General features: G+C 44.7%; 1 protein-coding gene and 1 pseudogene across 1 annotated transcript; one reads left to right on the forward strand and one right to left on the reverse strand.

Annotated features, from left to right (window-relative positions):
• Positions 1-7,157: 7,157 nt before the first annotated feature.
• Positions 7,158-8,446, forward strand: LOC125534108. The gene is made up of 2 exons (XM_048697405.1): positions 7,158-7,422; positions 7,794-8,446. The coding sequence occupies exon 2, from the start codon at positions 7,814-7,816 to the stop codon at positions 8,207-8,209; it is 396 nt and encodes a 131-aa protein (XP_048553362.1). The 5' UTR covers positions 7,158-7,422; positions 7,794-7,813; the 3' UTR covers positions 8,210-8,446.
• Positions 8,447-13,427: 4,981 nt separating this feature from the next.
• On the reverse strand, positions 13,428-57,087 carry LOC125537891 (annotated as a pseudogene).
• Between the last annotated feature and the right edge of the window lie 15,002 nt (positions 57,088-72,089).

Raw genomic sequence — 72,089 nt, forward strand, 5'->3', positions numbered from 1 at the left:
TTTAAATAGGGCTCCGTCGAAATCCGTTGAGACGACACCGTATGAATTATGGTTTGGGAAGAAACCTAAGCTGTCGTTTCTAAAAGTTTGGGGATGCGATGCTTATGTCAAGAAATTTCAACCTGAAAAGCTCGAACCCAAATTGGAAAAATGCGTCTTCATAAGATACCCTAAAGAAACTATTGGGTATACCTTCTACCTCAGATCCGAAGGAAAGATCTTTGTTGCCAAGAATGGGTCCTTTCTAGAGAAAGAATTTCTCTCGAAAGAAATAAGTGGGAGGAAAGTAGAACTTGATGAAGTATTGCCTCTTGAACCGGTTAGTCGCGCAGCTCAAGAAAATGTTCCTGAGGTGCCTGCACCGACTAGAGAGGAAGTTGATGATGATGATCATGAAACTTAGATCAAGTTGCTACTGAACTTCGTAGGTCCACAAGGACACGTTCCGCACCAGAGTGGTATGGCAACCCTGTCTTGGAAATCATGTTGTTAGACAACGGTGAACCTTCGAACTATGAAAAAGTGATGGCGGGCCCGGATTCCGACAAATGGCTGGAAGCCATGAAATCCGAGATAGGATCCATGTATGAAAGCGAAGTATGGACTTTGACTGACTTGCCCGATGATCGGCGAGCCATAGAAAATAAATGGATCTTTAAGAAGAAGACAGACGCAGATGGTAACATAACCATCTATAAAGCTCGGCTTGTCGCTAAGGGTTATCGACAAGTTCAAGGGGTTGACTACGATGAGACTTTCTCACCCGTAGCGAAGCTGAAGTCCGTCTGAATCATGTTAGCAATTGCCGCATTCTATGATTATGAGATATGGCAAATGGACGTCAAAACGACATTCCTTAATGGTTTCCTTAAGGAAGAATTGTATATGATGCAGTCGGAAGGTTTTGTCGATCCTAAGAATGCTGACAAGGTGTGCAAGCTCCAATGCTCGATTTATGGGCTGGTGCAAGCATCTCGGAGTTGGAACATTCGTTTTGATGAGATGATCAAAGCGTTTGGGTTTACGCAGACTTATGGAGAAGCCTGCATTTACAAGAAAGTGAATGGGAGCTCTGTAGCATTTCTCATATTGTATGTGGATGACATACTGTTGATGGGAAATGATATAGAATTCTTGAAAAGCATAAAGGCCTACTTGAACAAGTGTTTTTCAATGAAGGATCTTGGAGAAGCTGCTTATATATTATGCATCAAGATCTATAGAGATAGATCGAGACGCCTCATTGGTCTTTCACAGAGTACGTACCTTGACAAGATATTGAAGAAGTTCAAAATGGATCAGTCAAAGAAGGGGTTCTTGCCTGTATTGCAAGGTATGAGATTGATCACGACTCAATGCCCGACCACGACAGAAGATAGAGAAAAGATGAGTGTCGTCCCTTATGCCTCGGCCATAGGGTCTATCATGTATGCTATGCTGTGTACAAGACCTGATGTAAACCTTGCCGTAAGTTTGGTAGGAAGGTACCAAAGTAATCCCGGCATGGAACACTGGACAGCGGTCAAGAATATCCTGAAGTACCTGAAAAGGACTAGGAATATGTTTCTCGTTTATGGAGGTGACGAAGAGCTCGTCGTAAAGGGTTATGTCGATGCTAGCTTCGACACAGATCTGGATGACTCTAAGTCACAAACCGGATACATGTATATTTTGAATGGTGGGGCAGTAAGCTGGTGCAGTTGCAAGCAAATCGTTGTGACAGGATCTACATGTGAAGCGGAGTACATGGCAGCCTCGGAGGCAGCACAAGAAGCAGTCTGGGTGAAGGAGTTCATTACCGACCTAGGAGTCATACCCAATGCGTCGGGCCCGATGACTCTCTTCTGTGAAAACACTGGAGCTATTGCCCTTGCCAAGGAGCCCAGGTTTCACAGGAAGACCAGGCATATCAAGCGTCGCTTCAACTCCATTCGTGAAAGTATTCAAAATGGAGACATAGAGATTTGTAAAGTACATACGGACCTGAATGTGGCAGATCCGTTGACTAAACCTCTCCCTAGAGCAAAACATGATCAACACCAGAACTGCATGGGTGTTCGATTCATCACAATGTAACTAGACTATTGACTCTAGTGCAAGTGGGAGACTGTTGGAAATATGCCCTAGAGGCAATAATAAAATGGTTATTATTATATTTTTTTTGTTCATGATAATTGTCTATTGTTCATGCTATAATCGTGTTATCCGGAAATCGTAATACATGTGTGAATACATAGACCACAACACGTCCCTAGTGACCCTCTAGTTGACTAGCTCGTTGATTAAAAGATAGTCATGGTTTCCTGACTATGGACATTGGATGTCATTGATAACGGGATCACATCATTAGGAGAATGATGTGATGGACAAGACCCAATCCTAAGCATAGCTCAAAGATCGTGTAGTTCGTTTGCTGTAGCTTTTCCGAATGTCAAGTATCATTTCCTTAGACCATGAGATTGTGCAACTCCCGGATACCGTAGGAGTGCCTTGGGTGTGCCAAACGTCACAACGTAACTGGGTGACTATAAAGGTACACTACAGGTATCTCCGAAAGTGTCTGTTGGGTTGGCACGAATCGAGACTGGGATTTGTCACTCCGTATGACGGAGAGGTATCTCTGGGCCCACTCGGTAATGCATCATCATAATGAGCTCAATGTGACCAAGTGGTTGATCACGGGATCATGCATTACGGAACGAGTAAAGTGACTTACCGGTAACGAGATTGAACGAGGTATTGGGATACCGACGATCGAGTCTCGGGCAAGTAAAGTACCGATTGACAAAGGGAATTGTATACGGATTGATCGAATCCTCGACATCGTGGTTCATCCGATGAGATCATCATGGAGCATGTGGGAGCCAACATGGGTATCCAGATCCCGTTGTTGGTTATTGACCGGAGAGGCGTCTCGGTCATGTCTGTATGTCTCCCGAACCCGTAGGGTCTACACACTTAAGGTTCGGTGACGTTAGGGTTATAGAGACATTAGTATGCAGTAACCCGAAAGTTGTTCGGAGTCCCAGATGAGATCCCGGACGTCACGAGGAGTTTCGGAATGGTCCGGAGGTAAAGATTTATATATAGGAAGTCCAGTTTCGGACATCGGGAAGGTTTCGGGGGTCGCCGGTATTGTACCGGGACCACCGAAAGGGTCCCGGTGGTCCACTGGGTGGGGCCACCTATCCCGGAGGGCCCCATGGGCTGAATTGGGAGGGGAACCAGCCCCTAGTGGGCTGGTGCGCCCCCCCTTGGGCTCCCCTGCGCCTAGGGTTGGGAAACCCTAGGGGTGGGGGCGCCCCCACTTGGCTTGGGGGAAAGCCACCCTTTGGCCCTTGGAGATTCATCTCCTAGGGCCGGCGCCCCCCAAGGCCCCTATATAAAAAAGGGGGGAGGGAGGGCAGCCGCACCCCTTGCTCTTGGCGCCTCCCTCTCCCTCCGTAACACCTCTCCTCCCCGCTTGCGCTTGACGAAATCCTGCCGGGATCCTGTTGCATCCACCACCACGCCGTCGTGTTGCTGGATCTTCATCAACCTCTCCTTCCCCCTTGCTGGATCAAGTTGGAGGAGACGTCTTCCCAACCGTACGTGTGTTGAACGCGGAGGTGCCGTCCGTTCGGCACTAGGTCATCGGTGATTTGGATCACGTCGAGTACGACTCCATCAACCCCGTTCTCTTAAACGCTTCCGCGCGCGATCTACAAGGGTATGTAGATGCACTCCTCTCTCCCTCGTTGCTAGATGACTCCATAGATTGATCTTGGTGATGCGTAAAAAATTTTAAAATTCTGCTACGTTACCCAATATTAAGATTGTTCAAATCCTCGTTCTAATCCTTCCTGTAATCTGAAAATCGATTTTGTAAATCCATATTGAAATCCTAGTTCAAAAACTTTCATTGTTAAGGCGGGGAAGAAAAATGTCATATATTTACCCCGCAAAAAATAGGTGGGGATGGAAAATGTCTTTGAGCCAACTGGTCTCACATGAGGAAAAAAATGAGCACGCTTCTATGATGATTCTGTCTTTGAGCCATTTCATAAACGGGTCTCACCTTAGAAAAAATTACGAAGCATGCTTTTATGACAATTATGAATGTTTTTGCATGATAATACGTGCCTCATTTATATAATAAAGATCAAGGTTCAAGGCACATAAACATCGACCATACATAACTGAAAAGATAGAAAAATCCTATGCAAAATACCACGCATGTCCCTTTTCTTCGACACCACCGAAGCGGCCACCAAAGGGTAAAAAGAGAGATCACCTCTTCATCCAAGCTTGACGCGGCTCCATCGCTGATCAGCAGCTCTACGGATCTCCAAAGTAATTTGTCAGAAACAAAAACATAGTCGTTGAAAGAATCAGACCGGGGCAACATGCCTCCGGACACGTCATCGAACTTCAGAATTGACACCCCCGCATGACGACGACGTCGGAGGAGGAAATCAGAACTGTCGGTCTTCGACCACTGACCCAACAGAAGATATTCCATCTTCCAGCTGTCACTTGCGTAGACAACCGCCCGCGCGTACTCTTGAACGACAAAACTTCCCTACTCCACCATGACCTCGGAGACAAGGCGACAGCACGCTTATATGACAATTGTGAGTTTCCACTTTGGTTCGGCAGCCTCTGTATCCGTATGAAGTATGCTTTACATACGTTATATGAAGGCTGCCAGTGCTAGAGTTGCCTTTACTTGATCCATTTGGCTGAAGAGCTACTTTGCGCCTGCGGTACATGGTCGAGCCGAGCCTCCGAGCAGTGACGTGCCTAGTAGACCCCATGCATAGTGAGTGGAGAAGTGACAACTGGAAAAGGAACAGAGAGCAGCAGTACTGCCTAGTAACGTACGTAGATCTCAGCAGTACGTAAAAGGCTGAACGAACATGAAGTACAAACGGCACAGGCTGGTCGATCTACAGCGTGTGTACATGCTCGGCAGCGCACACTGACACACAACTCCTCTCCATGCACAACGCTCTCACGGACGGACTTCGACGGACGGGCCCAAATCCGTACCTAAAGGGACAAAAACAGAACAAAACAGATGTTCGTTTAGGATCGCACGGTGGAGTTGGCCTCACGGACGGACTTGGATGGCCGGGCCGAGCCGGGACCAACCCACTCACGTCCAATCTTTTTTCTACTCAATCAAAAAGAAAGAAAAAGCAAAAGAAGCTCACGTAGTACGTCCGGATCCCCGTACAGACAGGTGTTGTCTCATCGCCAAAAGAGCGCATGGAAACTGGTCGGCAGTCCCGTCACGGGTAGATTGCCGGGCGGGTGCGGCCGTGAGTGGAGAAGAAGAAAACTTGATGAATGGTTGGTTCACTTGTGGACAGAATAGAATAGACGTTCGACGGAACGGCCGACAATTTCAACGGCGCGTTTACATCACAAGACACCGATCGACCGAGGTCGCTTCTTCCGAATCCACTGTCAAGAGTGTCAGCTCGGTAGTGAATCCGGCGTCTTTTTGCTGAACCGGGCCACGTTGTCCAAGGGGCAATCTGAACATGGTGCTCTACAGCGTGAGTTTTCCCCTCACTGTTCATCACCGCATCGCACTGGCTGGAGATCTGACACCACCTCCACGCGCAAGAGGTAGCATGAACACTCGACGCTGTCACGGACGGGCCAGGCCGAGGCCGGGGACCTGCAGCCCGTTTCTTGCGCTCGCACACCACCAACCCGATCGCGTCCAGATTCCCGTACAGACAGGTGTTGCCTCACCGCAAAAAGAGCGCATGCGAGGCCAAAGCCGAAGGTTTATACTCCAGCGCACTTGCTCGGGACTGGTGTCAGGGGTAGATTACAATTGCTGCTGGTTGATCCACAACGAAACTTGGTGGTCCGTTGGTCCTCCTCACTCGTGATGAGACAGAATAACAAAACACGCGCCAAGTCTATTGCTCTCCGCCTGCATCCATCTAGCGCCCAGCGTTAGCTTCCGAGTGTTGATCTTCAGTCCAAGAGCGTCTCAGAAGCTTGCAATTTCCTCAAATTTTTCCAACCTGGCCGTTCTATACACTGTCATGTGTTCATGAACGCCCTGATCCGTTCGCTCGAATAATGAGATGGGCATAGACTACCATAGTGCACTGTTTCACTTACCACGGCCGCTGTAGGCAGGTGTGCCCAATCGTGCCGGTTCACGCATCACGCATCATATGATGAGGCCCCTTTTGTGGGTGATGACGACCTTTGTGGTTTTATTGGGTTAGGTGGGAGTAGTGTACAAGGGTTGCCAACTAACCGCTCTGCCCCAGCAATGCATGCCCATGCAGGGCGTGCCCGGCCAATCAACTCGGCGCCATATGTTGTCCTGCCAGGTCGCTCGCTGGATCGATCGACTACGAGTACTGTACGTGCTACCTCTAGCTAGCCACCACCACTGGACGCTGGACTGGACCAGGCCTACTTACTACAGTATTCATTCGTGAGATTCTCCGCCTCGCCGTGCCGATCCAACGCTAATTACCACCCCGGCCCTTAAACAACGCTCTGATCCATCGGGTCACCGGCCAATGGCGATCAACCGTGCACGTCGCGGTACATCTCTCAGGACTCGAGGACTGCCCCGCCCGTGTTCGTCCAACGACCAGCAGGCGGACGACCGATGAGCTGCGTGACTTGACCTCAGAGGCCGTGATGGCCTGCCAAGACGTAGTAGCAGTGCTGCTATGACGAAGCGGACGACGCATGAGCTAATTATGGTCACCGGACACGGCGCTCGCTGCACGAGGGTCGATCTCGATCGCTAGCCCGTGAAGCGCGGCTCGTGAGGCGGGATAGAATAGACAGCCCCCTACGCGACCGAGGAAGAGTACAACGGAGTACAGTAACCGTAGCACAGAATCTGGGCACGGGATGGATGGATCAGCGGTGGTACTGTACGAGACTAGTCCTAATAGTGGGTCGAAGCAAGCCGACAGAGAGGTTAGTAAACCAAGTAAAGGCTTCCTCACATGCGTGCCTACCTAATGGTGGGGGAGGCCGGCCACCTCTCTCTCTCTCTCTCTCTCTCTCTCTCTCTCTCTCTCTCTCTCTCCCCGCCTTTGTTTTCCCGCGGGCACGGGGCAGTGGTCAAAAATCATAATGGCTTCACACTCACTCCACCACCACACCCAAGTAACGACGAGCCCTACATCACATCTACTCTACGTGCATCATGCGATGCATGGTGGTAGTGAGTGAGTGAGAGAGAGATCGGTTGATTAGATAGGGTTCTCACTCACTCACGTCACGAGCCTCTCGCTCTCCACAGGCTCCCATACTCGTGCCAACGGAGGCGCTCTTATATATACCGGGAATCTTCATGGCCTGAGCCTCCCACAAGTCACAAGTCTTACGCTGCTCTGCTCCGCTCTCCCCGTCGCACACACACTATCCTTTCGTGAAGCTCCCGAGGTACGTTCCATGGTGCCGCGTTGAGCTTTTCCTTTGTGGAATTCTGCACTTTGTTTGTTTAGTATGGTCTGCTGCTGCAGAAAGAACATGGTCGTCTAGCTGCTCCTGCTTGTAGTTGATACTGAGATCTGTCGGTGCATGTGACATTTTCTTCTACTAGTAGTACTTCTTTGGTTGCTTTTCGCTCTTTTTGTCCGGCCATTTGGTGAACCACCGAGCCGCATGATCGTTCTACATTTCTCCACATATACATGTACTAGCACCTTGCACCTCATTCAGTCTAAAATCTAGAGAGCAGTTGACGATCGTAGTAACAGTTTGCTGTTTAGGCTGTTCTAGTAGCCACTGACTGTTGATTCTCGAAACGGCAGCTCGATCGGCGACCGAAGCGATGGCGTCCTCCCGGCGAGATCTGCTCGTGGCGCTCTGCGTGGCGGCGCTCCTGGCCGTCGGGTCGGAGTCCCACGGGCTGGAGGACTTCGGCAGCGAGGGGAAGACGGAGGCGACGCCCGAGATGGCCTCCTTCTTCGGCGCCAAGCCCGAGGCCGCCGTGCTCCCGGAGGCGCTGGACAACTCCATGGCCGCCAAGCCGGAGGCGGCATCGGCGATGCCCACCACCACCAGCACCAACCCGCGTGCGTCCCCGCCGCGCAGATCCGTGGCCGTCGCGGCCGGCGTGGCCTGCGGCGTCGCGGCCCTGGCGGTGGTCGGCGTGGCCGTCGCCGTCGCCTTCGTGGTGCGCGCCAGGCGCGGCGAGAGGCGCGAGGCCGAGGTCCATCTCGGCTAAGCCCGCCGGCTTGGTTTCATTAGGGGTTGCTCGTCAATTCATTAGCGTCGTGGTTTGCGTTTAGTTAATTGCGTGTTTAGTTCGATGATGAATGATTTCTTCCGTTCTTCCGCTGTTTGTGTGTGTGTGATGGAGATTTGGGGAAGCACGCTGTAACATAAATAACGCTTCATTGGCATGCATGTTACCGTGATGTCTAGACCTTGAATGGAGTATTTCACCAGGAATTCATGGCTACTTTGCTGTTCTTATTATGACTTGTGGTTTGGTTTATGAGTACCTACTCCGCTAATGACTAATGGCTAATTATTGGAGAAACCTACGCCAACTGAAGGATGCTACATTCCAAGCCTCAATTATGTTGCAGTGAGAGCCGCTTGCAAGCTTGTGGTGTGGGCAGTGGGAACGTGACAAATGTGGGACGGCGCTTTCCGGGCCTGGAACATGGCAGGCAGCGCAGAGGTGCGATTAGCAGTACTGTTTCGCCGCCCGTGGGGTGTGGAGCCGACGAAAACGGAGATGGAGCTCGCAGTCGCAGAGCTGTAGCAGACCTCTGTCACCTGGGCTGTGCTGTGCCGTGCAGTCTCTGTGGTCACCTCAGGCGCGGTCCTCTAGAAGTAAACGCAGTGGGAACGAGAGGGCAGGCACTGCAAGCCTGAACCAGACCCGACCGACCAAAGTGCATGTGGCACTGCTTGCGAATTCTCGCTGCCCTCCGCGTCGCGAAACGAGATCTAGGAGGAAGCGTCCGGGAGAAAGGCTGGACCGGCAGCTCCATGGTCCAGTCGACGCCCTGCCCGTCGCACAGCTCACTGTCTCTGGCATCGTACCTGTAGCCTGACCCATCATCGACCGGGCTCCTTAAACCACCGTGGTACGTCCGGATGGACGGTCCGCTCAGCATCCGATCACCAAAACACACGATCCAGTCGAGCTATTCAAATCGGCCCTATACCGCCGAGCTGACCGGCACACCCTCGTATCCAGCCTACATTTGGGATGAATACAAGAAGGCCTGGCCGCGTTCAGGCATGCCCGTCACGTCGAACTGACGACCTTAGACCCACACGAACATACGAACACAACGGTCCTATGAGAAAGCCACTTCGGCGCACCACATGATGGGCCAAATCTGACTATTTATGCCGGACGATAGTAACCTAACCCTAGCCCGTCTCATCCCCCCCTCCCCCCCCCCCCCCTCTCGCATCGCAGGTGCAAGAGTAGGCTCCGGACACGACCATGGAGGGCGCGAAGCTAGAGGAGGAACATGACGCAGGCGAGGCGGATCGGGCAAGACATACTAGAACCTAAACATGGCAATGCAAGACTAGAGCATGAATTCACAAAGAAAAATAAGTTGAGGATCGGAGGAGAAACATACCGTAGATCGTTCACGCGGAAGGATTCGGACTGAAAACAAGTAGGGAGAGATATCCTTCGAAGGATTGGAGAGTCTTGGAGAAAGAAGAAATAAGAGATTGAAATTTAAGTTTAGGGTTACCTCAGGTTCATATTCCCAAAACTGGATGCGGAGCGCACACGCTCGTACAAAATGTCATCAAACTCCCCGAATCATATTCTTCCTGAAACACACGTGGTACAACCGAGGGTAAGAGCGTTCGTGCTCGTACCAAACACCGTCTTAAAAATTCAGACCTTCTGTATATGTTGTTGAATATGCGGGAATGTCTTTAAAAATTGGACCTTCCGTTCCATTTTTCCCGGGTGTGGTATAAGCGACTCTGTGTGCCGCCAAATGTCCTGGACCCTTGTCTTCTCCTCTCCTCTTTGGTATGACATCCGGTACGAGTGTGGTGGCTCGTACTATGCACCGTCTCTACCCTAGAAGCTAGATTTGTAAATTTCTTCAGGGATTTTCTTCGTGGTCCTAAGAGGTTAGTTCCAACATGTTCAAAAGACAAAATTTTGGAAGTTTTCAACAGAGACCTAGTACACAGTAACTTTTATACATACCATGTCAGTAACAGACATTTTCTTCTTCTCCTCTTAACTATAGCTTCCAGCCTTCTATCACTCTTTATTGAAACGAACAAAAACAAAACAACTTACTTTCTTTTACCTTATTTGCATGAGTTGCCTCTCATGAAGCGCTTTGTAAGGTTGCTTCTCCTTTGGTATAATAACGCCTAGTCCATAGCATCTGGCATTTAGGATGATTTCGTCTCCCATGTAGGTCTTCATCTTCTTTTTTCTAGGGAAATGCTTAAGAAATGATCATTCGAAGGAAGCAAAAAAACTTGCATTATCTTAAAAAAACATCAATGGTAGCTTTGATGGTTGTTGGTGTCAAAACCGACAGACCTCGGGGTAGGGGCTCCTGAGCTGTGGATCTTGGATCGGTGGTAACAGAAACAAGGGAGACGATGTTTACCCAGGTTCGGGACCTTTTAATGGAGGTAAAACCCTACGTCCTGCTCTTGTTTATATTGATGATGGTGTATCGAGTACAAGATTGATCTACCTCGAAATCGTAAGTTGTGCTATAACCCTAGGGCTAGATGAATGTGATTGTGATCCCCCCTATACGGGGTAAACTCTTTAGCTCATATACACGCAAGACATGGTATCTAGGGTTACATGGTCGATGTCGAGGGACGCAGATGGAAGCGGCAGGAGATGTCTTCAAGTATACGCCAAGTCTTCGGCAAATGTAGCCTTGATCACGTTCCAAGAGTGCAGCTTCCGGAGTGACCTTAATAAGGATGAGGGCCCACTGGCCCGGCCCAAGGACCACGGGAACCACGGGTCAACTAGGTTAGCACCCCCTACTCCAGGACACTATCAATAGCCTCCGAACTGGTCTTCTACGCCGAAGACGACCTCTTCGATGTTAATGAATCTGGATCCGAAGTCCTTGGCTTGACAAACGAGTTCCCCTTTGTTATTCCGAGATTCTTTCCAAGCCTTCCTGGACCACTCCTCGAAGGAATGATGTCTCCCGATCAAGACCTAGCCGAACTCGCACTTCGTCCGAGGACATGGGGTTACTTACCTTATTTTTATCCCGGTTGCAATTCCACTCTAAACTCGAAATCAGGCCCCGACATTTTATGTCCTCATGGCAAGTCGACCCTCGACTCGCAACTGAGGCCCGCCTTTTTTCGTCCCGGTTGGAAGTCCATCCTTGATTTATAACTCGGGACCGAACTTTTTTGTCCTAGTTGAAAGTCCAATCTCAACTCATAAAATGGGGCCAAACTTTTTTGTCCAAATTGCAAGTCCACCCTCGATTCACACTGGGGCCTTTGTCCGAGTTGCAAGTCCACCCTCTACTCACAAATAGAGTCCAACATTTTTTGTTCGAGTTGCAAGTCCACCCTTAACTCGCAACTAGGGCCCAACCATTTTTGTCCAAGTTGCAAGTTTACCCTCGACTCGCAGGTGGGCCCATCCTTTTTTGTTCGAGTTGCAAGTCCACAATCAACACATAACTAGGGGCCTAGGTTTTTAGTCCCAGTTGCAAGTCCACCCTCGATTCGCAAGTGGTACCTGGCCTTTTTTGTTCCAGTTAAGTCCATGGTCGAAATGCAACTAGGGCTTAGACAATTTCTTGTCTCAGTTGTAAGTCCACAGTCAACTCATTCACAACTCGGGCCCAACCTTTTTTGTCCCAATTGCAAGTCCAACCTTGACTCGCAACCGGGGCCCGACCTTTTTTGGTCCCAATTTCGAGTCCATCCTCGACTTGCCACTCGGGTCCAACATTTTTTTGTCCCCGTTGCAAGTCCACCCTCGACAACGAACAAACCGCAGATAAGCCGATCCAAGTAGGCAGGATACATTTTTATTCTGTTTTCTTCATGTTTTTTCTTTTCTTCTTTTATCATCTTTTCTTCATTGGTTTCCCCCCCTTTTAAATTTTTCTATTTTTCAAAAATTGAACTTTTTGATTCTTTTTTAATAAATTCACATGTTTCAACAAATGTCTGAAAATTTGTAAAATTGTTCATTTTCTAAAATTGATCTTGTTTACATTTTTTAATTCAAAATGTGTTTATTTTTTGTTCTCTTCTTATTTATCTATTTTATCTGTTTGTTTTTTCCTGTTTGCTTTTAGTTCATCGTATATAAAAAGGTTCACTACATAGAAAAATTATATGTATATTGCAAAAAATAGTGTGTATTCAGAAAATGATCATCATATATTAAAGGATTGTTCACCGTATATTAGAACATTTTTGTATTCGTTAACATTTTTTGTAATTTAAAAATTTATGTAAATTCGTGAACATGTTTTTTGAAATATATTTTGTTCCAAATTTGTTCCTTGCTGAAAATTAATTATAAAATATAAGAGTGAAAAACGCAAAAACCAATAGGCCAAAAAAAATCATAGGTAGCCTAGAAGCTAGTGATGAGAGACGTACTTGTATATGTTTATTGATCAGACGCGAAAGCTAACAAATCGATGTTAGCACTAGTGATCAGTCTTTTTCTTCCAAAAAAGCTAGCGATCAGATTTTTTTGTACGGATAGCTAGTGACTAGTTTTTTTTCATGGGAGCTAGCGACCAGATTTGCGTATAGGCCGGCCACCCAGGCGGACGTGGAGCTAGCTGGGTTTTAGTTTTAGGCTTTGACAAATTAAAAGGAAACAAACAATGAAAAAATGACCAAAATTTTTATTAATAGTAATTAATAATTTAATAATTACGAAAGTGGTAAATGATAAATGAAAATTTGGAAATTTGGAAAATAGTAAGGACGCAGTGGAAAACAGGGTCCAACCTGGACGCAGATGAGAAGGACATCCTAGTCTGGACGCTGTTGTTGCCAGCATCCATCATCTGGTTGTGCCTAACCCCGACTCCCTGAACAGATAGCATGGTTGGAGGCCGCCACCTCCACCTCGTCCTCGTCGCCAATCTTCATCTCCCCGCTTCTCGGCCGGCCTGGCCTCCGGCTCATCGATCCCCGCCGCCCACTTTCCCATAGACAGCGCCTCGCCTCTGCCTCGTTGCCCTGACCTCCGACTCATCTCCATCGCGCACACCCTCATGGCTGCCGCCGATCTCTTAGCCTTATCTTTAATAACTTGTCATTCCTTAAAACATGATGAGACAAATTATGCTAAGAGATCATCTCTTGTCTTCTCTTAAATAAGAAAAGACAAGGTTTTTTTTTACGAATTCTCTCTCCTGCACCTCATCATTTATCTTACGTGGCACTATTAAGATAACACCATTGTACATGCCCTAAGCCTGTGCCTCCAAAGACTGAACCTCACCTGCACCACTCATCTCTACAAGCACGGGCAACTTTGCGTCTCTAGATCGTAGCACATCCATAGCCTGCCCGCAACGGACGGCCGCTGCATCGGGTCGTGGTGCACGCACCAGAGCCCTGTGACGAGCAGACGCTCCATCTGCAGCCTGTCAAACTCGCCATCCAGCCTCCGATCAGGCGCGTCGACGATCCGGTTCCGGTAAGGGTGGAGGCAGGATTTGAGCTTAAACGGGGCCGAACATGGTGATTCTCACTTAGAGGGAGCTAAGAAATCTAATTTTGTCCAAACATCATGTCTAAACTAGACTTAAGTACAAAATCATCCTTACTGTACAATGCCATGGGAAGGCCAGGGCCCCTGCTGTTCCCCCTAGCTCCGCCATTGGGTTCCGGACTTTCGGTGGTACATGCCACGGACCGAGGCCAGCAGCGCCACCGAGGCCTGATGATCTGGCCGCCTCTACGTTGGTCGCCGGCCGCAGGCGATCTTGAGGAGTACGATGCCGAAACTGTACATGTCGGACTCGGTGCTCAGCCTGCGGCTGCTGACGAACTCCGGGTCGATGTACCCGAGGGTTCCCACGACGACCTGCGTTGTCAGTGTGGCTCGACTCAGTGGTCGACGAGGCTCGCTAGCCCGAAGTCGCCGAGCTTGGCGTTGCGCGACGCGTCGAGCATCACGTTTGCGGGTTTGATGTCGCCGTGCATGATGCACTGGTCGCATTCCGGGTGGATGAACCGCAAGGCGGAGCCCAGGCCGAGCGCGATCTTGTACCTGCAGTGACAGTGGCGGGTATAGAGCTTGGATACTGCCAACTCCGGCTCAAAAACTTTTAGATAAGATCGGTCGATGCAGAACAACAGAAGGAGGAGTACCTCTCGGGCCACGTCAAGGGTCTGCCAGGACTGTAGAGATGGGTGTCAAGGCTGCCTCCGGAGACGAGCTCGTAGACAATCGCTAGTGATCTCCGGCCACGGTACCAGCCGATGAGCTGGACGATGTTGCGGTGTCTAAGACGGCTCATGATGTTGACCTCTGCCTCAAACTCCTTGCGCCCCTGCACTGTCGTCTGCTCCTCCGAGAGCGTCTTGATGGCCACATCCCGGTCTTGGTCACTCAAGTAGCCTCGGTACACCTGACCGAACCCGCCTCTCCCGATCTTTCTTTCCTCGCGAAATTGTCCGTCGCGGCGTCAAGCTCATTGTTTTTTCTCGAAACGGAGACAAAAGATTTGCCTTACTCATTAAATAAAAGAAAAGAGTTTTATAGTGTTACAAGTGACCACACACATGGCATGCAGGGCCGGCCCTGAGGGGGGGGGGGGGGGGGGGGGGGGGGGCCCCCGGGCCCCCCCCCGGGCCCCCTCCCAGGTGTAATATACGTATAAAGGTAAGTATAGTAGCAGGCCATAGCTTCACGTAGAAAAAAGAAGTAGCCCAGCCCAAGAAGGAAGGTAGCAGCGAACGCACATAAATCAGGGTACGATCATGCGGAAACAAATCAGCGTACACACGTAAATCACGTCGGCTCATTCTCTTTATATTCCATAACTATCGTGAGACATTCTCCCTCCAAAAGAAAAATAAATGATCGTGTGACGTGAGGTCATCCCTAATTCCCTCTATTCCCTGTTCTCCACAAGCTCCAAACTCCAGATCCCAAATCGCTTAGGGGTGACTAGTCTCTGTTAGGTTGATCTCTTTCCCGTTCGAGCCGAACGGCTCGACGGGACCGTGCACCGCTGACCCACCAACATCCCTACCAATCTAGGGTTACCGCGAGCCGATGGGAAGCTCCACTGCATTGACCCTAGCGCACACACTGTTGGGGAACGTAGTAATTTTAAATTTTTTCCTACGCACACGCAAGATCATGGTGATGCATAGCAACGAGAGGGGGAGAGTGTGATCTACGTACCCTTGTAGATCGACAACGGAAGCGTATGGTTGATGTAGTCGTACGTCTCCACGGCCCGACCGATCAAGCACCGAAACTACGGCACCTCCGAGTTCTAGCACACGTTCAGCTCGATGACGATCCCCGGACTCCGATCCAGCAAAGTGTTGGGGAAGAGTTCCGTCAGCACGACGGCGTGGTGACGATCTTGATGTACTACCGTCGCAGGGCTTCGCCTAAGCACCGCTATAATATTATCGAGGACTATGGTGGAAGGGGGCACCGCACACGGCTAAGAATATGATCACGTGGATCAACTTGTGTGTCAAGGGGTGCCCCCTGCCCCCGTATATAAAGGATCAAGGGGAGGAGGCCGGCCGGCCTCTATGGCGCGCCAAGGAGGAGTCCTCCTCCTAGTAGGAGTAGGACTCCTACTAGGAGGGGGAAAGAAGTGGGGAGGGAGAGGGAAAGGGGGGCGCCGCCCCCCTCTCCTAGTCCAATTCGGACCAGGGGGGAGGAGGCGCGCGGCCCACCTTTGGCTGCCCCTCTCTCTCTCTCTCTCCACTAAGGCCCATATGGCCCATTACTGCTTCCGGGGGGGGGGGGGGTTCCGGTAACCCTCCGGCTCTCCGGTTTTCTCCGAAATCACCCGGAACACTTCCGGTGTCCGAATATAGCCGTCCAATATATCAATCTTTATGTCTCGACCATTTCGAGACTCCTCGTCATGTCCGTGATCACATCTGGGACTCTGAACTAACTTCGGTACATCAAAACTCATAAACTCATAATATAACTGTCATCGAAACCTTAAGCGTGCGGACCCTACGGGTTCGAGAACAATGTAGACATGACTGAGACACGTCTCCGGTCAATAACCAATAGCGGAACCTGGATGCTCATATTGGCTCCTACATATTCTACGAAGATCTTTATCGGTCAGACCGCATAACAACATACGTTGTTCCCTTTGTCATCGGTATGTTACTTGCCCGAGATTCGATCATCGGTATCTCAATACCTAGTTCAATCTCGTTACCGGCAAGTCTCTTTACTCGTTCCGTAATACATCATCTCGCAACTAACTCATTAGTTGCAATGCTTGCAAGGCTTATGTGATGTGTATTACCGAGAGGGCCCAGAGATACCTCTCCGACAATCGGAGTGACAAATCCTAATCTTGAAATACGCCAACCCAACATGTACCTTTGGAGACACCTGTAGAGCACCTTTATAATCACCCATTTACGTTGTGACGTTTGGTAGCACACAAAGTGTTCCTCTGGCAAACGGGAGTTGCATAATCTCATAGTCATAGGAACATGTATAAGTCATGAAGAAAGCGATAGCAACATACTAAACGATCGGGTGCTAAGCTAATGGAATGGGTCATGTCAATCAGATCATTCACCTAATGATGTGATCCCGTTAATCAAATAACAACTCCTTGTTCATGGTTAGGAAACATAATCATCTTTGATTAACGAGCTAGTCAAGTAGAGGCATACTAGTGACACTCTGTTTGTCTATGTACTCACACATGTATTATGTTTCCGGTTAATACAATTCTAGCATGAATAATAAACATTTATCATGATATAAGAAAATAAATAATAACTTTATTATTGCCTCTAGGGCATATTTCCTTCAGTCTCCCACTTGCACTAGAGTCAATAATCTAGATTACACAGTCATGATTCTAACACCCATGGAGCCTTGGTGCTGATCATGTTTTGCTCGTGGAAGAGGCTTAGTCAACGGGTCTGCAACATTCAGATCCGTATGTATCTTGCAAATCTCTATGTCTCCCACCTGGACTAGATCCCGGATGGAATTGAAGCGTCTCTTGATGTGCTTGGTTCTCTTGTGAAATCTGGATTCCTTTGCCAAGGCAATAGCACCAGTATTGTCACAAAAGATTTTCATTGGACCCGATGCACTAGGTATGACACCTAGATCGAATATGAACTCCTTCATCCAGACTCCTTCATTTGCTGCTTCCGAAGCAGCTATGTACTCCGCTTCACATGTAGATCCCGCTACAACGCTTTGTTTAGAACTGCACCAACTGACAGCTCCACCGTTTAATGTAAACACGTATCCGGTTTGCGATTTAGAATCGTCCGTATCAGTGTCAAAGCTTGCATCAACGTAACCTTTTACGATGAGCTCTTTGTCACATCCATATATGAGAAACATATCCTTAGTCCTTTTCAGGTATTTCAGGATGTTCTTGACCGCTGTCCAGTGATCCACTCCTGGATCACTTTGGTACCTTCCTGCTAGACTTATATCAAGGCACACATCAGGTCTGGTACACAGCATTGCATACATGATAGAGCCTATGGCTGAAGCATAGGGAACATCTTTCATTTTCTCTCTATCTTCTGTAGTGGTCGGGCATTGAGTCTTACTCAACTTCACACCTTGTAACACAGGCAAGAACCCTTTCTTTGCTTGGTCCATTTTGAACTTCTTCAAAATTTTGTCAAGGTATGTGCTCTGTGAAAGTCCAATTAAGCGTCTTGATCTATCTCTATAGATCTTAATGCCTAATATGTAAGCAGCTTCACCGAGGTCTTTCATTGAAAAACTCTTATTCAAGTATCCCTTTATGCTATCCAGAAATTCTATATCATTTCCAATTAGTAATATGTCATCCACATATAATATCAGAAATGCTACAGAGCTTCCACTCACTTTCTTGTAAATACAGGCTTCTCCAAAAGTCTGTATAAAACCAAATGCTTTGATCACTCTATCAAAGCGTTTATTCCAACTCCGAGAGGTTTGCACCAGTCCATAAATGGATCGCTGGAGCTTGCACACTTTGTTAGCTCCCTTTGGATCGATAAAGCCTTCTGGTTGCATCATATACAACTCTTCTTCCAGAAATCCATTCAGGAATGCAGTTTTGACATCCATCTGCCAAATTTCATAATCATAAAATGCGGCAATTGCTAACATGATTCGGACAGACTTAAGCATCGCTACGGGTGAGAAGGTCTCATCGTAGTCAATCCCTTGAACTTGCCGAAAACCTTTTGCGACAAGTCGAGCTTTGTAGACAGTAATATTACCGTCAGCGTCAGTCTTCTTCTTGAAGATCCATTTATTCTCAATTGCTTGCCGACCATCGGGAAAGTCAACCAAAGTCCATACTTTGTTCTCATACATGGATCCCATCTCAGATTTCATGGCTTCATGCCATTTTGCGGAATCTGGGCTCACCATCACTTCTTCATAGTTCATAGGTTCATCATGATCTAGTAGCATGACTTCCAGAACAGGATTACCGTACCACTCTGGCGCGGATCTCACTCTGGTTGATCTACGAGGTTCAGTAGTATCTTGTTCTTAAGTTTTGTGATCATCATCATTAGCTTCCTCACTAACTGGTGTAGGTGTCACAGAAATAGGTTTTTGTGATGTACTACTTTCCAATAAGGGAGTAGGTACAGTTACCTCGTCAAGTTCTACTTTCCTCCCACTCACTTCTTTCGAGAGAAACTCCTTCTCCAGAAAGTTTCCGAACTTAGCAACAAAAGTCTTGCCTTCGGATCTGTGATAGAAGGTGTATCCAATAGTCTCCTTTGGATATCCTACGAAGACACATTTCTCCGATTTGGGTTCGAGCTTATCAGGTTGAAGCTTTTTCACATAAGCATCGCAGCCCCAAACTTTTAGAAACGACAACTTTGGTTTCTTGCTAAACCATAGTTCATAAGGCGTCGTCTCAACGGATTTTGATGGTGCCCTATTTAACGTGAATGCGGCCGTCTCCAAAGCATAACCCCAAAACGATAGCGGTAAATCAGTAAGGGACATCATAGATCGCACCATATCTAGTAAAGTATGATTACGACGTTCGGACACACCATTACGCTGTGGTGTTCCGGGTGGCGTGAGTTGCGAAACTATTCCACAAATTTTCAAATGTACACCAAACTCGTAACTTAAATATTCTCCTCCACGATCAGATCGTAGAAACTTTATTTTCTTGTTACGATGATTTTCAACTTCACTCTGAAATTCTTTGAACTTTTCAAATGTTTCAGACTTATGTTTCATTAAGTAGATATACCCATATTTGCTTAAGTCATCTGTGAAGGTGAGAAAATAACGATATCCGCCACGAGCCTCAATATTCATCGGACCACATACATCTGTATGTATGATTTCCAACAAATCTGTTGCTCTCTCCATAGTACCGGAGAACGGTGTTTTAGTCATCTTGCCCATGAGGCACGGTTCGCAAGTACCAAGTGATTCATAATCAAGTGGTTCCAAAAGTCCATCAGTATGGAGTTTCTTCATGCGCTTCACACCGATATGACCTAAACGGCAGTGCCACAAATAAGTTGCACTATCATTATCAACTCTGTATCTTTTGGCTTCAACACTATGAATATGTGTGTCACTACTATCGAGATTCAACAGAAATAGACCACTCTTTAAGGGTGCATGACCATAAAAGATATTACTCATATAAATAGAACAACCATTATTCTCTGATTTAAATGAATAACCGTCTCGCATCAAACAAGATCCAGATATAATGTTCATGCTTAACGCTGGCACCAAATAACAATTATTTAGGTCTAATATTAATCTCGAAGGTAGATGTAGAGGTAGCGTGCCGACTGCGATCACATCGACTTTGGAACTGTTTCCCACGCGCATCGTCACCTCGTCCTTAGCCAATCTTCGCTTAATCCATAGTCCCTGTTTCGAGTTGCAAATATTAGCAACAAAACCAGTATCAAATACCCAGGTGCTACTGCGAGCATTAGTAAGGTACACATCAATAACATGTATATCACATATACCTTTGTTCACCTTGCCATCCTTCTTATCCGCCAAATACTTGGGGCAGTTTCGCTTCCAGTGACCAGTCTGCTTGCAGTAGAAGCACTCAGTTTCAGGCTTAGGTCCAGGTTTGGGTTTCTTCTCTTGAGTAGCAACTTGCTTGCTGTTCTTTTTGAAGTTCCCCTTCTTCTTCCCTTTGCCATTTTTCTTGAAACTAGTGGTCTTGTTGACCATCAACACTTGATGCTCCTTCTTGATTTCTACCTCCGCAGCTTTCAGCATTGCGAAGAGCTCGGGAATAGTCTTATTCATCCCTTTCATATTATAGTTCATCACGAAGCTCTTGTAGCTTGGTGGCAGTGATTGGAGAATTCTGTCAATGACGCAATCATCTGGAAGATTAACTCCCAATTGAATCAAGTGATTATTATACCCAGGCATTTTGAGTATATGCTCACTGACAGAACTGTTCTCCTCCATCTTGCAGCTATAGAACTTATTGGAGACTTCATATCTCTCAATCCGGGCATTTGCTTGAAATATTAACTTCAACTCCTGGAACATCTCATATGCTCCATGACGTTCAAAACGTCGTTGAAGTCCCGATTCTAAGCCGTAAAGCATGGCACACTGAACTATCGAGTAGTCATCAGCTTTGCTCTGCCAGACGTTCATAACATCTGGTGTTGCTCCAGCAGCAGGCCTGGCACCCAGCGGTGCTTCCAGGACGTAATTCTTCTGTGCAGCAATGAGGATAATCCTCAAGTTACGGACCCAGTCCGTGTAATTGCTACCATCATCTTTCAACTTTGCTTTCTCAAGGAACGCATTAAAATTCAACGGAACAACAAGACGAGCCATCTATCTACAATCAAGCATAAACAAGCAAGATACTATCAGGTACTAAGTTTCATGATAAAATTAGGTTCAATTAATTTACTTAAAGAACTCCCACTTAGATAGATATCCCGCTAATCCTCTAAGTGATTACGTGATCCAAATCAACTAAACCATGTCCGATCATCACGTGAGATGGAGTAGTTTCATTGGTGAACATCACTATGTTGATCATATCTACTATATGATTCACGCTCGACCTTTCGGTCTCCATGTTCCGAGGCCATATCTGTATATGCTTGGCTCGTCAAGTATAACCTGAGTATTCCGCGTGTGCAAATGTTTTGCACCCGTTGTATTTGAACGTAGAGCTTATCACACCCGATCATCACGTGGTGTCTCAGCACGAAGAACTTTCGCAACGGTGCATACTCAGGGAGAACACTTCTTGATAATTAGTGAGAGATCATCTTATAATGCTACCGTCAATCAAAGCAAGATAAGATGCATAAAAGATAAACATCACATGCAATCAATATAAGTGATATGATATGGCCATCATCATCTTGTGCTTGTGATCTCCATCTTCGAAGCACCGTCGTGATCACCATCGTCACCAGCGCGACACCTTGATCTCCATCGTAGCATCGTTGTCGTCTCGCCAATCTTATGCTTCCATGACTATCGCTACCGCTTAGTGATAAAGTAAAGCATTACAGCGCGATTGCATTGCATACAATAAAGCGACAACCATATGGCTCCTGCCAGTTGCTGATAACTCGGTTACAAAACATGATCATCTCATACAATAAAATTTAGCATCATGTCTTGACCATATCACATCACAACATGCCCTGCAAAAACAAGTTAGACGTCCTCTACTTTATTGTTGCAAGTTTTACGTGGCTACTACGGGCTTAAGCAAGAACCAATCTTACCTACGCATCAAAACCACAACGATAGTTTGTCAAGTTGGTGCTGTTTTAACGTTCGCAAGGACCGAGCGTAGCCACACTCGGTTCAACTAAAGTTGGAGAAACTGTCACCCGCAAGCCACCTATGTGCAAAGCACGTCGGGAGAACCGGTCTCGCGTAAGCGTACGCGTAATGTCGGTCCGGGCCGCTTCGTCCAACAATACCGCCGAACCAAAGTATGACATGCTGGTAAGCAGTATGACTTATATCGCCCACAACTCACTCGTGTTCTACTCGTGCATATAACATCAACATATAAAACCTAGGCTCGGATGCCACTGTTGGGGAACGTAGTAATTTCAAAAAATTTCCTACGCACACACAAGATCATGGTGATGCATAGCAACGAGAGGGGGAGAGTGTGATCTACGTACCCTTGTAGATCGACAACGGAAGTGTATGGTTGATGTAGTCGTACGTCTCCACGGCCCGACCGATCAAGCACCGAAACTACGGCACCTCCGAGTTCTAGCACACGTTCAGCTCGATGACGATCCCCGGACTCCGATCCAGCAAAGTGTCGGGGAAGAGTTCCGTCAGCACGACGGCGTGGTGACGATCTTGATGTACTACCGTCGCAGGTCTTCGCCTAAGCACCGCTATAATATTATCGAGGACTATGGTGGAAGGGGGCACCACACACGGCTAAGAATATGATCACGTGGATCAACTTGTGTGTCAAGGGGTGCCCCCTGCCCCCGTATATAAAGGATCAAGGGGAGGAGGCCGGCCGGCCTCTATGGCGCGCCAAGGAGGAGTCCTCCTCCTAGTAGGAGTAGGACTCCTACTAGGAGGGGGAAAGAAGTGGGGAGGGAGAGGGAAAGGGGGGCGCCGCCCCCCCTCTCCTAGTCCAATTCGGACCAGGGGGAGGAGGCACGCGGCCCACCTTTGGCTGCCCCTCTCTCTCTCCACTAAGGCCCATATGGCCCATTACTTCTCCCGGGGGGGGGGGGGGGGGGGGGGGTTCCGGTAACCCTCCGGCTCTCCGGTTTTCTCCGAAATCACCCAGAACACTTCCGGTGTCCGAATATAGCCGTCCAATATATCAATATTTATGTCTCGACCATTTCGAGACTCCTCGTCATGTCCGTGATCACATCCGGGACTCCGAACTAACTTCGGTACATCAAAACTCATAAACTCATAATATAACTGTCATCGAAACCTTAGGCGTGCGGACCCTACGGGTTCGAGAACAATGTAGACATGACCGAGACATGTCTCCGGTCAATAACCAATAGCGGAACCTGGATGCTCATATTATCTCCTACATATTCTACGAAGATCTTTATCGGTCAGACCGCATAACAACATACGTTGTTCCCTTTGTCATCGGTATGCTACTTGCCCGAGATTCGATCGTCGGTATCTCAATACCTAGTTCAATCTCGTTACCGGCAAGTCTCTTTACTCGTTCCGTAATACATCATCTCGCAACTAACTCATTAGTTGCAATGCTTGCAAGGCTTATGTGATGTGTATTACCGAGAGGGCCCAGAGATACCTCTCCGACAATCGGAGTGACAAATCCTAATCTTGAAATACGCCAACCCAACATGTACCTTTGGAGACACCTGTAGAGCACCTTTATAATCACCCATTTACGTTGTGACGTTTGGTAGCACACAAAGTGTTCCTCCGGCAAACGGGAGTTGCATAATCTCATAGTCAGAGGAACATGTATAAGTCATGAAGAAAGCAATAGCAACATACTAAACGATGGGGTGCTAAGCTAATGGAATGGGTCATGTCAATCAGATCATTCACCTAGTGATGTGATCCCGTTAATAAAATAACAACTCCTTGTTCATGGTTAGGAAACATAATCATCTTTGATTAACGAGCTAGTCAAGTAGAGGCATACTAGTGACACTCTGTTTGTCTATGTATTCACACATGTATTATGTTTTCGGTTAATACAATTCTAGCATGAATAATAAACATTTATCATGATATAAGGAAATAAATAATAACTTTATTATTGCCTCTAGGGCATATTTCCTTCACACACAACCCCACGCCGACGACTCCATCATGGCCGTCGGCGCTGGTTCCTCGAGCCAAGGAGAAGGTGATCTCCTCCCTCCGCCATCAATCCTATCCTACCCGATCCCACAACATCTATCAGTCTCCGGGCACTGTATGCGGCGACGACACAGCACGAACATCACCTACCCCAGAAAATTGACATTGCCGGCCCGAGCGCACATGTACATCCTCGAGTGTCTGCCACCAGAAATCCACGTCACATCATCGCCGAGCGTCCAATGACTGACGCCGATCTAATCAATCTCAGGTATGTCAATAGTACTATTCCATACAGTTTAAAGTAAAACTTCGTGCTTTGAGAAAGAAAGAATTTGATAAAAGTAGTTGCCATGAAGAAATTCTATAAGCCGCGGATGATTTTTTTTGCATGTTACATATCTGTTTGTTTTGGTTGATATGAATCACTTCATTGAAGAAAGGATATAACTCACTGTGTTGAAAGATTGTTCAGATTCACGGTGCATGTGATTGTTGCATCAGCTAAAAGAAGCTTTTCAAATTTAAAATTATTGAAGAACCATTTGGGATAAACAATGAACTAAAAGAGCTTAAATGGTTAGGTAATATTATGCATCGATAACAAACTATTGGATGATATTGACATTCACACAATCACAAGTGATTTTTCATCGAAGAATCTTACAAGAAAATTTGAAGATATGCATATTATGTTTATAACAAGGGGCCCCAAATTATACTTTCGCCCCAGGCCCCCAAAATCTCAGGACCGGCCCTGATGGCATGACAACTACTCGCATACAATAATGGACCCCAGTTTTTTAGTACCCGCGAGAACCCAAAGCTTGGCGTCGTCGATGATAGTCCGAAGGAGGACCGGGGGTGGTGCACTCTTGCGACGGAAGACCCGAGCGTTACGCTTGTTCCAGATTGTACAAGAAACCAACATTGTAAGGGAGGCCAAGGCTCGTCGATCTTGGTTTTGCAAGCTGGTTCGCTTGTCCCACCATTCCAAAATGGATCCATCCAAGTGCCAAGAAGAGGTGTCCATGTGAGTAAGACCGAATTCAAGGATGACCGAGTTCCATAGCCGAATAGTGTGGCGGCATTTGAAGAAGAGGTGCGCGCCCGTCTCGCCTTCAGTCCTGCAGAGCGGGCAGAGTCCACAGTTTTCCCATCCGCGCCGCTCTAATCTGTCGGCAGTCCAAATCCGGTCTTGGATAGCCAACCAAGCAAAGAATTTGATCTTGGGAGGGGCCCAAGCCTTCCAGATCATGAAGTCCATAGGCGAGAGCGTCAAGCCGAGGAACTGTGCCTTGTATGTAGTGGCCGCCGAGTAGATCCCGTTATTGGCATGTTTCCAGATAATGTCATCGTCAGCTTGTGTGTCTAGGTGTAGATCATGCACCAACATCCATAACGTGAAGAATTGACGGATGTGGGCAACGGAAGCGACGATGTTGTGGCTGATTTTAAGAATCCAAGCATTTCCATCGAGGGCTTCACGCACTTTCCAATTCTTATGCATGGAGGCATCATATATTAAAGGAGCAATGTCCTTCGGTTTCCGCCCAAGAAGCCATGGGGAGTCCCAAAAAGGTGTTTTGGCTCCATTGCCTAAAATGATGGTCGTTGAGGCATAGAAGAAGTCCATATCGTCCTCCGTGCAGGGGTTCCCAAGCCCCACCCAAAGCTTGTTCGGCGCCTTCCATTCATACCAAGGCCATCTAAGACGTAAGGCCCGAGCAAACTTGCCAGTGTCTAGAACCCCAAGGCCTCCGTACTCCTTGGGGCGACAGACCACCTTCCAATTCACTTTACATTTGGCACCGGTCGTCTTATCTGAACCAGACCAGAGAAAGGCCCTCTCCAATTTGTTGATGTTGTGAAGAGAGCGCGGTGGCACAATGAGAGGCGTGATGGTATACACTGCCTGGGAGGCAATGACTGATTTGACAAGTGTCGTGCGCCCGATGGTGGTGATGTTTTGTCCGTCCCAAGTGACAAGTTTGCCGGCCGCCTTATCCTCAAGGTATTGGAAATCTACAGACTTGAGCTGCCAGACTAAGAGTGGGAGTCCCATGTATTTCATCGGGAAGGTGGCTCTGGACACCGGTACGCCACTAAAGACATGATCCAAGTCAACGTTGGAGCATCGGATGGGCACAACCGAGCTTTTGTGAAAGTTGGTGCATAGACTGTTGGGTAACGTAGTAATTTCAAAAAATTTCCTACGCACATGCAAGATCATGGTGATGCATAGCAACGAGAGGGGAGAGGGTTGTTCACGTACCCTGGTAGACCAAAAGCGGAAGCGTTAGCACAACGCGGTTGATGTAGTCGTACATCTTCACGGCCCGACCGATCAAGCACCGAAACTATGGCACCTTCGAGTTCTAGCACACGTTCAGCTCGATGACGATCCCCGGACTCCGATCCAGCAGAATGTCGGGGAAGAGTTCCGTCAGCACGATGGCGTGGTGACGATCTTGATGTTCTACTGTCACAGGGCTTCGCCTAAGCACCACTACAATATTATCAAGGACTATGGTGGAGGGGGGCACCGCACACGGCTAAGAGATCAATGATCAACTGTTGTGTCTAGAGGTGCCCCCTGCCCCTGTATATAAAGGAGCAAGGGGAGAGGTGGCCGGCCTAGGAGGAGGGCGCGCCAAGGGGGGAGTCCTACTCCCACCGGGAGTAGGACTCCTCCTTCCCTTGTTGGAGTAGGAGAGAAGGAAAGAGGGGGAGAGGAACAAGGAAAAGTGGGCTGCACCCCTTGTCCAATTCGGACCAGAGGGGGGGCGCGCGCCTCCTTCCTTTTGGCTTCTCTCCTCTATTCCCGTATGGCCCAATAAAGCCCATATACTCCCCGGCGAATTCCCGTAACTCTTCGGTACTCCGAAAAATACCCGAATCACTCGGAACCTTTCCGATGTCCGAATATAGTCATCCAATATATCGATCTTTACGTCTCGACCATTTCAAGACTCCTTGTCATGTCCCCAATCTCATCCGGGACTCCGAACTCCTTCGGTACGTCAAAACTCATAAACTCATAATATAACTGTCATCGAAACCTTAAGCGTGCGGACCCTACGGGTTCGAGAACAATGTAGACATGACCGAGACACGTCTCCTGTCAATAACCAATAGCGGAACCTGGATGCTCATATTGGCTCCCACATATTCTACGAAGATCTTTATCGGTCAGACCGCATAATAACATACGTTGTTCCCTTTGTCATCAGTATGTCACTTGCCCGAGATTTGATCGTCGGCATCTCAATACCTAGTTTAATCTCGTTACCGGCAAGTCTCTTTACTCGTTTCGTAATACATCATCCCGCAACTAACTCATTAGTTGCAATGCTTGCAAGGCTTATAGTGATGTGCATTACCGAGTGGGCCCATAGATACCTCTCCGACAATTGGAGTGACAAATCCTAATCTCGAAATACGCCAACCCAACAAGTACCTTCGGAGACACCTGTAGAGCACCTTTATAATCTCCTAGTTACGTTGTGATGTTTGGTGGCACACAAAGTGTTCCTCCGGTAAACGGGAGTTGCATAATCTCATAGTCATAGGAACATGTATAAGTCATGAAGAAAGCAATAGTAACAAACTGAACGATCAAGTGCTAAGCTAACGGAGTGGGTCATGTCAATCACATCATTCTCCTAATGATGTGACCCCGTTAATCAAATGACAACTCATGTCTATGGTTAGAAAACATAACCATCTTTGATTAACGAGCTAGTCAAGTAGAGGCATACTAGTAACACTCTGTTTGTCTATGTATTCACACATGTATTATGTTTCCAGTTAATACAATTCTAGCATGAATAATAAACATTTATCATGATATAAGGAAATAAATAATAACTTTATCATTGCCTCTAGGGCATATTTCCTTCAGTCTCCCACTTGCACTAGAGTCAATAATCTAGTTCACATCACCATGTGATTTAATACCAATAGTTCACATCACCATGTGATTAACACCCATAGTTCACATCGACATGTGACCAACACCCAAAGGGTTTACTAGAGTCAATAATCTAGTTCACATCGCTATGTGATTAACACCCAAAGAGTACTAAGGTGTGATCATGTTTTGCTTGTGAGAGAAGTTTAGTCAACGGGTGTCTGCCAATTCAGATCCGTAAGTATTTTGCAAATTTCTAAGTCAACAATGCTCTACACTGAGCTGCTCTAGCTAATTGCTCCCGCTTTCAATATGTATCCAGATTGAGATTTAGAGTCATCTGGATCAATGTCAAAATTTGCATCGACGTAACCCTTTACGACGAACCTTTTGTCACTCCATAATCGAGAAACATATCCTTATTCCACTAAGGATAATTTTGACCAATGTCCAGTGATCTACTCCTAGATCACTATTGTACTCCCTTGCCAAACTCAGGGCAGGGTATACAATAGGTCTGGTACACAGCATGGCATACTTTATAATAACCTATGGCTGAGGCATAGGGAATGACTTTCATTCTCTCTCTATCTTCTGCCGTGGTCGGGCTTTGAGTCTTACTCAATTTCACACCTTGTAACACATGCAAGAACTCTTTCTTTGACTATTCCATTTTGAACTACTTGAAAAACTTGTCAAGGTATGTACTCATTGAAAACTTATCAAGCGTTTTGATCTATCTCTATAGATCTTGATGCTCAATATGTAAGCAGCTTCACCGAGGTCTTTCTTTGAAAAACTCCTTTCAAACACTCCTTTATGCTTTGCAGAATAATTCTACATTATTTCCGATCAACAATATGTCATACACATATACTTATCAGAAATGCTGTAGTGCTCCCACTCACTTTCTTGTAAATACAGGCTTCACCGCAAGTCTGTATAAAACTATATGCTTTGATTAACTTATCAAAGCGTATATTCCAACTCCGAGATGCTTGCACCAGTCCATAGATGGATCGCTGGAGCTTGCATATTTTGTTAGTACCTTTAGGATTGACAAAACCTTCTGGTTGCATCATATACAACTCTTCTTTAATAAATCCATTAAGGAATGCAATTTTGTTTATCCATTTGCCAGATTTCATAAAATGCGGCAATTGCTAACATGATTCGGACAGACTTAAGCATAGATACGAGTGAGAAACTCTCATCATAGTCAACACCTTGAACTTGTCGAAAACCTTTTGCGACAATTCTAGCTTTGTAGATAGTAACACTACTATCAGCGTCCATCTTCCTCTTGAAGATCCATTTAATCTCAATGACTCGCCGATCATTGGCAAGTCAATCAAAGTCCATACTTTGTTCTCATACATGGATCTCATCTCAGATTTCATGGCCTCAAACCATTTCGCGGAATCTGGGCTCATCATCGCTTCCTCATAGTTCGCAAGTTCGTCATGGTCAAGTAACATGACCTCCAGAACAGGATTACCGTACCACTCTGGTGCGGATCTCACTCTGGTTGATCTACGAAGTTCTGTAGTAACTTGATCTGAAGTTTCATGATCATCATCATTAACTTCCTCTCTTGTTGGTGTAGACATCACTGGAACTGATTTCTGTGATGAACTATTTTCCAATTCGGGAGAAGGTACAATTACCTTATCAAGTTCCATTTTCCTCCCACTCACTTCTTTCGAGAGAAACTCCTTCTCTAGAAAGGATCCATTCTCAGCAACGAATATCTTGCCTTCGGATCTGTGATAGAAGGTGTACCCAACAGTTTCTTTTGGGTATCCTATGAAGATTTACTTCTCCGATTTGGGTTCGAGCTTATCATGTTGAAAACTTTTTCACATAAGCATCACAGTCCCAAACTTTAAGAAACGACAGCTGATGTTTCTCGCCAAACCACAGTTCATATGGTGTCATCTCCACGGATTTAGATGGTGCCCTATTTAATGTGAATGTAGCTGTCTCTAATGCATAACCCCAAAACGATAGTGAAGACATCATAGATCGCACTATATCTAATAAAGTACGGTTATGACGTTCGGACACACCATTACACTGTGGTGTTCCAGGTGGCGTGAGTAGTGAAACTATTTCACATTGTTTTAACTGAAGGCCAAACTCGTAGCTCAAATATTTTACTTCTGTGATCATATTGTAGGAACTTTTATTTTTGTTACGATGATTCTCCACTTCACTCTGAAATTCTTTGAACTTTTCAAATGTTTTAGACTTGTGTTTCATCAAGTAGATATACTCATATCTGCTTAAATCATCTGTGAAGATCAGAAAATAATGATACCTGCCATGAGCCTCAATATTCATCGAACCACATACATCAGTATGTATGATTTCCAACAAATCTGTTGCTCGCTCCAATGTTCCGGAGAACGGAGTCTTAGTCATCTTGCCCATGAGGCATGGTTCGCAAGCATCAACTGATTCATAATCAAGTGATTCCAAAAGCCCATCAGCATGGATTTTCTTCATGCGCTTTACACCGATATGACCTAAACGGCAGTGCCACAAATAAGTTGCACTATCATTATTAACTTTGCATCTTTTGGCTTCAATTTTATGAAAATGTGTATTACCACGATCGAGATCCAACAAACCATTTTTATTGGGTGTATGACCATAGAAGGTTTTATTCATGTAAACAGAACAACAATTATTCTCTAACTTACATGAATAACCGTATTGCAATAAACATGATCCAATCATATTCATGCTCAACGCAAACACTAAATAACATTTATTTTAGGTTTAATACTAATCCCGAAAGTATAGGGAGTGTGCGATGATGATCATATCAATCTTGGAACCATTTCCAATACACATCGTCACTTCACCCATAACTAGTCTATGTTCATTCTGCAACTCCCATTTCGAGTTACTATTCTTAGCAACTGAACTAGTATCAAATACTGAGGGGTTGCTATAAACACTGGTAAAGTACACATCAATAACATGTATATCAAATATACCTATGTTCACTTTGCCATCCTTCTTATCCGCCAATTACTTGGGGTAGTTCCGCTTCGAATGACCAGTCCCTTTGCAGTAGAATCATTCAGTTTCAGGCTTAGGTCCAGACTTGGGTTTTTTTCACTTGAGCAACAACTTGTTTGCCGTTCTTCTTGAAGTTCCCCTTTCTTCCCTTTGCCCTTTTCTTGAAACTAGTGGTCTTGTTAATCATCAACACTTGATGCTCTTTCTTGATTTCTACCTTCATCGATTTCATCATCATGAAAAGCTCGGGAATCGTTTTCATCATCCCTTGCATACTATAGTTCATCACGAAGTTCTACTAACTTGGTGATGGTGACTAGAGAATTCTGTCAATCACTATTTTATCTGGAAGATTAACTCCCACTTGATTCAAGCGATTGTAGTACCCAGACAATCTGAACACATGCTCACTGCTTGAGCTATTCTCCTCCATCTTTTAGCTATAGAACTTGTTGGAGAATTCATATCTCTCAACTCGGGTATTTGCTTGAAATATTAACTTCAACTCCTGGAACATCCATATGATCCATGACGTTCAAAATGTCTTTGAAGTCCCGATTCTAAGCTGTTAAGCATGGTGCACTAAACTATCAAGTAGTCATCATATTGAGCTAGCCAAACGTTCAAGACGTCTGCATCTGCTCCTGCAATAGGTCTGTCACCTAGCGGTGCATTAAGGACATAATTCTTCTGTGCAGCAATGAGGATAAACCTCAGATCACTGATCCAATCCGCATCATTGCTACTAACATCTTTCAACTTAGTTTTCTCTAGGAACATATCAAAAATAAAACAGGGGAGCTAAACGCGAGCTATTGATCTACAACATAGATATGCTAATACTACCAGGACTAAGTTCATGATAAATTTAAGTTCAATTAATCATATTACTTAAGAACTCCCACTTAGAAATACATCCCTCTAATCTTCTAAGTGATCACGTGATCCAAATCAACTAAACCATAACCGATCATCACGTGAAATGGAGTAGTTTTCAATGGTGAACATCACTATGTTGATCATATCTACTATATGATTCACGCTCGACCTTTCAGTCTCAGTGTTCCGAGGCCATATCTGCATATGCTAGGCTCGTCAAGTTTAACCTGAGTATTCTGCGTGTGCAAAAATGGCTTGCACCCGTTGTAGATGGACGTAGAGCTTATCACACCCGATCATCACGTGGTGTCTGGGCACGACGAATTTTGGCAACAGTGCATACTCAGGGAGAACACTTTTATCTTGAAATTTAGTGAGAGATCATCTTATAAAGCTACCGTCAATTAAAGCAAGATAAGATGCATAAAAGATAAACATCACATGCAATCAAAATATGTGACATGATATGGCCATCATCATCTTGTGACTTTGATCTCCATCTCCAAAACATCGTCATGATTTCCATCATCACCGGCATGACACCATGATCTCCATCATCTTGATCTATATCAATGTGTCATCACATGGTCGTCTCGCCAACTATTGCTCTTGCAACTATTGCTATCGCATAGCGATAATTGTAAAGCAATTATTTGGCGCTTGCATCTTATGCAATAAAGAGACAACCATAAGGCTTCTGCCAGTTGCCGATAACTTCAACAAAACATGATCATCTTATACAACAACTTATATCTCATCACGTCTTGACCATGTCACATCACAACATGCCCTGCAAAAACAAGTTAGACATCCTCTATTTTGTTGATGCAAGTTTTACGTGGCTGCTACGGGCTGAGCAAGAACCGTTCTTACCTACACATCAAAACCACAACGATAGTTTGTCAAATCGGTGATGTTTTAAACTTCGCAAAGACCGGGCGTAGCCACACTCGGTTCAACTAAAGTTGGAGAAACTGACACCCGCTAGTCACCTGTGTGCATAGCACGGCGGTAAAACCAGTTTCGCGTAAGCGTACGCGTAATGTCGGCCCGGGCCGCTTCATCCAACAATACCGCTGAACCAAAGTGTGACATGCTGGTAAGCAGTATGACTTATATCGCCCACAACTCACTTGTGTTCTACTCGTGCATATTACATCAACGCATAAAACCAGGCTCGGATGCCACTGTTGGGTAACGTAGTAATTTCAAAAAAATTCCTACGCACACGCAAGATCATGGTGATGCATAGCAACGAGAGGGGAGAGTGTTTTCCACCTACCCTCGTAGACCGAAAGCGGAAGCGTTAGCACAACGCGGTTGATATAGTCATACGTCTTCACGGCCCGACCGATCAAGCACCGAAACTACGACACCTCCGAGTTGTAGCACATGTTTAGCTCGATGACGATCCCCGGACTCCGATCCAGCAGAATGTCGGGGAAGAGTTCCGTCAGCACGACGGCGTGGTGACGATCTTGATGTTCTACTATCGCAGGGCTTCGCCTAAGCACCACTACAATATTATCAAGGACTATGGTGGAGGGGGGCACCGCACACGGCTAAGAGATCAATGATCAACTGTTGTGTCTAGAGGTGCCCCCTGCCCCTGTATATAAAGGAGCAAGGGGAGAGGTGGCCGGCCTAGGAGGAGGGCGCGCCAAGGGGGGAGTCCTACTCCCACTGGGAGTAGGACTCCTGCTTCCCTTGTTGGAGTAGGAGAGAAGGAAAGAGGGGGAGAGGAACAAGGAAAAGTGGGCTGCACCCCTTGTCCAATTCGGACCAGAGGGGGGGCGCGCGCCTCCTTCCTTTTGGCCTCTCTCCTCTATTCCCGTATGGCCCAATAAGGCCCATATACTCCCCGGCGAATTCCCGTAACTCTCCGGTACTCCGAAAAATACGCGAATCACTCGGAACCTTTCCGATGTCCGAATATAGTCGTCCAATATATTGATCTTTACGTCTCGACCATTTCAAGACTCCTCGTCATGTCCCCGATCTCATCCGGGACTCCAAACTCCTTCGGTACATCAAAACTCATAAACTCATAATATAACTGTCATCAAAACCTTAAGCGTGCGGACCCTACGGGTTCGAGAACAATGTAGACATGACCGAGACACGTCTCCTGTCAATAACCAATAGCGGAACCTGGATGCTCATATTGGCTCCCACATATTCTACGAAGATCTTTATCGGTCAGACCGCATAACAACATACGTTGTTCCCTTTGTCATCGGTATGTTACTTGCCCGAGATTTGATCGTCGGTATCTCAATACCTAGTTCAATCTCGTTACCGACAAGTCTCTTTACTCGTTCCGTAATACATCATCCCGCAACTAACTCATTAGTTGCAATGCTTGCAAGGCTTATAGTGATGTGCATTACTAAGTGGGCCCAGAGATACCTCTCCGACAATTGGAGTGACAAATCCTAATCTCGAAATACGCCAACCCAACAAGTACCTTCGGAGACACCTGTAGAGCACCTTTATAATCACCCAGTTACGTTGTGACGTTTGGTGGCACACAAAGTGTTCCTCCGGTAAACGGGAGTTGCATAATCTCATAGTCATAGGAACATGTATAAGTCATGAAGAAAGCAATAGCAACAAACTGAACGATCAAGTGCTAAGCTAACGGAATGGGTCATGTCAATCACATCATTCTCCTAATGATGTGACCCCGTTAATCAAATGACAACTCATGTCTATGGTTAGGAAACATAACCATCTTTGATTAACGAGCTAGTCAAGTAGAGGCATACTAGTGACACTCTGTTTGTCTATGTATTCACACATGTATTATGTTTCCAGTTAATACAATTCTAGCATGAATAATAAGCATTTATCATGATATAAGGAAATAAATAATAACTTTATCATTGCCTCTAGGGCATACTTCCTTCATAGACCCGTGACATCACCGAAGCCCTTCAAAATGGTGGAGAGGTTGTCAATGTCACTCTTGATAGGGGCCATAAAAATGGTCGCGTCATCCGCATATAAGGAGGTTCTCATCATAGCACCTCGTCCCCGAATCTTATGAAGGAGGCCCTTCCTCGTTGCCAAGTCAAGCATTTGGTGAAGAGGATCAATTGCGAGGACGAATAGCAATGGCGAGATCGAGTCCCCTTGCCGAAAACCGCAACCATGTTTGATGGGAGGTCCGGGCAGACCATTGAGCAGGAAACGTGAGGAAGAGGTGCAAAGTACAACAGCAATCCAATCACGGAATTTGCAAGGGAAGCCCTTTCTGTTGGAAATATGCCCTAGAGGCAATAATAAATTGGTTATTATTATATTATATCTCATTGTTCATGATAATTGTTTATTATCCATGCTAGAATTGTATTGATAGGAAACTCAGATACATGTGTGGATACATAGACAACAACATGTCCCTAGTAAGCCTCTAGTTGACTAGCTCGTTGATCAATAGATGGTTACGGTTTCCTGACCATGGACATTGGATGTCGTTGATAACGGGATCACATCATTAGGAGAATGATGTGATGGACAAGACCCAATCCTAAGCCTAGCACAAAGATCGTGTAGTTCGTATGCTAAAGCTTTTCTAATGTCAAGTATCATTTCCTTAGACCATGAGATTGTGCAACTCCCGGATACCGTAGGAGTGCTTTGGGTGTGCCAAACATCACAACGTAACTGGGTGGCTATAAAGGTACACTACAGGTATCTCTGAAAGTATTTGTTGGGTTGGCACGAATCGAGACTGAGATTTGTCACTCCGTGTAACGGAGAGGTATCTCTGGGCCCACTCGGTAGGACATCATCATAATGTGCACAATGTGACCAAGGAGTTGATCACGGGATGATGTGTTACGGAACGAGTAAAGAGACTTGCCGGTAACGAGATTGAACAAGGTATCGGGATACCGACGATCGAATCTCGGGCAAGTATCGTACCGCTAGACAAAGGGAATTGTATACGGGATTGATTGAATCCTTGACATCGTGGTTCATCTGATGAGATCATCGTGGAACATGTGGGAGCCAACATGGGTATCCAGATCCCGCTGTTGGTTATTAGCCGGAGAGTTGTCTCGGTCATGTCTGCATGGTTCCCGAACCCGTAGGGTCTACACACTTAAGGTTCGATGACGCTAGGGTTATAGGGAATAGATATACGTGGTTACCGAATGTCGTTCGGAGTCCCGGATGAGATCCCGGACGTCACGAGGAGTTCCGGAATGGTCCGGAGGTAAAGATTTATATATGGGAAGTCCTATTTTGGTCAGCGGAAAGGTTTCGGGTGCTATCGGTAACGTACCGGGACCACCGGGAGGGTCCCGGGGGTCCACCAGGTGGGGCTACCTGCCCCAGAGGGCTGCGTGGGCCAAGTGTGAGAGGGGACCAGCCCCAGGTGGGCTGGTGCGCCCCCCCACCAGGGCCCAAGGCAAAGAGAGAAGGAAAAAAGGGGAAACCCTAGGCTCAGATGGGCCTAAGGCCCACCTAGTGGTGCGCCCCCCCTCTCTCCCCCCTTGGCCGCCCCCCTAGATGGGATCTAGGGCTGGACGCCACCCCTAGGGGTGGAAACCTAGGTGGGGGCGCAGCTCCTCCCCTCCCCCCTATATATACTTGAGGTATGGGGCTGCCCAACACGCGTGATTTGCTCTCCCTGTTGGCGCAGCCCTACCTCTCTCCCTCCTCGTCTCTCGTAGTGCTTGGCGAAGCCCTGCTGGAGTCTCGCGCTCCTCCACCATCACCACGCCGTCGTGCTGCTGCTGGATGGAGTCTTCCCCAACCTCTCCTTCTCCCCTTGCTAGATCAAGGCGTAGGAGACGTCACCGGGCTGTACGTGTGTTGAACACGGAGGTGCCGTCCGTTCGACACTAGGATCATCGGTGATTTGGATCACGACGAGTACGAATCCATCAACCCCGTTCACTTGAACGCTTCCGCTTAGCGATCTACAAGGGTATGTAGATGCACTCTCCTTCCCCTCGTTGCTAGATTACTCCATAGATTGATCTTGGTGATGCGTAGAAAATTTTGAATTTCTGCTACGTTCCCCAACAGTGGCATCATGAGCTAGGTCTATGCATAGTTTCTATGCACGAGTAGAACACAAGTTGTTGTGGGCGTCGATTTTGTCAATTTGCTTGCCGTTACTAGTCTTATCTTGATTCGTCGGCATCGTGGGATGAAGCGGCCCGGACCGACCTTACACGTACTCTTACGTGAGACTGGTTCCACCGACTGACATGCACTAGTTGCATAAGGTGGCTAGCGGGTGTCTATCTCTCCCACTTTAGTCGGATCGGATTCGATGAAAATGGTCCTTATGAAGGGTAAATAGAAATTGGCATATCACGTTGTGGTTTTCGCGTAGGTAAGAAACGTTCTTGCTAGAAATCTATAGCAGCCACGTAAAAACTTGCAACAACAATTAGAGGACGTCTAACTTGTTTTTGCAGCATATGCCTTGTGATGTGATATGGCCAAAAGGATGTGATGAATGATATATGTGATGTATGAGATTGATCATGTTCTTGTAATAGGAATCATGACTTGCATGTCGATGAGTATGACAACCGGCAGGAGCCATAAGAGTTGTCTTTATTTATTTATGACCTGCATGTTAACATAAACGTCATGTAATTACTTTACTTTATTGCTAAAGCGTTAGCCATAGTAGTAGAAGTAATAGATGACGAGACAACTTCAAGAAGACATGATGATGGAGATCATGATGATGGAAATCATGGTGTCATGCCGGTGACAACGATGATCATGGAGCCCCGAAGATGGAGATCGAGAGGAGCAAAATGATATTGGCCATATCATGTCACTATTTGATTGCATGTGATGTTTATCATGTTTTACATCTTATTTGGTTAGAACGACGGTAGCTTAAATAAGATGATCCCTCACTAAAATTTCAAGAAAGCTGTTCCTCCTAACTGTGCACCATTGCGAAGGTTCGTTGTTTCGAAGCACCACGTGATGATCGGGTGTGATAGATTCTAACGTTCGAATACAACGGGTGTAAGCCAGATTTACACAGCAAAAACACTTAGGTTGACTTGACGAGCCTAGCATGTACAGACATGGCCTCGGAACACGGAAGACCGAAAGGTCGAGCATGAGTCGTATAGAAGATACGATCAACATGAAGATGTTCACCGATGTTGACTAGTCCGTCTCACGTGATGATCGGACACGGCCTAGTTGACTCGGATCATGTTTCACTTAGATGACTAGAGGGATGTCTATCTGAGTGGGAGTTCATTAAATGAACTCAATTATCATGAACATAGTCTAAATTGTCTTTGCAAATATGTTGTAGATAAATAGCTCACGTTGTAGCTCCCTGTTTCAATACGTTCCTAGAGAAAGACCAAGTTGAAAGATATTGTAAGCACTGATGCGGACTAGGTCCGTAGTCCGAGGAGTGTCCTCACTGCTACACAGAAGGCTTACGTCTTTGATGCACCGCTCGATGTGCAAACCCCTACAACATCGTCTGTGGATGTTGTGAACACCTGATAGACACATCCTGATGACTACTTGATAGTTTAGTGCACCATACTTTACGGCTTAGAATCGGGATTCCAATGACGTTTTGAATGCCATAGAACATATGAGATGTTCCAAGAGATGAAATTGGGATTTCAGGCTCATGCCCGTGTTGAGAGGTGTGAGACCTCTGACAAGTTCTTTTGCCAACAAGATGGAGGAGAATAGCTCAGCTAGTGAGCATGTGCTCAGAATGTCTAGGTGCTACAATCACTTAAATCAAGTGGGAGTTAAACTTCCAGATAAGATAGTGATTGATAGAGTTCTCTAGCCACTACCACTAAGCTACTAGATCTTCGTGATGAACTATGACATGCAAGGGATGGAGTTGATCCCGGAGCTGTTCGCGGTGCTTAAGACCGCAAAAGGTAGAAATCAAGAAGGAGCATCAAGTGTTGATGGTTTAATAAGACCACTGGTTTCAAGAAGGGCAAGGGCTAGAAGGGAAACTTCATGGATGGCAAACCAGTTGCCGCTCCAGTGAAGGAACCCAAGGTTGAACCCAAACCCGAGACTGAGTGCTTCTATTGTAAGGGGAACGGTCACTGGTAGCGGAATTACCCCAAATGCATGGTAGATAAGAAGGCTGGCAACTTCAACAAAGTATATACGTGTTATTAATGTGTACCTCACTAGTACTCCTAGTAGCACCTGGGTATTGGATACCAGTTCAGTTACTATTATTGGTGACTTGAAGCAAAAGCTACGGACTAAACGGAGACTAGCTAAGGGCGAGGTGACGATGTGTATTGGAAGTGTTTCCAAAGTTGATGAGATCACCATCGCACGCTCCATCTGCCTTCGGGATTAGTATTGAACCTAGATAAATGTTATCAGGTGTCTACGTTGAGCATGAATATGATTAGATCATGTTCATTGCAATACGGTCATTCATTTAAGTTAGAGAATAATGGTTATTCTGTTTACATGAATGATACCTTTCATGGTCATGCACCCTATGTGAATGGTTCATTGAATCTCGGTCGTGGTAATACACATGTTCACGCAAAAGGTGTAGAGTTAATAATGATAGTACCACTTTCTCGTGACACTGCCGCTTAGGTCATATTGGCGTAAGATGCATGAAGAAACTCCATGTCAATGGATGTTTGGAGTCACTTGATTTTGAATCACTTGACACATGCGAGCCATGCCTCATGGGCAGGATGACTAAGACCCCGTTTTCAGGTACAATGAAACAGGCAAGTGACTTGTTGGAAATCATGCATGCTGATGCGTGTGATCCAATGAGAATTGAAGCGTGCGGTGGATATCACTATTTTCTCATCTTCACTGACAATTTGGGTAGATATAGGTATATCTACCTAATGAAGCACAAGTCTGAAACATTTGAAAAGTTCAAGCGATTTCAGAGTGAAGTTAAGAATCATCATAACAAAGAAGATCATGTTCCTACGATCTGATCAAAAGGGGATTTTCTGAGTTTGGCAATCACTTAAGACATTGTGGAATTGTTTCACAGTTGAAGCCACCTGGAACACCACAAGGTAATGGTGTTTCCGGACGTCGTAATCGAACTCTATGAGATATGGTGCGATCTATGATGTCTCTTACCAATCTACCGCTATTATTTTGAGGTTATGCATTAGAGACAGCTGCATTCACTTTAGATAGGACACCATATAAGTCCGTTGAGACGACGTCGTATGAACATTGGTTTGGCAAGAAACCAAAGTTGTCGTTTCTTAATGTTTGGGGCTGCGATGCTTAAGGCTTCAGCCGGAGAAGCTCGAACCCAAAGCGGACAAACACATCTTCATAGGATACCCAAAGGTGACAGTTGGGTATACCTTCTATCTCAGATCCGAGGGCAAATTGTTTGTCGCTAAGAACGGGTCCTTTCTCGAGAAAGAGTTTCTCTCGAAAGAATTGAGTGGGAGGAAGATAGAACTTGATGAGGTTTTTGAACCTTTATTTCAACCAGAGAGTGATGCAACACACAAAGATGTTTTCTGTGGAGCCTACATCTGTTGAATAGGAAGTTAATTATAGTGATCATGAAGCTTCGGATCAAGTTGCTATCGAACCCCGTAGGTCGACAAGGATATGTACTACTCCTAAGTGGTACGGTAATCCTATCTTGGATATCATGTTGTTAGACAACAATGAACCTACGATCTATGGAGAAGCGATGGTGGGCCCATATTCCGACAAATGGTTAGAAGCCATGAAATCCGAGATAGGATCCATATATCAGAACAAAGTATGGACTTTGGTGGACTTGCCCGATGATCGGAAAGCCATTGAGATAAATGGGTCTTTAAGAAGAAGACGGACGTGGGCGGTAATGTTACCGTCTATGAAGCTCGACTTGTGGGAAAGAGTCTTTTCACAAGTTCAAGGAGTTGACTACGATGAGAATTTCTCACCCATAGCGATGCTTAAGTCCGTCGGAATCATGTTAGCATTAGCTGTATTTTTCGATTATGAAATCTTACAGATGGATGTCAAAACAAGTTTTCTTACTAGTTTTCGTAAGAAAAGTTGTATGTGATACAATAAAAGGTTTTGACGATCCTAAGAATGCTAAAAGGTATGCTAGCTCCAGCAATCCTTCTATGGACTAGAGCAGGCATCTCGAAATCGGAATATATGTTTTGATGGAGTGATCAAAGCTTTTAGGTTTATACAATGTTTTCTAGAAACTTGTATTTACAAGAAAGTGAGTGGGAGCACTACAATATTTCTGATAAGTATATGTGGATGACATATTGTTGATCTGAAATAATGTAGAATTTATGGAAAGCATAAACGGTTGTTTGAAGAGTGATTTTCAAAGGAAGACCTGGATAAAGCTGCTTACATATTGGGCATCAAGATCTATAGAAATAGATCAAGACGCCTGATGATACTTTCAAAGAACGCACACCTTGACATGTTTTTGAAAGAGTTCAAAATAGATCAGTCAAAGAAGGGGTTCTCACCTGAGTTGTAAGGTGTGAAGTTGAGTAAGACTCAAAGATTGACCACGGCAGAAGAAAGAGGAAGGACGAAGGTCGTCCCCTATGCTCTTGTCATAGGCTCTATACGGTATGCCATGCTGAGTACCACACCTGATGTGTGCCTTGCCACATGTCTGGCAAGAGGGTACAAAGGTGATCTAGGAGTAGATCACCAGATAGCGGTCAAAATTATCCATAGAGGAATAAGGAAATGTTTCTCGGTTATGGAGGTGATAAAGAGTTCGACGTAAAGAGTTACGTCGATGCAAGCTTAACACCTATCCGGATAGCTCTGAGTAGAGATACCGGATACGTATAATGGAGCAACAATTTGGAATAGCTCCAAGTGAACGTGGTAGCAGCATCTACGATATGACATAAAGTTTTGCGAAATACATAGGGATCTGAATATGGCAAGACCCGTTGACTACAACCTCTCTCAAAAGCATAACATGATCAAACCCAGAACTCTTTGAGTGTTTATCACATAGTGATGTGAACTAGATCATTGAGTCTAGTAGACTCTTGGATGTTGGTCACATGGCGATGTGACCTGTGAGTGTTAATCACATGGCGATGTGAACCAGATTATTGACTCTAGTGCAAGTGGGAGACTATTGGAAATATGCCCTAGAGGCAATAATAAATTGGTTATTATTATATTATATTTCATTGTTCATGATAATCGTTTATTATCCATGCTAGAATTGTATTGATAGGAAACTCAGATACATGTGTGGATACATAGACAACAACATGTCCCTAGTAAGCCTCTAGTTGACTAGCTCGTTGATCAATAGATGGTTACGGTTTCCTGACCATGGACATTGGATGTCGTTGATAACGGGATCACATCATTAGGAGAATGATGTGATGGACAAGACCCAATCCTAAGCCTAGCACAAAGATCGTGTAGTTCGTATGCTAAAGCTTTTCTAATGTCAAGTATCATTTCCTTAGACCACGAGATTGTGCAACTCCCGGATACCATAGGAGTGCTTTGGGTGTGCCAAACGTCACAACGTAACTGGGTGGCTATAAAGGTACACTACACGTATCTCCGAAAGTATCTGTTGGGTTGGCACGAATTGAGACTGGGATTTGTCACTCCGTGTAACGGAGAGGTATCTCTGGGCCCACTCGGTAGGACATCATCATAATGTGCACAATGTGACCAAGGAGTTGATCACGGGATGATGTGTTACAAAACAAGTAAAGAGACTTGCCGGTAACGAGATTGAACAAGGTATCGGGATACCGACGATCGAATCTCGGGCAAGTATCGTACCGCTAGACAAAGGGAATAGTATACGGGATTGATTGAATCCTTGACATCATGGTTCATCCGATGAGATCATCGTAACATGTGGGAGCCAACATGGGTATCCAGATCCCGCTGTTGGTTATTGGCCGGAGAGTTGTCTCGGTCATGTCTGCATGGTTCCCGAACCCGTAGGGTCTACACACTTAAGGTTCGATGACGCTAGGGTTATAGGGAATAGATATACGTGGTTACCGAATGTTGTTCGGAGTCCCGGATGAGATCCCGAACGTCACGAGGAGTTCTGGAATGGTCCGGAGGTAAAGATTTATATATGGGAAGTCCTGTTTTGGTCACCGGAAAGGTTTCGGGTGCTATCGGTAACGTACCGGGACCACCGGGAGGGTCCCGGGGGTCCACCAGGTGGGGCTACCTGCCCCAGAGGGCTGCGTGAGCCAAGTGTGAGAGGGGACCAGCCCCAGGTGGGCTGGTGCGCCCCCCCACCAGGGCCCAAGGCAAAGAGAGAAGGAAAAAAAGGGGAAACCCTAGGCTCAGATGGGCCTAAGGCCCACCTAGTGGTGCGCCCCCCTCTCTCCCCCCTTGGCTGCCCCCCTAGATGGGATCTAGGGCTGGCCGCCACCCCTAGGGGTGGAAACCTAGGTGGGGGCGCAGCCCCTCCCCTCCCCCTATATATACTTGAGGTATGGGGCTACCCAACACGCGTGATTTGCTCTCCCTGTTGGCACAGCCCTACCTCTCTCCCTCCTCGTCTCTCGTAGTGCTTGGCGAAGCCCTGCTGGAGTCCCGCGCTCCTCCACCACCACCACGCCGTCGTGCTGCTGCTGGATGGAGTCTTCCCCAACCTCTCCTTCTCCCCTTGCTGGATCAAGGCGTAGGAGACGTCACCGGGCTGTACGTGTGTTGAACACGGAGGTGCCGTCCGTTCGGCACTAGGATCATCGGTGATTTGGATCACGACGAGTACGACTCCATCAACCCCACTCACTTGAACGCTTTCGCTTTGCGATCTACAAGGGTATGTAGATGCACTCTCCTTCCCCTCGTTGCTAGATTACTCCATAGATTGATCTTGGTGATGCGTAGAAAATTTTGAATTTCTGCTACGTTCCCCAACACTTTTGTTGCAAGAGGTCGAGGATGAATTCCCATCTGACAGAGTCGAAGGCTTTTCTTATGTCCAGCTTGAAAAGAAGGGCGAGGGTCTTGCGTTTGGGAAGGCGTCGAGAAAAGTTCCGCACATACATGAAGTTGTCCTAAATGCTTCTCTTTTTAATGAAGGCACTTTGGGTGTTGGAGACGAGGGCATCCATATGAGGGGCGAGCCTCAAAGAGAGCACCTTAGTAAGGATTTTGGCGATGGCATGAATGAGGCTTATGGGCCTATAGTCAGAGATGCCCTCTGCACCATCCTTTTTGGGCAAGAGCACAATGTTGTCGGAGTTCAACCATTGAAGATTGGATGTGTGGAGGGAGTCAAAACGATGGATGACTCTCATGACATCGTTTTTGACAACGTCCCAATATTTCTTGAAAAAGATGCCCGTGAAGCCGTCCGGGCCGGTGCCTTGTCACTTGGCATCACCTTAATGGCCTCCCAAAGCTCCTCTTCGGTAATAGTGTCATCTAGGGTGTGCAGATCGACCGGCTGCACGTTGAGCTCCGCCCAATTGAAGTCAAGATTGCTCGTGTCTCCCTTCCCCATGACCACAAAGAAGTGGTCATGGATGATCTTTTCTTTTTCGCCATGGTCAGTAACCCATCCATTCGCGAGTTTGATTCGCTGAATATGGTTCTTCCTTCTCCGTCCATTTATACGATGATGGAAGAACTTTGTGTTTGCATCACCCTCTTTAAGGTTGGCAATCCAAGCGCATTGGCTCTTTCTGGCCCTCTGGAGCACAGCCAAGCTGATCACCCTATGTTTTAGCCTGGCACGGAGGTCGAGCTCCTCCGACGATAGGAGGCGCGCCTCCTACGCAATGTCTAGCCTCAGGATCACGAGAAGGGCCGCAATATTGGCTGCTGACAAAAGGCTTCTACTCCATGCCGTAAGACGAAGCGCGGTCTTCTTGAGCTTGTGATGCAGAATGAGATAAGGCTCCGTGTGTGGCACGCCTTCAGTCAATGCCTTTTGGACGACTTCGTGGAAGCCCGAAAGGGAGGTCCAGAAATTCTCAAACTTGAAAGACCGTGGCCTTTTGGGCCCTTTGTCGTCAGCAAGCAAAAGGGGTCAATGGTCGGAGAGGGATGAGGACAAGGAGTGCAACACATGGGTGTTGAAGGTGGTGTCCCACTCAGCGTTGCAGAAGAATGAGTCAAGCTTGCATAGGGTGGGATTTGTCCTCTCATTGCTCCAGGTGAAACGCCTATTCTAGAGATGGATCTCCTTGAGCTCGCAAGATTGCAAAGCGGCGTGAAAGCGGTTGATTCTGCTGCGGTTAACATTGCGCTTGTTTTTTCCCCTGGCATGATAAATTTGGTTGAAGTCACCAGTGGCGAGCCATCCCACGCCCAAGGGTGGCTTCTGGCTAAGCAGCGCGCAAATAAGGCATCTTTGGAGGCGTTGTCAGTGGGGCCGTAGACAGACGTGATTTTGAAGGAGGAGTCAGGAGCACGAATCTGCACCATGGCAGAGAGACAAAAGGTCGAGGTGGCGATGTCGGTAATCTCAAGAAGACTGTCATCCAATAGCAGAAGAATTCCACCTCTGGTTCCGGAGGCCGGGCGTTGCGCGAAACCCTGAAACCTATTTCCGCCAAGAGAAGCAGCAATGAAACTGTCAACGTTGTGATGACCCACAAGTATAGGGGATCTATCGTAGTCCTTTCAATAAGTAAGAGTGTCGAACCCAACGAGGAGCAGAAGGAAATGATAAGCGGTTTTCAGCAAGGTATTCTCTGCAAGTACTGAAATAAGTGGCAACAGATAGTTTTGTGATAAGATAAATTGTAACGAGCAACAAGTAGCAAAAGTAAATAAAGTGCAGCAAGGTGGCCCAATCCTTTTTGTAGCAAAGGACAAGCCAGAACAAACTCTTATATAAGGAAAAGCACTCCCGAGGACACATGGGAATATCGTCAAGCTAGTTTTCATCACGTTCATATGATTCACGTTCGATACTTTGATAATTTGATATGTGGGTGGACCGGTGCTTGAGTGCTGTTCTTACTTGAACAAGCATCCCACTTATGATTAACCTCTATTGCAAGCATCCGCAACTACAACAAAAGTATTAAGGTAAACCTAACCACATCATGAAACATATGGATCCAAATCAGCCCCTTACGAAGCAACGCATAAACTAGGGTTTAAGCTTCTGTCACTCTAGCAACCCATCATCTACTTATTACTTCCCAATGCCTTCCTCTAGGCCCAAATAATGGTGAAGTGTTATGTAGTCGACGTTCACATAACACCACTAGAGGCTAGACAACATACATCTTATCAAAATATCAAACGAATACCAAATTCACATGAGTGCTAATAGCAAGACTTCTCCCTTGTCCTCAGGAACAAACGTAATTACTCACAAAGCATGTTCATGTTCATAATCAGAGGGGTAATAATATGCATATAGGATCTGAACATATGATCTTTCACCAAATAAACCAACTAGCATCAACTACAAGGAGTAATCAACACTACTAGCACCAACCCCGGACCTTGAGACAAGAATTGGATACAAGAGATGAACTAGGGTTTGGAGATGAGATGGTGTTGGTGAAGATGTTGATGGATAATGCCCTCTCCCGATGAGAGGAGCATTGGTGATGACGATGGTGATGATTTCCCCCTCCTGGAGGGAAGTATCCCCGGCAGAACAGCTCTGCTGGAGCTCTAGATTGGTTCCGCCAAGGTTCCGCCTCGTGGCAGCGGAGTCTCGTCCCGAAAAGTTCCTTCTTATTTTTTTCTCATCGAAAGACTTCCTATAGGAGAAGATGGACGTCGGAGAGCCACCAGGGGGCCCACGAGGTAGGGGGCGCGCCCTAGGGGGGGGGGGCGCCCCCACCCTCGTGAGCAGGGTGTGGGCCCCCTGGCCTTCATCTTTCGCAAGGAGTTTTCTTTATTTATTTTAATATGTTCCGTGGAGTTTCAAGACTTTTGGAGTTGCGCAGAATAGGTCTCTAATATTTTCTCCTTTTCCAGCCCAGAATTCCAGCTGCCGACATTCTCCCTCCTTATGTAAACCTTGTAAAATAAGAGAGAATAGCCATAAGTATTGTGACATAAAGTGAAATAACAGTCCATAATGCAATAAATATCGATATAAAAGCATGATGCAAAATGGACGTATCAACTCCCCCAAGCTTAGACCTCGCTTGTCCTCAAGCGAAAAGCCGATAACAATAAATATTTCCTCATGTTTAGAGGTAGAGGCGTTTATAAAAAAAATACGGACATGAAGGCATCATGATTATTCTCATAACAGCAACATATATAGATTTTGTCATATGATTACTTATGTTCAAGTGATGATCTATTCACAATGCAAGAGTATAAATCATAAACCTTATTGGGCTCCGACAAACTATAATCTCAGTCATTGAAGCAATTACAATTTATCATAACATCAGAAAGAGTCTATGTCCGAGCTAAAAAGCAAGTCCACATACTCAACTATCATTTAGTCCTCCATGATTGCTAACACTCACGCAATACTTGTGGTTACAGAGTTTTAATCGGACAAAAAGAAAGATAGGGGCTTATAGTTTTGCCCCACAACCTTTTAACTCAAGGGTAATGTCAACAATAATGGTTCATGCTCCCCTACATCCAATTAGATATATATATATATATCATGTTCTTTCCAACATGCTGAGCTTGCCAAAGGATAAAATGAAAAATAAAAGGTGAAGATCACCGTGACTCTTGCATAAGGTAGAAGATAATAATAAAGGATAGGCCCTTCGCAGAGGGAAGCAGAGGTTGCCATGCGCTTTTATGGTTGGATGCATAAAATCTCAATGCGAAAGAACGTCACTTTATATTGCCCCTTGTGATATGAACCTTTATTATGCAGTCCGTCGCTTTTATTACTTCCACATCACAAGATCGTATAAAGCTTATTTCTCCCACACCAATCAATCATACATATTTAGAGCAATTTTTATTGCTTTGCATCGATGACAACTTACTTGAAGGATCTTACTCAATCCATAGGTAGATATGGTGGACTCTCATGGCAAAACTGGTTTAAGGGTATTTGGAAGCACAAGTAGTATTTCTACTTGGTGCTGAGAATTTGGCTAGTATGAGGGGGAAAGGCAAGCTCAACAAGTTAGAGGATCCATGACAACATACTTTATCTCAGATATAAGAAAGACATAACTCATTACGTTGTCTTCCTTGTCCAACATCAACCCTTTAGCATGTCATATTTTAATGAGTGCTCCCAATCATAAAAGATGTCAATGATAATATATGTATATGTGAAAGCCTTTCTTTCCTTATTACTTCCTATTAATTGCAACAATGACCAAAGCTATGTCTGCCAACTCCCAACAACTTTTAATCATCATACTCTTTCTATGTGAAGTCATTACTCTCAATAAGATCAATATGAACTTTTTGTTTCTTTTTATTCTTTTTCTCTTTTCTTTTATTCACCCAAGATCATGGCAAAATAATCAAGCCCTTGACTCAACACTAATATTTATTATATATAACTCACGGACTCGATTACATAGAGAGATCAAAAAGCAAAACTCAAAACTAGATCATGCCATAAACTTTATTCTACTAGATCAAGATACTACTAATAGGATCGAACTAAGAAAAACGATAAAGATACCGGGGCACCTCCCCCAAGCTTGGCAGTTGCCAAGGGGAGTGCCCATACCCATGTGATTATATCTCCTTCTTTGTTGTCGGTGTAATATTCTTGGCGATGATTCCCCTCAGGATGCGGTTCTCCTCCTCGAGCTTATTGACTTGCTGTTTGAGGTCCATTATTTCCTTACAAAGCTTTCCTGTGACAGCTAAAGCTCCTTGCACCCAAGGGTGTTGCATAGCTGCGGGAGAACAAGTGACACTCCTCTTCATATTTTCATAAGAAAGAAATCTAACATTAGAAGGGATAACCGAATTTGGAATAGCTGAGCTCTGTAGTTCCCCCATCGCGAACCCAACTCGGAGGCGAGAGGTGACTTCTTGATCCTCCATGGCATCTACTCTCATCAAGTCAGCCTCCATCTCTTCCTCCGTTGCTGGCCCAAAGTGGTCAGCGTCGCTGTTTGCCCTTGGTTCCGGTGCCGGATTAGATACCCGGCTCTCCCCGATTGACTCAGAAGACATCTTGCTCTAATTTGCAGCAGCAACAGCTCGAAAACAAAAACATAGGAGATTTGCGTGATACGGGAGTCAAAACCTTCAGGAGAATATATAATGAATTTTTACCGACCAAAATACGTATCGTGCAAGAAAACGGAGTCCGGAAGGCACACGAGGTGCTCATGAGGTAGGGGGCGCGGCCAGGGGGGTAGGGCGCGCCCACCACCCTCGTGGGGCCCTCGTGTCCTTCCCCGACTGCTACTTATTTTTCTGTTTTTCTAAATATTCCAAAACAGAGAAATATTGCCTTAAAAATTGTTTTGGAGTCGGTTTACTTACGTACCACATACCTATTCCTTTTCGGGGTCTAAAACGTTCCGGAAAGTGTCCCTTATGTATTCCTCCGGGGTTACGGTTTCAATAATATTGGTTTCAACATTTATGGGATTACCTGAGATATAATGTTTAATTCTTTGACCATTTACCACCTTCGGATTTGTGCCTTCAAAGTTATTGATCTTTATGGCACCGGAACGATAGACCTCTTTGATAACATAGGGGCCTTCCCATTTAGAGAGAAGTTTTCCTGCAAAAAATCTTAAACGAGAGTTGTATAGCAATACATAATCACCTACATTAAACTCACGCTTTTGTATCCTTTTGTCATGCCATCTTTTAACTTTTCCTTTAAACAACTTGGCATTTTCATAATCTTGGGTTCTCCATTCATCAAGTGAGCTAATATCAAATAACCTCTTCTCACCGGCAAGTTTAAAATCATAGTTGATCTCTTTAATAGCCCAATACGCCTTATGTTCTAGTTCGAGAGGTAAGTGACATGCTTTTCCATAAACCATTTTATACGGAGACATACCCATAGGATTTTTGTATGCAGTCCTATAAGCCCATAATGCATCATCAAGTTTCTTGGACCAATTCTTTCTAGATCTATTAACAGTCTTTTGCAAAATTAATTTGAGCTCTCTATTGCTCAACTCTACTTGACCACTAGACTGTGGGTGATAAGGAGATGCAATTCTATGATTAACATCATACTTAGCAAGCATTTTACGGAAAGCACCATGAATAAAGTGTGAACCACCATCAGTCATTAAATATCTAGGGACTCCAAACCTCGGAAAATTAACTTCCTTGAGCATTTGAATAGAAGTGTTATGATCAGCACTACTAGTTGGAATAGCTTCTACCCACTTAGTAACGTAATCAACAGCAACTAAAATATGTGTGTATCCATTGGAGGCAGGAAAAGGTCCCATATAATCAAAGCCCCAAACATCAAATGGTTCAATAACAAGAGAATAATTCATAGGCATTTCTTGACGTCTACTAATATTACCAATTCTTTGACATTCATCAAAAGACAAGACAAACTTACGGGCATCCTTGAAGAGAGTAGGCCAATAAAAATCAGATTGCAATACCTTATGTGCAGTTCTATCTCTAGCGTGGTGTCCTCCATAAGCCTCGGAATGAAACTTGCATAGGATCTGTTCCTGTTCATGCTCAGGTACACAACGTCTAATAACACCATCTACTCCTTCTTTATAAAGATGTGGGTCATCCCAAAAGTAATGTCTCAAGTCATAGAAAAACTATTTCTTTTGTTTGTATGTGAAGCTAGGTGGTATAAATTTAGCAACAATATAATTAGCATAATTAGCATACCAAGGAGTACTATGAGAGGTACTTATAACATTTAATTATTCATCAGGAAAGCTATCATCAATAGGTAGTGGGTCATCAAGAATATTTTCTAACCTAGACAAGTTGTCTGCAACGGGGTTCTCAGCTCCCTTTCTATCAACAATATGCAAATCAAATTCTTGTAGCAAGAGAACCCATCTAATAAGTCTCGGTTTAGCATCTTTCTTTTCCATAAGGTATTTAATAGCAGCATGATCAGTGTGAATAGTTACTTTAGAGTCAACAATATAAGGTCTGAACTTATCACAAGAAAATACAACTGCTAAAAGCTCTTTTTCAGTAGTGGCATAATTTCTTTGAGCATTGTCTAGAGTCTTACTAGCATAATGAATAACATTTAATTTCTTATCAACTCTTTGCCCTAGAACAGCACCTACAGCATAATCACTAGCATCACACATAATTTCAAAGGGTAAATTCCAATCAGGTGGCTGAACAACAGGTGCAGAGACTAATGCTTTTTTAAGTATTTCAAATGCTTCTACACAATCATCATCAAAGACAAATGGTATATCTTTTTGCAATAAATTAGTCAGAGGCTGAGAAATTTTTGAGAAGTCCTTAATGAACCTCCTATAAAATCCGGCGTGACCAAGGAAACTTCTTATACCTTTGATGTCCTTGGGACATGGCATCTTTTCAATAGCATCGACCTTGGCCTTATCAACTTCAATACCTCTTTCAGAAACTTTATGCCCCAAGACAATACCTTTATTAACCATAAAGTGGCACTTTTCCCAATTCAAGACAAGATTAGTTTCTTCACATCTCTGCAAAACTCGATCAAGATTGCTCAAGCAATCATCAAAAGAGGAACCATAGACAGAAAAATCGTCCATGAAAACCTCACAAATCTTTTCACAGAAGTCAGAGAATATAGCCATCATGCATCTTTGAAAGGTAGCAGGTGCATTACATAAGCCAAAAGGCATACGTCTATAAGCAAAAGTACCAAAAGGGCATGTAAAAGTAGTCTTTGATTGATCTCTAGCCGACACAGGTATTTGAGAGAATCCAGAATAACCATCTAGAAAGCAATAGTGTGTATGTTTGCATAATATTTCTAGCATTTGATCAATAAAAGGTAAGGGGTAATGATCTTTCTTAGTAGCTTTATTTAATTTGCGGAAATCAATTACCATCCTATAACCTGTGATAATTCTTTGTGGAATCAATTCATCTTTATCATTAGGAACAACAGTAATACCTCCCTTCTTAGGGACACAATGGACAAGACTTACCCACTGACTATCAGCAACGGGATAAATTATACCTGCCTCCAGAAGCTTGAGTATTTCTTTTCTTACCACTTCTTTCATTTTAGGATTCAAACGTCGTTGAGGATCACGAACTGGTTTGGCATCTGCTTCCAAATTTATTTTATATTGACATAGAGTGGGACTAATGCCCTTAAGATCATCAAGAGTATATCCAATAGCAGTACGGTGCTTCTTCAGAGTTTTCAATAATCTTTCTTCTTCATGCTCTGAAAGGTTAGCACTAATAATAACAGGATATATCTTCTTTTCATCAAGATAAGCATATTTAAGATTATCAGGCAAAGGTTTAAGCTCAAACACGGGATCACCCTTGGGTGGAGGAGGATCCCCTAAAATTTCAACAGGCAAATTGTGTTGCAGAATAGGTTCTTGTTTAAAGAACACTTCATCTATTTCCCTTCTTTCATTCATGAACATATCATTTTCATGGTCTAGCAAATAGTGTTCTAAAGGATCACTAGGAGGTACGGCAATAGAAACAAGACCAATAATTTCATCCTTACTAGGTAGTTCTTCCTCACGATGTTGTTTACTAAATTTAGAGAAATCAAACTCATGAACCATATCACCTAAGCCAATAGTAACAACATTATTTTTGCAAATCTATCCTAGCATTAACAGTGTTCAAGAAGGGTCTACCAAATATAATGGGACAAAAGCTATCTTGCGGAGAAGTAAGAACAAGAAAATCAGCAGGATATTTATTTTTCCCACACAAGACTTCAACATCTCTAACAATTCCAATTGGTGAAATAGTATCTCTATTGGCAAGTTTAATTGTGACATCAATACCTTCTAACTCAGCAGGTGCAATTTCATTCTTAATTTCTTCGTATAAAGTATGCGGTATAACACTAGCACTCGCACCCATATCACATAAGCCATGATAACAATGATCTCCTATTTTAACAGAAATAACAGGCACGCCTACCACATGTCTATGTTTATCTTTAGCACAAGGTTTAGCAATTCTAGCAGTTTCACCTTCGAACTGAATAACATGCCCATCAATATTATCACACAAGAGATCTTTAACAATAGCAATATTAGGTTCTACTTTAACTTGCTCAGGAGGTGTATAAGTTCTAATATTGCTTTTACGAACAACAGTTGAAGCTTTAGCATGATCCTTTACTCTAACAGGGAAATGTGGTTTCTTAACATAAGAAGTAGGAACAATAGGATCATTATAAGTGACAGTCTTTTCTTCAACTTTAATAGGTGCAGCTACTTTTACTTCTATGGGAGGATGATATTTAAACCACTTCTCCTTAGGGAGATCAACATAAGTAGCAAAAGATTCACAGAAAGAAGCTACTATATCAGAGTCAAGTCCATATTTAGTGCTAAACTTACGGAAAATATCGGTGTCCATAAAAGATTTAACACAATCAAACTTAGGTGTCATACCTGACTCCTTACCTTCGTCGAGGTCCCAATCTTTAGAGTTGCGTTTAATTCTATCCAATAAATTCCATCTGAGTTCAATAGTCTTCATCATAAAAGAGCCATCACAAGAAGTATCGAGCATGGTGCGATTGTTTTCAGAAAGCCGAGCATAAAAACTTTGCATAATTATTTCTCTCGAGAGCTCATGATTGGGGCATGAATATAACATTAATTTAAGCCTCCCCCAAGCTTGAGCGATGCTTTCTCCTTCGCGAGGCCAGAAATTATATATATAATTGCGATCACGATGAACAAGATGCATAGGGTAATACTTTTGATGAAATTCCAACTTCAATCTTTTATAGTTCCATGATCTCATATCATCACATATCCTATACCATATCAATGTGTCTCCCTTGAAAGATAAAGGGAAGACCTTCTTCTTAGCAACATCATCGGGTATACCTGCAAGCTTAAATAATCCACAAACTTCATCCACATATATTAAGTGCTCATCAGGATGCTTTGTTCCATCTCCTGTAAAAGGGTTAGCTAGCAGTTTTTCCATCATACCCGAAGGAAATTCAAAAGGAGTTTCATTTTCAATAGGTTCAGTAGGTTGAGGAGCAACTCTTTGCTCTATTGGACGAGGTGAAGATACCCCGAACAAGCCCCTCAGAGAATTACTTTCCATAGTAACAAGTGACAGTAAATTTCAGCACACTATATAAATTTTTCCTTACCAAATTCCACCTACCAAAGGCGCTACACTCCCCGGCAACGGCGCCAGAAAAGAGTCTTGATGACCCACAAATATAGGGAATCTATCGTAGTCCTTTCGATAAGTAAGAGTGTCGAACCCAACGAGGAGCAGAAGGAAATGATAAGCGGTTTTCAGTAAGGTATTCTCTGCAAGTACTGAAATAAGTGGTAACAGATAGTTTTGTGATAAGATAAATTATAACGAGCAACAAGTAGCAAAAGTAAATAAAGTGCAACAAAGTGGCCCAATCCTTTTTGTAGCAAAGGACAAGCCGGAACAAACTCTTATATAAGGAAAAGCGCTCCCAAGGACACATGGGAATATCGTCAAGCTAGTTTTCATCACGTTCATATGATTCGCGTTTGATACTTTAATAATTTGATATGTGGGTGGACCGGTGCTTGGGTGTTGTTCTTACTTGAACAAGCATCCCACTTATGATTAACCTCTATTGCAAGCATCCGCAACTACAACAAAAGTATTAAGGTAAACCTAACCATAGCATGAAACATATGGATCCAAATCAGCCCCTTACGAAGCAACGCATAAACTAGGGTTTAAGCTTATGTCACTCTAGCAACCCATCATCTACTTATTACTTCCCAGTGCCTTCCTCTAGGCCCAAATAATGGTGAAGTGTTATGTAGTCGACGTTCACATAACACCACTAGAGGCTAGACAACATACATCTTATCAAAATATCAAACGAATACCAAATTCACATGAGTGCTAATAGCAAGACTTCTCCCTTGTCCTCAGGAACAAACGTAATTACTCACAAAGCATATTCATGTTCATAATCAGAGGGGTAATAATATGCATATAGGATCTGAACATATGATCTTTCACCAAATAAACCAACTAGCATCAACTACAAGGAGTAATCAACACTACTAGCAACCTACTAGCACCAATCCCAGACCTTGAGACAAGAATTGGATACAAGAGATGAACTAGGGTTTGGAGATGAGATGGTGCTGGTGAAGATGTTGATGGAGATTGCCCTCTCCCGATGAGAGGAGCGTTGGTGATGACGATGGTGATAATTTCCCCGTCCCGGAGGGAAGTATCCCCGGCAGAACAGCTCTGCCGGAGCTCTAGATTGGTTCCGCCAAGGTTCCGCCTCGTGGCGGCGGAGTCTCGTCCCGAAAAGTTCCTTCTTATTTTTTTCTCATCGAAAGACTTCATATAGGAGAAGATGGACGTCGGAGAGCCACCAGGGGGCCCACAAGGTAGGGGGCGCGCCCTAGGGGGGAGGCGCCCCCACCCTCGTGAGCAGGGTGTGGGCCCCCTGGCCTTCATCTTTGGCGAGGATTTTTCTTTATTTATTTTAAGATGTTCCATGGAGTTTCAAGACTTTTGGAGTTGCGCAGAATAGGTCTCTAATATTTGCTCCTTTTCCAGCCCAGAATTTCACCTGCCGGCATTCTCCCTTCTTATGTAAACCTTGTAAAATAAGAGAGAATAGCCATAAGTATTGTGACATAAAGTGAAATAACAGTCCATAATGCAATAAATATTGATATAAAAGCATGATACAAAATGGACGTATCACGTTGCTCAACTTAGTCTCCTGGAGACAGACCAAATGGCAAGAGGTGCTAGTGATGGTAGCCTTGACAGTTGCTCTACGGTTCGGGCAATTAAGCCCTCTCACGTTCCAGTTGAGGGTATTGATAGGTTGCACTGTCATGGGTGCACAGGGGTTGCCCTTGGACTAACATGGGATAAAACATCACACAAACAAGGTGGGATCCCAGACCCCAGTACATGGCCCGTGGCCAAATTTGAAGTACGAACACACACCCGTGTGGGACACAGCCCGAGTTACATAACCCATGGAGTGTAGTGAAGAGGTACAAACTAGACACATACAAACTAGTAGCAGCAACAGAACCCTTGTAAGTATCAGATTGGTTTACTAACATGACAACCATGAAAGCTCTAACACAGGTACTACAAGTAGTATCCGCTCAAGCGATCGCAGGCTGCGATCCCTGGCCGTCTTGCTCCAGCCCCACAGAGTCTAATGCGGCAGCACCACCATGGTCTATCAGCGCATCCTCAGCAACACTAATAGAACTGTCATCAAGCTTGAAGGAGTCCCTCATGGCCACAATCAGTTCAGGAGGGAGCTGCTCCTTGAATATCTCCATGAACGCCTCCAGGATCGAAGCAGTTACATCTTTGACCATCTTTGGTTATGCCCAGTCTGCGGCAAACCAGGCGCTCGGCCACCTTTGCCACCGGAGCAGCCGGCGTGCGGCTGGAAGGTCGCCGGATCCGTTGCAGAGAGATGCCACCCTCCTTGGAGATTCTCATGCCCGCCAAAGTCTTTCGACGGGCCGCTGGAGGGCTTGGCCTTGGAAATGCCAAGGGCGCCTCAGGGGGAGGTTGCGTGGTTGCAGATGGCAGGAGCGCCGGCTGCCTTGGACAGAAGAGTGTTGCCGGAAGGTCGAGGCAGGGCACAATGAGCTCAGCCAGGCCCGCCGGCAGGTCGTGCCCAGCATCATGGGGGCGAGCACGGGATGGCGTAGGGGTTCGCTGTAGGTTGCCATTGCACTGGAGAGGTGGGGTTGGGGAGGCTTCAAAGCCTGAAGGCCGCAGCGGGGAGATGTCAAGGAGCGGGCGCTGCATCGTGGCCGGCGAACATAGCTCGATGAGCGCCGGGCTCAGGACCTGGGATGCCGCTGCTGCTGCATGTGCTTCGTCACGTTTCGACGCTGGCGGGGTTCGGAGCACCGTTGTAGGAGACAGTGATGGCGACGCCGGGGGAGTGCGTGCTTCCCTGGATATGCGCCTTGCAGAGGCCGGGCGCGGCTGCCTGAACGGACTGCGGCCACGCGCGAAACAGCCTAAGTCCCATTTCTCGCCGGAGTTCGATAACCGATGTGCTCTGCGTCAGCCTCTTGCCGCGTATGCAGAGCAGAAGGGCTGGCACGGTGCAAATCAAGACCAGCAAGGCCGAGCCTACCACAGCTGCTTGCATCAACCACGATGACGCGATCTTCCCGCGGAACACAACAGGCTTTTTCTTCCTCGTGGTCATCGCTCTACGGTCATATCTTCCCTCACTAGGTTGCTCTAGGAGGCTAATTGCAAGTTTGTATTCTTCGAACGCGGAAGCGAGATCAGATAAAAACCTGGCTCTGCAGTTCATTGGTGGTCTGTAGCGAGAATCCCGAGTCTCCTCAAGGATAATACACACCCAATAGTCGTCGAAACTGATTCCGCCCATGGTGGTTCCCATTGCAAGTGTGGCATCGTCACAAGAGATCACATCGGAGAGATCCCAGTCGCTGCAGTTGAATACGGCGGCGTGAGATGCGAGGCAGAAAACGGAGGATAGCACGAGCAGGATATGGATTCTTGCGTTGTAGGAAGCCATGATAGCACGAGCAGGATATGGTTCTTGTTGCTGGGGTGGCTCCGTTGGCCAGAGCAAGCTTATTGATAAGAGGAGGTCAGGTCACGACAGGAACTCTCCAAGAAAACGTTCTTTGGTTTACACGCTCTGTTTTATCTGTATCCGTAAACTCATGGATCGGGAGAATATATCAAGGCGGAGACTATGCTATGTAGAGACCATGCACATCTGCTTTAAGACTAGTGAGCTCTTTTAGCAACGTTCCAATACAAGGCATATATCAATGTTCTAGCCTGCTGCGATGTTTCTTGATGAGTATCCCGATTGTTTTCGTTCTGTTTCTTACCCCAGCCTGCGTGCATGTGTGAGGGGTTTTAGAAAGATTTATATCAGCATAATATCTACTCCCTCTATAAACAAATATAAGAGCGTTTAGATCACTAAGAAATATAAAAAAGTTTACATCAGTGATCTAAATGTTTTTATATTTTTTTTACAGAGGGAGTAGTTGTAAGGGAGTCATCTGGCGCAGCTACTTTGGCACGGCCTGAGCGCTGTGAACAGTTTGGTTGTTCTGTTTGCCTCGTTTTTCAATAAAAATGAGGTGGGAGCGACCCCTTTGGTTAAACAAGAAGGTCGTTCGTCTTGTAATATAGACCGTTCGATTTATATCTAACGAATAAAAGCAAATTATGACAATTTTGTAAAAAGGATATCCGCACCTCTCTTCACATTTGTTGATTAAGCCTTTCCTCGTTCATCCTTATCTCCAACAACCTCATTGTTGAGCAATTAAAGAAGAAAGCCTCTCGAACAATCTGGCATGATGGCCACCTACCGGCGTCGTCCAACCAATCACCACCGCACCCCACTCCTCCTCACCTTATCTCTCCTCTTTCTCAATAAATCTTTAGTTTTTACACAGGATTACTCCGCATGGGTCAATCACAACAGGTGTTTTGTAAAAAAAATGCATTTTGATGTTTCGTGCAATGCACGGGCATCTTGCTAGTATATCAATGATATACCAGATATTTTCGGTATTCAAAGGACGGGCCCCATCTGATAAATTTTGAAACTACATCAATTAACTTTAAAAATGGTTTCTTAACACAATCCAAGATTCGAAGGATTCAAAGAATTTCCCGGCAAAAGAAAGACTTGAAATAATTTGTAATAATTTTCAAATTTTGTTACAAACTTAATTCTAAAAAATTGAAATGCAAGTTTTACAGCTTTTAAAATGCAACTAAAATTATAGAGATTAGTATTAAATAATAAAAATAATTGTGTGAAATGTCTTTGGAATGTTCCAGAAATGATTAACATATGACTAAGCAATAAAAATGTGTACAACGTAATAATTATATCTGCAAGTTGTTCTGAAACAATAATAATTTTGGTACCTGCATGACATGTTTATAAAATTGATTGACACATGACTGTAATAATTGAAATCCAATGGAAATATATGTTAAATTGTTGTACTTAAAGTATGTTCATTAATTAATTTATAAGGTCTTTCAAAAATCAAAAAATATTTAAAATATTAGAATAAAATATATCTTTTGTAATGTCACTGAAATAATTGAGAATTTAGGAATCAAAAAGTGTCACAAAGATATCAAATTTCTTTTGAAACTTTTTTGAAAATTACTTTTACATGTTTGAATGATTTTGGGTCTGGTAGAAGTTTATTGATAATATATTTGGAATCTACGACCTTCCACAAAAGACATTCTAAAAGTATATAAATCTATTAATTTTTTTTAAAAAATATTGATAGAATGCAGGATTCAAATACTTTAACTACTTTCGCCGCAAAAATGAAGACTTAAAATAAGTGAAGATAATTTCAAATTTTGTATTCAAATTAATTTACAAAATGCAAGTTTCATGATTATTTTTTAAATGACTAAAACTATTGAAATATGTTAGAAAGAACTAAAATTTGTGTGAAATGCCTATGGAACATCCCAAACATTGATTAAAATGTGACTGGGCAACTAAAATATATAGGGAAATGTATTTATCATATTTACAAATTATTCTTAAACAATGCTTTTTTGTATGTGTATGAAATGTTTTTGAAATTGATTAAAACTTTGGCTGTAATAATTGAAACATGACGGAAATGTATCCAATTGTTTTGTACTCATATCAATGTTTATGAATTAGTTTGTAAAGTCATTTTGAAACAATAAAAGGTGAGAAAATAATTGATAATCTTTGAATAAATATATTTTTAAATGTCACGAATGTTTGGAGGATTTTTAAGAGGTAAATACACCAGTGGTACTAGAACTTGCTATGAATGTTCATTTTAGTGCCTGAAGTTGAAAAATATGCCAATAAAGTTCTAAAACTTGGCACGACAGTGCAAATACGGTGCTAATCTCATCTATAAATGTAAAGTGCGCTGACTTGACAGTGTATGTGGCTGATGTGGCATGGAGCCCACTTATAAATAAGAAACAAAATTACTATAATACTTTATATGTCTCTATGACTAATGGGTCCCGGCTGTCAGGGAACTTAAAATAAAAAATCGCTCAGGCAGGACTTGAACCTGAAACCTTGAGCTATCAAGCAGCCTGTGCTGGCCACCAAGCGCCCGCTAGAAAATATTTTCATGGAGTCTTCTAAATTTTGATGTAGTGTTGTCAAGCAGCCTGTGCTGGCCATATGCCTACTAACAGCATGTTAATTGTTCTTAAAAAAATGTAAAAAGTCTGTAAATTATAACGGCAGCAATACAAATACAGTTCAACTATTCATGTTATAAATACTCTACACAAAACTAAAGTAACAATCTTAAAAACAAATTAAAATTTTAAACTGTTCACATATTATTTAAATATAAGCCATGCCTGTAAAAAATATTATTCACTAAACATTTTGTTATTTAGTACACTTCTAAAATTTTAATCCATCACAGTATATTTTAAATTCTTGTACTAAGTAAAAAAATTATAAACATTCATGGATTATATTTAAAATAGTGTTTTTCTAAAAAAATATGTGAATATTTTAAAAAATGCAGGAACATTTTTTTAGGAAGATATTTTATTGCACGCCGTTATTTTGTGTGTGTGTGTGTGTGTGTGTGTGTGCACGAATATTTGTGTACCACGAGCTTATTATTTATGTACCACAAATATTCGTAACCGGCAGTGTGGCCTTGCTTATGGACTTTTTTTTACAAATAATAGAGGCAGGCATTAGCTTTAGGTAACCCGATCAATTCCTATCTGGCACCATTTTTTATTTTAGTTTCCCTGATAGACGGGGCCCACTAGCCATGCAAACACTTAACGTATACGGATGGAATTAGCATCGTATTTTTATGTTTGTGTCAAGTTTTATAAATAGTTCAGCGTATTTTCAAATTCGAGCACTAAACTAAACATCCATGGAAAGTTCAAACACCACTGGTATATTACCATAATGAAAAAATGCTAAAAATATATCAAGCTTCTTTTGAAAATTACTTTTTTTAATATAAAAATATCACTTCTAGATGCAGTAACATGCGTAGACAGACCATACTCAACCTAAAGTGACATACGCATCCAATGAACACACATTAGTTCATAAATACTCTGCATCCAAACAAATCTCGCACATTTCACCAAGACGAAACCAACATGAATGTCAGCACAAGAAAACCATGTGGCTAGCAAAAAGAGTAAAATTTGATTACTAAGCGCATCTCTAGCCGATCCCCTAAACAATAGAAAAGTAAACAGCTAAATAAAGTTAGTGAAGTAAAATTTATTTCTTTATAGGTTGCCGGACCTAGCCGATTCCCTAAATATAGTGAAGTGAAAAAATTAGCATAAGTTTTTCTATCCTAGCCACAGGAACTTCGAACACTTACACAATATATCATCAAGCACTCAAATTTTTGAAGATAAACATGCACAACATATAAACCATTCACAAGCATAAAGTCATCACTTCACCGATCAAGTTTGATCCAAAATCATCACAACATAGCATGTTTTATGTTGCGGATCGAAGCTAACCAATGGCATGCACGAACACGAACTCAAACACCTTTCTTACCAAAGAAACCACCACCATACACATGCTCACCATCATCATCACCACCATCCTATCAACTCACATCACCGCCACCATCCTCCCGGCCACCACCCTCTCGGCCGCTGCAACCACCACCACCACCATTCCGAAGAAAGACCTCCATTGAGGTAAAGATCTCCCCACGAGTGAGCTCTCAATAATTTCTTGAGGTATCATCCATTGTGGTTGGGTCCACGAACATGAAGTATCTCCTCAAGTGCAAGTTTAGGCTCCTACGTCTTCAACTTTCTCTCCTCGGCCACCAACTTAGATTTTCATCTCTCTTCCTCCAACATCTTGAACTCATCCCACGCCGAATCATAATTGAGATAATCAAGCCCGAGACACCTCTAAATACGCCGATTTGGTCGTGTTCATCTCCGCACTAGGGCAACAACAACAATAAAACTCCATCATCATCGGCCACCAATAATCACCGCAAAAAACATCGGCTGAAATGATTTTTTTACCTCATAGGCATTTCTGTGAGCACTTGGCAGTCGCAACCCTTATTGTCGGCTGCGGTAGCTGGACGCGATGAAGCACTGGCTGTATAGGTGGCCAGAGACGCCATACGAGCCACCGGACAGGGAAGAGGGGCCGGAGTGGCCTTCTTCTTTGTGGCCTCCTCGGCGAGGGCCAACACCGCGGTTGTCAGTTTCCTAGGTCGCTTGCCGCTGACGGGAGATGTGGAAGGGCGGCCTACCATCCTTCGAGAGGTAGTGGCCACCCTCCCGGTCTTGGTACCAGCGGTGGTTGATGTGTCTCCAACGTATCTATAATTTTTGATTGTTCCATGCTATTATATTATCTGTTTTGGATGTTTAATGGGCTTTAATACACACTTTTATATTATTTTTGGGACTAACCTATTAACCGGAGGCCCAGTGCCAGTTTATGTTTTTTTTGCCTATTTTAGTGTTTCGCAGAAAAGGAATATCAAACAGAATCCAAATGGAACAAAACCTTCACGAGGATCTTTCTTGGAACAAACACAACCCATGAGACTTGGAGTACAAGTCCGGAAGCCCGCGAAGCTTCCATGAGGCAGGGGGCACGGCCCCCACCCTCGTGGGCCCCATGGAGCTCCACCGACGTACTTCTTTCACCTATGTGTACTCTTATGCCCTAAAAACATCCAGGGGAGCCACGAAACCACTTTTCCACTGCCACAACCTTCTATACCCGTGAGATCCCATCTGGGGGCCTTTTCCGGCGATCTGCAGGAGGGGGATTCGATCACGGAGGGCTTCTACATCAACACCATAGCCTCTCCGATGATGTGTGAGTAGTTTGCCACAGACCTTCGGGTCCATAGTTATTAGCTAGATGGCTTCTTCTCTCCCTTTGGTTCTCAATACAAAGTTCTCCTTGATGTTCTTGGAGATCTATTTGATGTAATATTCTTTTGCGGTGTGTTTACCAAGATCCGATGAATTGTGGATTTATGATCAAGTTTATCTATGAACAATATTTGGTTCTTCTCTGAATTCTTATATGCATGATTTGATATCTTTGCAAGTCTCTTCGAATTATCAGTTTAGTTTGGCCTACTAGATTGATCTTTCTTGCAATGGGAGAAGTGCTTAGCTTTGAGTTCAATCTTGCGGTGTCCTTTCCCAGTGACAGTAGGGGCAGCAAGGCACGTATTGTATTGTTGCCATCGAGAATAAAAAGATGGGGTTTATATCATATTGCTTGAGTTTATCCCTCTACATCATGTCATCTTGCCTGAAGCATTACTCTGTTTTTACGAACTTAATACTCTAGATGCATGATGGATAGGGGTCGATGTGTGGAGTAATAGTAGTAGATGTAGAATCATTCCGGTCTACTTAACACGGACGTGATGCCTATGTTCATGATCATGCCTAGATATTCTCACAACTATGCGCTTTTCTATCAATTGCTCGGCGGCAATTTGTTTACCCATCGTAATACATGCTATCATGAGAGAAGCCACTAGTGAAACCTATGGCCCTCGGGTCTATTTTATATCATATAAGTTTCGGATCTACAATTCTAGTTTACTATTTATTTTATTTTGCAATCTTTACTTTTCAATCTATACAATAAAAATACCAAAAATATTAATCTTATTTTCTTTATCAGATCTCTTTTTTGCAGGTGGCCATCAAGGGATTGACAACCCCTTTATCACGTTGGTTGCAAGGTTCTTGATTGATTGTGCAGGTGTAAGTGCATCTAGTGCCCCTTAGTGATTTTGGTGTATTGAAGACTTATAGGTTAAGGGACTAATGCGTTTGTGAGTGTACACGGGTCTATAAGTCTATGAGGAGTTTGATATTTACAGAGAAAGTCGACCCCTAAAAATGAAGTTCTTCGACTGAAGACTTTGGATTTCTGAAGACTTTCTAAAGACTTTGAAAGTGAAGAAATTGGTGTAACCCTGAAGACTTGGTATTCATTTGAGGAACATGAAGCGTGAAGATTTTTGTTTCCATAATTTCATTTTCTATTTCTTGAGTCATAGGAAACACCGTACGGTTAAAGGGGGTCGAGGAAATACTAAGGAAAAATTTCCATGTGATGCTCAACTCAAAATCCTACACCTACCAATCCCTTCGAGTGAAGCCATTGGAAATCCCATACAGTCCAGTCATATTCTTCAGTGACAGAGATGAAGTTCTTCTGGTCTCTGAGGAATTTGTTCTGACTGAGGAGTTAGGAATTCGCCAGTGCGGATTGCCTACACAATGAGGAACATGATAGCCCTGAGGATTTTGCTACTCAAAATTCCGACCGTTGCTGTGCTATGCGCCAGCTGTCCCAAAATATCTATCCACCTAACAGTCATATCATTGAAGGGCATTTATGTCTTGTCATGTCGGGCTGCTCCGTAGGCTATAAATAGCCGCCCGGCCCCTACAACCACTAGTTAGTTGGCTGCTCCGAGAGAAACTGACACTTGTCATTTGAGAGCAAGCCATCCTCCGAGGACTTTGAGCGAAAATCATCAAGTGAGGAAAACCCAAACCCAAACACCTACAAACCCCAAGTGATTGAGCATCACTGAAGAGATCGATCCTGCGTGGATCCGACGCTTGTTACCTTTGAAGACTGTGCTTCTTCTAGACAGTTAGGCGTCAAGGTCTAGAGCATCCAAGAGGAATTGTGGATCGCCGAGTGACCAAGTTTGTGAAGGTTCGGAAGTCACCTGAAGACTTACCATGAGTGATTGGGCGAGGTCTGTGTGACCTTAGCTCAAGGGGAAAACGGTGAGGACTGAGTGTCCTGAGCTGCGTGTTCAGGACTGGGTGTCCGGGACTGTGTGTCCTCAGGTTTAAATACCTAGCCGCCCTAACCAGACGTACAACTGAGACAGCGGTTGGAGCTGGTCTACCAAACCTTTGTCTTCACCAAGCTTACTGGTTCTAGTTCCTCAACTCTTTCATTTCCTCATAACTGTGTTGAGTGCTTGTTCATATCTGTGCTTGAAGACTTTGACTGAAGATTTTCTCAAATTTCTCAGTTCAATTTCTTCAGTCTATTTGTCTTCATCCTGTGTTATCCTGTGCTTACGCTTCCTGTACTCTGTGCTTGTCTTCATTTCTTCATGATGACTATGCTTGTGTTCTGTTATGTTTACTTTTGAGTACTTATTCCGCTGCTAGTAGTTCTTCTCTAAGGAATTTCCTCACCTATAAATTCCTCAGTGAAGAATTCATAAAAATCACCTATTCACCCCCTCTAGTCGATATAACGCACTTTCAATTGGTATCAGAGCAAGGTACTCCCTTGTTCTGTGTGATTTTGGTTTAACCGCCTGGAGTTTAGTTATGTCGACCGCAGGTATGAACAAAGTGGCATGCCCCATCTTTGACGGTCACGAGTATCCCAAGTGGAAGGCCATGATGAAGAAGCGCCTCATGGCGATGAACAGCGAGCTATGGACCGTCACTGAGATTGGTCTGACCGATCTGTGCAAGATGGCGGAAGCTGATGACATTCGCAAGTACACTCTTCTCAACCTCACGGCGAAGGATTTCATCTGCTCCTGTCTGTCTCAAAATCAGTTCAGGAGTATCATGCATCTCGATCATGCAAAGCTTATCTGGGACTGTCTCTCTGAGGTCTATGAAGATCATCGAACATGTCATGATCCTTGGTTTGAGGACTTCAAGGAATCTCTCAAAGCGATGACATTCGAACCAGAATCATCATCTTCTGCATTGTGCCTTATGGCAAAAGATGCTAAGGTAACTGAATGCTACCTATCCGAGTCTAGTGATGATGAATCTGGTGATGAGTTTGGACCCAGCTATGTCAAACTTGCTTCCCTTGCCACTAAACAACAAAGAGCTTTGGAAAAAGTTCAATACATGCTAAACAAGAGCGATGATATGTTGGGTGAAGAAATGGATCAGTCAAAAGCTTTGGCTGAAAGTCTTCAGAGACTTCATACTAAGTATGACACCCTTCAAGATCAACATAACACTCTTTTATCTGATCATGAGAAGCTTTCTTATGAATTTATTCAAAGAAAGCAAGATCTTGAAAAGCTAAGAGTGAGTTATGAAGATCTTCAGAAGGAGCGCGATTCATTACTTGCTCAACAAATCAACGCTTTTCAAGAAGAATTTGTTCCTCCATGCTTAAAGTGCATTGAACGTGAAACTGCTAATTCTTCACCAGAATGTTCAAATGCTGCTAATGTTTCAAATTCTTCACATGCCTCTACTATCACTAATTCCTCATCTGAGGACATTGCTAGTATCACTGACGATGCAGGGCTGAAGGAATTGTACATGAGAGGTATGTACAAAAGCCTCAAAGGGCATCAGACTCTTTGTGATGTGCTTAAAAAGCAGATCCTCAACAAGAACCCTAGGAAAGAGGGTATTGCCTTTGAGAGGAAACTTAATGCTGATGGTACATATTGGAAGCCTAAGCAGTACCCCAAAACTACATGGGTTGCTGAAAAGGGACCTCTAGTTGATCCATCTAACTTATCTGGATTTGCATGTGAATCTCCTCGTTCTGATGATGAGTCATTTGACTCCAACTATAAACTGTTCAAAAATCAGAATGGTGAAGTATTTGCTAGATATGTTGGCACTAACTGCAGGAACGGTTCCCCTATGAAGAAAATCTAGGTTCCCAAAAAGTGCCTTGAAAACCTTCAGGTGAATGTCCTCAGGACACCTCCTGTGAAGAATAGGAACCCCAGAGCAAATTCTTCATATGTACCAAATTCGTCATATGGATCCAAGTCCTCATACGGACCAAACTCCACATGAGGATCAAATTCCTCAAAAGGATCAAAATCCTCATACGAATATCATCGTGCTAACAACTCTGTTTCGTAGGGAAGAGCTAGCTATGGATATGAGCGTTATTCTTCTAATCATCATGTTCATAAGTCCTCGAAGAATTTCTCTGCTTATTCATATGCTTATCCTAACTCCTCTTATGTGAAACGAAATGGACTGGCTTCTATGCCACCTTTCTCGTATGGAGCTCATAGAGTGATGAACTCTTTGCCACCCCTTCAGATGTGGGTGGTGAAGAAAAGGAACTAACCCTTTCTGCAGGGTCAGGTCTCCAGACGTACGTAATCGTCTGAAGAATTTGCTGGAGACCTGAGTATGCCTGAAAGGACGCTGGCTAATCATGAAGAAATGAACTTTCATTTCTCACGTCCTCATACTGCTTTATCTGTTCTATTGCTTGATGAAATTAATTTGATAAATTGATGTCATATTCTTCACTTGTAACGCCCTCGATGCGGCTATATCTCCCACGTGTCGAAGCACGACTTAGAGGCATAATCACATTGAAAGCAATGTCACAAGTAAGGTAATCTTCACAACATCCCATGTAAATAAATAAAGGAGAAAGGATACATAGTTGGCTTACACTCGCCACGTCACACAAATACATAAATAAGTCATTACATTCATCCAATACACTCAAGGTCCGACTACGGAACCAAAATAAAGATCAACCCCCAAATGTGACAAAGTCCCCGATCGCCCCAACTGGGCATCACTACTGATCATCTGGGAAAGACACGTAGTAACGACGAGAGTCTTCATTGAACTCCCACTTGAGCTCGGTCATAACATCTTGAGCGGTATCATCGGTCCCTGCAAAGTTCTCAGAGTTGACTTGATCCTTGTAAGCGTACTCAACGGGCTCCTCGTTCACATACTCGTCTCCCGGCTCTACCCAAGCAAGAACAACAAACAAAAGGAACACAATCAACCACGTGCAATGCTCAAGCAACATGATGCAAACATGGTATGATATGCGGGATGCGATATGTGATGCATATGCATGATTTGGAAAGGAATGATTGAACCTGGCCTCAACTTGGAAAACCAAGAGTGCCACTGGAAATAGGAGTTGATTTTGGTCGAAATCGATATAAAGATCACCGGAATCGGATGCACGGTTTGGAAATGGCAAGCAAAACAAATATGGCACCGGTCTGCGATTAACAGCAAGTAGCCTCCTAAATGCATCAAGATAAAAAACTACTGTACTCAAACATGGCAACAAAATACATGGCAGGGATCCACTCATAATGCTTGACAAAATATGAACACTCAGCTACGGCTAAATCACTCATTAACATGTTCAAACAAGCATGGCAAAAGTGCAAAAGATTACTGGTTACAGACTTAGTGAAATTAACAGCATGTCAGGAATTTATCATCAGGAAGCAATGTTTAGAGCACGAAAACTACATGCTACAGGAACATATCAGGGCAAAGCAAGGCATGGCATGAAGCTACTCAAAGCATATAACAAAAGTCCCTTAGTGACCATGAGCCAAAAGGGATCAGAAAATACAATTGCAAGCATGTGAACATAGCAAAAACATAAACAGATTCAGATTTAGTGAAAAAACTGGAGCATGGCAAAACAGATAACGAGTAGGCATGTTTACGAGCTCGATGCACTCACTACGAGGCATTGCATGACAAGCTAAGCATACACCCAGCAAATAGACATGACATAGAGGCTGGACATGGCAAGAACAACATCATAGCATGCCCGGATCAACAACAACAAGCTTGGCAAAATTGCAAAACATGTTAACAATCTGCCAGGAACATTTTATAGCAAAAGTAGAGCTCGATTGACTCAAGCTAGGGTGTTCCATAATTTCAAACAAAGACATGGATGGATAGACCAACACAATATCTACAAAACATCCTTACTGATCATGCTCAAAAGAGGCACGGATCTCTAGGAAACAACATGAACATATGGCATAAAAATAATGACAGGGCAAGGACTTGTGAAATTCTAAGTCCCTGAAATCAGCATCATTGAGTAAGCTACTTTGCATGCTTGTGCTAGTCACCACAAAGATCACAAAAATAAATGGCATACACCCTGTAAAGATGGCATGGCATACTTCAAAACACATGTAGAGATCATGATCATAGCATGCACACATTAATCATGGCAAAAATGACAAAAGGGCATTTGCTGAAACAGATCTGAAACTATCATCACATAGCCCTCTTCCAACAGTATTTCGGGCACCAATATGAGCTCAAATGAAAATGATGCAATGAGATGAAATGATGTACTCTTCGAGACGAACATTTTGATATGCTACACGCACGAATCAGAGCCACGATGAGGAAGTTATGTCATGGCAAAGTATGCAAAAATGCTAGGGTTTCATGGGAAAAAGTCAACCGAGATTTCGAATCTGAGATCCAGATCTAGCCGATGCACTGTAGCAGTCCGAGGATGAGGTCGCCGGAAATGGCCGCGGTGGTGGCCGGACTTGTCACCGGAGTTGGTCGGAGATGGCGGAGCTCGCCGGAGGAGGACGAAGAGGTCGCCGGGTGGCGAGGCGCGACTCCCGCGGTGGTGGTCGGTGCACGGGGCGGCGGGTGCCGATGCACGGGGCGGCGGCGGTCGGGTTCCGGCGAGGTGGCCGGCGATGGGGCGGCGTGACGGCGAAACGGCGTCGGGCGGCGGCACGGACGAAGGAGGAGGCGGCACGGTGAGGAGAGGAGGCGCGGGCGCGCTCGGGCTCTCGATGGCCCGGCGTGGGCTTCGCGGGCCTCGGGCGGCGGTGGGAGGCGGCCGGCAGCCACGTGGCAGCGTGCCACTGGTTGCGGGCGGCGGCACTGCGGTGTCCGGCGCGGTTCGGGCAATGTCCGGCGCGCTGCGGGGAAAAAGACTAGGGTTAGGGGAAGAAGAGACCCGAGATTTATGGAAGGGTCTATTTATAGAGGTAGAGGGAGCTAGGAAGCTCCAAATGAGGTGCGGTTTGCGGCCACGCGATCGTGATCAAACGCTCTAGATGATGGAGGAGGTTTAGGTGGGTTTTGAGCCACTTTGGAGGGGTGTTGGGTTGCAACACACACGAGGCCTTTTCGGTCCCTCGGTTAACCGTTGGAGTATCAAACGAAGTCCAAATGGCACGAAACTTGACAGGCGGTGTACCGGTAGTAAACCAAGGCCGCATGACAAGTCTCTGTCCAATCCGAAAATGTTTAACATCCGCACATGAAAAGAGGTAGAAAGGGACATCGGACGACATAGGAGCGCCGGAATGCAAAATGGACAACGGGGAAGATGCTCGAATGCATGAGACGAACACGTATGCAAATGCAATGCACATGATGGCATGATATGAGATGCATGACAAAGGGAAAACACACGGAGACAAAAACCCAACAACGAGGAAATAATATAACTTAGTTCCGGAAACGACAAGAGTTGGAGTACAAATAAGGTAGGTTACATCCGGGTGTTACAACACTCCACCACTACGAAAGGTTCTCGTCCCGAGATCTAGGACTGGAAAAACTCCGGGTACTCAGAACGGAGGTGATCCTCGCGTTCCTAGGTGGCTTCACGGTCGGAATGATGTGACCACTTGACTTTGAGGAATTTGATTGACTTGTTGCGAGTCTTGCGCTTAGTTTCTTCAAGAATAGCAACTGGGTGCTCATGATAAGACATGTCTTCTTGGAGATCAATGTCTTCGAAGTTGATGGTGCGGTCAGGGGTCTTGAAACACTTGCGGAGTTGAGAGACATGAAACACGTCGTGCACGTTTGCAAAGTTGGAAGGACCCACGTATCTAGGGGCAAGCTTCCCTTTGATACCGAATCGACGAGTACCTTTCATTGGAGAGACGCGGAGGTAGACATGGTCTCCGATCTCGAAAGCCAAGTCACGATGCTTGCTATCGTAGTAACTCTTCTGGCGCGATTGCATGGCCTTGAGATTATCACGAATGACTTTGCACATCTCTTCTGCCTCTGTGATCAAGTCATTGCCAAGAAGTTGACGTTAACCAGTCTTTGACCAGTTAAGAGGAGTACGACACTTCCTGCCATAGAGAATTTCAAATGGGGCCTTGCCCGAACTCGCTTGGAAGCTGTTGTTGTAGGAGAACTCGGCATATGGAAGACAATCTTCCCACTTCATACCGAAAGAGATGACGCAAGCCCTGAGCATATCTTCGAGAATTTGATTGACTCGCTCGACTTGGCCACTAGTTTGAGGATGAAAAGCTGTGCTGAAACGGATGTTGATGCCCATGGCCTTCTGAAAAGAATCCCAGAACTTAGAGGTGAAGATGCTGCCATGATCTGAAGAAATCAACTGCGGAATGCCGTGCAGAGAGACAATCCGGGAGGTATATAGCTCTGCCAACTGAGCTGTTGTGATGGATTCTTTGATAGGAAGGAAATGGGCCACTTTAGTGAGTTTGTCAATGACAATGAAGATAACATCATTGCCACGCTTGGACTTTGGAAATCCAGTCACGAAGTCCATCTCAATATGGTCAAACTTCCATTCTGGAATGGCAAGAGGTTGGAGGAGACCATCTGGTCATTGGTGTTCTGCCTTCACTCTTCTGCAGACATCACATTCGTTCATGAACTGAGCAATCTCGCGCTTCATTCAAGTCCACCAATATGACTGCTTGAGTTCATGGTATATCTTTGTACTTCTAGGGTGGATAGAGAGGAGTGAATTGTGAGCCTCGTTCATAATGACTTTACGAAGGTCACCTTTAGGCACAACAATGCGATCCTCGAAGAATAGAGTATCCTTGTCATCAAGACGATAGCACTTGTACTTGCGTTGACTCTTGGCAATCCCAATCTTCACCTTCTTCACCATAGCATCAAGAAGTTGAGCCTCGCGAATATGATCTTCCAAAGTAGGAGAGACTTGGAGGTTGGCGAGGAAACCTTGAGGAACAACTTGCAGATTGAGTTTGCGGAAAGCTTCACAAAGCTCGGGTTGGTAAGGCTTGAGAATCAAACTGTTGCAGTAAGCCTTCCTGCTCAATGCGTCAGCAATTACATTGGCATTGCCTGGAGTATATTCAATACTCGGATTATACTCTTGAATCATTTCGACCCAACGAGTCTGCCTGAGGTTGAGATTAGGTTGAGTGAAGATGTACTTGAGACTCTTGTGGTCAGTGAAGATGTCCACTTTTCGTCCCAATAAGAGATGTCTCCAAGTTAAAAGAGCATGCACAACTGCCGCCAACTCGAGGTCATGAGTGGGGTAGTTCTTTTCATTGGGCTTCAACTGGTGAGAGGTATAAGCCACAACTTTCTTCTCTTGCATCAACA

Source organism: Triticum urartu, chromosome 2 (assembly GCF_003073215.2).
Source record: "Triticum urartu cultivar G1812 chromosome 2, Tu2.1, whole genome shotgun sequence".
NCBI lineage: Eukaryota > Viridiplantae > Streptophyta > Magnoliopsida > Poales > Poaceae > Triticum > Triticum urartu.

What these genes read in the sequence shown, in the direction of transcription:
- LOC125534108 (XM_048697405.1), top strand. Translation starts at nt 7,814, where the DNA reads ATGGCGTCCTCCCGGCGAGATCTGCTCGTGGCGCTCTGCGTGGCGGCG.